Source organism: Carassius carassius, chromosome 1 (genome assembly GCF_963082965.1).
Source record: "Carassius carassius chromosome 1, fCarCar2.1, whole genome shotgun sequence".
Lineage (NCBI taxonomy): Eukaryota > Metazoa > Chordata > Actinopteri > Cypriniformes > Cyprinidae > Carassius > Carassius carassius.
The window spans coordinates 40,297,296-40,369,384 of NC_081755.1; the positions used below are offsets into that span (position 1 = coordinate 40,297,296).

Here is a 72,089-nt window from a genome sequence, read left to right on the forward strand (position 1 = left end):
GTCTAACTAATAAGACCTTGTCTGATGTCAAAAGCTAGAAGCCTTTATGTGTTCTTTCTATGCATTCATACATGACCAAACCCAACAGTCTAAAAAAAACTGAGAAATGCAAACAAATGTATGAATAAGAACATAAAAATTAAACCTAATGTCTGTTAATTATCAGCAAGGCACAATGACAGGTGGAAATAGCAATCAAATAATAAGACTACCCCCTGTGTAGACTCAACGTAACATGGGGTTTCATCCATTTCAACACGCTGAGAGATGAATTCACTAAGCAGTTGCACCACATTTTTATGAGGTATTTTAGCATAAGAAGCTTTGTTCTCTAACCAACCTTAATCCAGTTTAATCAGGTACTATTTACATTGGTATGGTGCTGTTTGTTTATTAGGTTACATTAGTTATACATACTGTTTGCACCAAGTGTAAATCATCTTTTTTACATAAAGTGCAAATAGACATTGCAAAGAGGTAAGGTATGGTCACATTAGTGAAATTTCTGCAAAATTTTGCTGGCACAAAGGTCCAACAAAATTGACTATTTGCACTTAGTTTAAATAGCTTTAAATTAATATTTTCTTATATATATATATACAACCCGAATTCCGGAAAAGTTGGGACGTTTTTTAAATTTGAATAAAATGAAAACTAAAAGACTTTCAAATCACATGAGCCAATATTTTATTCACAATAGAACATAGATAACATAGCAAATGTTTAAACTGAGAAAGTTTACAATTTTATGTACAAAATGAGCTCATTTCAATTTTGATTTCTGCTACAGGTCTCAAAATAGTTGGGACGGGGCATGTTTACCATGGTGTAGCATCTCCTTTTCTTTTCAAAACAGTTTGAAGACGTCTGGGCATTGAGGCTATGAGTTGCTGGAGTTTTGCTGTTGGAATTTGGTCCCATTCTTGCCTTATATAGATTTCCAGCTGCTGAAGAGTTCGTGGTCATCTTTGACGTATTTTTCGTTTAATGATGCGCCAAATGTTCTCTATAGGTGAAAGATCTGGACTGCAGGCAGGCCAGGTTAGCACCCGGACTCTTCTACGACGAAGCCATGCTGTTGTTATAGCTGCAGTATGTGGTTTTGCATTGTCCTGCTGAAATAAACAAGGCCTTCCCTGAAATAGACGTTGTTTGGAGGGAAGCATATGTTGCTCTAAAACCTTTATATACCTTTCAGCATTCACAGAGCCTTCCAAAACATGCAAGCTGCCCATACCGTATGCACTTATGCACCCCCATACCATCAGAGATGCTGGCTTTTGAACTGAACGCTGATAACATGCTGGAAGGTCTCCCTCCTCTTTAGCCCGGAGGAGAACAAGAATGTCAAATTTGGACTCGTCTGACCATAAAACACTATTCCACTTTGAAATAGTCCATTTTAAATGAGCCTTGGCCCACAGGACACGACGGCGCTTCTGGACCATGTTCACATATGGCTTCCTTTTTGCATGATAGAGCTTTAGTTGGCATCTGCTGATGGCACGGCGGATTGTGTTTACCGACAGTGGTTTCTGAAAGTATTCCTGGGCCCATTTAGTAATGTCATTGACACAATCATGCCGATGAGTGATGCAGTGTCGTCTGAGAGCCCGAAGACCATGGGCATCCAATAAAGGTCTCCGGCCTTGTCCCTTACGCACAGAGATTTCTCCAGTTTCTCTGAATCTTTTGATGATGTTATGCACTGTAGATGATGAGATTTGCAAAGCCTTTGCAATTTGACGTTGAGGAACATTGTTTTTAAAGTTTTCCACAATTTTTTTACGCAGTCTTTCACAGATTGGAGAGCCTCTGTCCATCTTTACTTCTGAGAGACTCTGCTTCTCTAAGACAAAGCTTTTATAGCTAATCATGTTCAGACCTGATATCAATTAACTTAATTAATCACTAGATGTTCTCCCAGCTGAATCTTTTCAAAACTGCTTGCTTTTTTAGCCATTTGTTGCCCCTGTGCCAACTTTTTTGAGACCTGTAGCAGGCATTAAATTTTAAATGAGCTAATTAAGTGGATAAAAGTGTAAAATTTCTCAGTTTAAACATTTGCTATGTTATCTATGTTCTATTGTGAATAAAATATTGGCTCATGTGATTTGAAATTCCTTTAGTTTTCATTTTATTAAAATTAAAAAAACGTCCCAACTTTTCCGGAATTCGGGTTGTATATATATATATAGAGCCTGTGTTCTACGTACTTTTAAGACGCATTCACAGTAGGTTTGATCATGTGAAAGCTAAATCTTCTATTGACTAAACATTGAAAAAAAAACAGCACCATACCAATGTAAATAGTACCTGATTAAACTGGATTAAGGTTGGTTAGAGAACCAACCTTAATCCAGTTTAATCAGGTGCTATTTACATTGGTATGGTGCTGTTTGTTTATTAGGTTACATTAGTTATACATACTGTGTGCACCAAGTGTAAATCATCTTTTTTACATAAAGTGCAAATAGACATTGCAAAGAGGTAAGGTATGGTCACATTAGTGAAATTTCTGCAAAATTTCGCTGGCACAAAGGTCCATTGTCTGTTGTCAATAATGTCAGCTTTTTGTTTAATTCAACCAAAACGCAGTTCAAAATTTGCACTGGGGAAATCTTTCTCCTTTATGTAAAATTCACAAATTCCTATAAAAATTACTTGATTTCAACCACAGTATTTGACCCAACAACAGTAAATGTGACCACATCTTTGCCAACAAAATTGACTATTTGCACTTAGTTTAAATAGCTATAAATTAATATTTTCTTATATATATATATATATATATATATATATATATATATATATAAGCCTGTGTTCTACGTACTTTTAAGACGCATTCACAGTAGGTTTGATCATGTGAAAGCTAAATCTTCTATTGACTGAACATTGAAAAAAAAAAGATTGTCAAGCAAATATATAGGTAAAACTATTTTCTTCAAATCAAAATCTAATATGCAAGACAAAACATATTCAATTTTTTTTTGCTATGCACTCATATTTACATACGTAGAAATGGAAGTGAATGCAAGTGTGAATGAAATACTGTATAGTGGGACTTGTATCTTAAGAATAATCGTACAGTAGACTGCTTCATATTCACAAAATCCTGCAATTATGCCTACCAAATTTAAAACCGTGTACATTTTACATTAATCCCAGAGCAGTAATTCCTCATGTGAGTCTGTTGTATTTTGTTTACCTTCGGTGCAAAAAAAATTGCTAATAAACAATTAAGTGTGCACAAATAATTCTTAGTGAATTCTCTCCCAATTGTTAACCAGATTATTTCCCAGATGCCTGATTTCTATATCACACTGGCGATTTCACATGTTAAATTATGCAGACTGAAGCCCTGGAATCCAGCTGTGCAGGTCTTTTTAGCTACATGACGAATCTTGACATTATCTGTGCTAATCCATTTCTGCAGTGTTCAGAGATTTCGGAGGAAAAGGTATTCACTATGTGATTTATTCCAAGAAGCGTGCCCCCCGGCGAGTGATCCTGTAGTGCGCTCTGAGTCATGAGGTGACCTGCAGTGAGACACTCAGGTTTAATAGATGTTGAGTGGACTCCGTGACTGACAGACCAGCGGCCATTATGTCAGTCTTAAGTACTGGTTTGTCGCAGGCTGTTTGGTAGTGACGCACAAAGACAGTATTCAATGGTATGAAAAAGACAAGCAGTTCAACTGGAGGCTTGTATTATTTAGCAGAAGTGTTTTTCTCTTTAGAGTGCATTCTTATAACAGAAGAGTCTCAAATTTGACACAGTACTATATTGCTATGTTGTTAAATCTCGACAGAGATTTTTATTTCTCATCATAAATAATCAAACCCAAATTTACGTACAACATGACTTGATTCCAACTCTATTATCTGTGGATCTTAAAATGTTTAATCATATGTGGCTTGGATGGTCACACTAGATTTTAAGAATTATTTTAAACCTACAGTCAGTATGAGCAAAATGATATGATGGATTTTTATTTTGGGTTGAACTATTCCTTTACCTTAAAGGTGAAGCGTGCCATTTCTGTGCCACTAGCAGCAGGTCAGCCTGTGACATTTAGATCATCTAATGGTCAAACACCACTATACAGATTTGCAAGCCAGAGTTCACCAAACTTAAATAAAAACAGCGGAATACAAACACAAAATCTAGTGCGCTCACCCCTTACATCTACTACATATTGTAAATACTGAGAACGAGTATCCTACATATGAAATAAGAATGTGTGACACTGCAGAAAGCTGTACTAGTAGATATGTAAATGTATTTTTATTTTCACTATGAGTTAGCCTGCTAATTTGCCTAAAATCTCAATTTAAGTGAGTAAATGATTTAGGTCAAAAACATTTTAAGTGTACTGAGATAAAGCCACTTGTTTCACAGCAATTAAAGTTTTGTGACCCATATTATTCACAGCCAGATACTTGGGATAATTTGGATGTGGATGACAAAACGCTCAGGTTTTGAAATTGAATGCAGCCTTTTGCCCTTATGCTAATTGAAATGGTTTGCATTATGATGCTAAAGACAAAAGAAACTTCTGAATCAGTTTTCAATACCAAAAATAATGGGAATGCAACAATGGCAGTGTTGTAACAATCTTGATCTTGATCAGAATAAACCATTCATTTTTTTTATCATACATAACAATGAAAAATAATGAATGTCTATCATTAACCCTACAGAACTTCCTTTGTCTACAGTCTACAGTTGCACTAAAAGATAGGGCCATACAATATGTGAACACATCAGAGAAAAACTGTCGAAACAGAAGGGAAATGTGTATTTAAGAACACTGACAATCAACATTTTCTACTGAAGTATGACAGCCGTAAACAATAGATTTGTTTATATTTTATGCATCTTTGTTATTGAAGAAACACCATGTGCTCGCTGAAAAGCACAAGAGCTCTCATATAATGAGTTCTTCTGTTGGAAAGGCACAAGCCCAGTGTTTGTCAGGATATAGATGTTAGGTTGCTACAGGAGGTTTTTGGTGCAAACGCTCTGGAAAGTCTCGAGGGTTGAGATGAGAAGAACGTGAGACACGATTGTCCTCACATCATTTTTTTATCTTCCAGATCGATGGTCTTTAATTATTCAAGGAAGCCTTTGACTTTTTTCGTCCATTCTGTTATATACAAGATTCTGAGAAAAACAGGATAGTGTTTCTTAAGCGACGTTCTCCCAAGCTTTCAGGTTGTTGTGAAACATCATCTAAACTAGTACTTTTTATTGCACTGATTGTTTAGGGTTTGAATGGGTTCTCATCACTTTGACGGATGGCCTTGAGACAAACTCATCACTACAGGTCAGATTATTCGTTTTTGACGGAATGGACACAGAAAGAGTTCCACGTTTTCCCGTTCAAATGTTCCCAGTGCACGCCTGTCGCCAAAGCAACAGCACACATACAGCCATGCAGATCTCGAGCCAGACCGCTCGGTCAATCCTTCCAGCAGGACAGGATCCTAATCCACACTTCTTCCTCCATCAGGCTTCCTTTATTATCCTTGTTCTCCAATCCACGCATCCAATCAGGCCTGGGCTCGATATACCGGCGTCGCGGCCCCGTTCACACAGTCACCTCAGTCTTGCTGTTGGTGACAAAGTACGGATGTGGCGGCAGGAAGTGCTGGCTGTGGGTGGATGTCAGCTCATTCACTTGCTCCACGGTGGCACTGTGCTTCTTGGGGGCGTACGTGTGCCGGCGGCCCAGCGTTTCTGTGGTCTCCCAGCCCTTCAGCATGCCAGGGTTGGCGATGGTGTTCGAGCCAAAAGCTAGCGGGTGGGAGATGTGGACCTTGGTGCTTTTGGACTTGTGTCCATTCTGCTTTTGGCAGGGCAGCTCGGGGCTGTAAGGGTTGGTGGGCTCCTGCTCCAGACTCACCGAGTGCATAGGAAGAGTGCCTTTCGCTGCCAGGTCAGCTAGGTGCCGTCTGTTAGTGTAGAAGTTTTCGTTTGCTTTGTCAGCTGGAAAAGAGAGATAGAAGAGCAAAAGCCAGGAAAATTCAATAACACTTCATTAGTCCGATGCAAAAAAACAACCTGATTGCTGATTTGCATTTTTTTTTCTTTCATAAGTACCGGATAATTACACATTTAATAGATCAAGGGTTTATCACTTGTTTTTCCCAAGAGTTTTTTTCTGAAAATACTTGACACAACCATTTCCTCCTACAGACAACTAAAAAAACTGGATTTTTCTGTAGAGGAACAGTTCACATATTGCTATTATTTCTTGACCACCGTGTCCTTCTAAACTAGTTATTTTTCTCATTTTTACAAGATCTTCACACTTACAAAATACACTTACTTTCAAAAGTTTGAGATCTGTAAGAATTGTTTTAATAAATAAGTTATTTTAAACAATATTATTATTGATCAAAAGGGACAGTGAATGTCATGAAATGTATAATGCTGCAAAATACTTCTATAATGCTGTTCTTCTGAACTTTCTATTCATCAAATATTCCTGAAATTGATATATCAGGGTTTCATCCAAAATATTAATCAGCACAACATTTTAACATTGCAGCAAATTAGAATGATTTCTGAAGAATCATGTGACACCAATATAAATTCAGTTTTCACATTACAGGAATAAATTACATTTTAAAATATATTAAAATAGAAAATATTTCACAAATGTACTGTATCTTGATCAAATAAATGCAGCCTTTGAGCAGCAGCAGAAAACTTAGAGCATGAGTTTGATACTTTTATAATTACATGAAAGTGATTAAATAATATTTAAAAATAATAATTGTATGTATTTGTTTATTTGTTTTCTTTATTTGAACAAAAACAATATATTTATGAATCAAAAATCAATATATATGCTAAAGAGTGCCTCACGTATTTCTAAGATGAATTTTAGGTTGTCATTGAGAATGTAAGTAGCTGTTTGGCGCTGTCAACATGTTAATGCTTCTTTTTGCCTAAGGTTTCTATTTGTTTCAAGAAAATGTGTTTTTCAATGCAAATAAGCCTGGATTGCTTCAACCATCAAATGGAAAAATGCAGCTTTTTGCCTAACAAAAGATAGTTTGGGATTTTATCTGTCTGCTAAAACCACTATTTTAAAGCCCCAGTTACCATGCACTTTAAAAAACATCTCACAGTCACTTTGCAACTGTTATTACTGCAAATGTTATTTTTGACAAAATGTGTTTACAGGCAACAAATCCAGCCGCATCAACATTGACATTCAAACAGCACCTAACAGCTTCCTTGCAAAGGAGTTATAAATATTTTTTGCCACAAACGTTTTCCACCAGTGCTAGTCGATCACTGACAGCGTGTAACACGACTTGCTAGGACCAGACAACCGAGTATAAACGATTCTAATGTGTTTTCAGACAGCGTCACTAGTCATTTCTTTTTTTGTGGTACAACATAACATCCATGCAATGTTGCTAACGGATTATCACCTTCATACTTAGCCTGGCTTTAATTGGGACTGACTACACTCTGCTTGAAGTCCTCCTCATTTGAGCATGACATTTTAAACTTTTAATTAAATATCCTTCAGTTGACCTTTTTAATAGCCTTGACACCCCAATGAGTCGCAGCTAACCACAGATCAAAAACCTCATACCAGGAGGCCAACTGCAAAATAAGGCAGCCGGACGAGAGAAGAGCTGATCTCTTTCACTGACATCAATACGTTGAGATTAATGCACATCAGAGGAAGGAACTCAGACACTTCAGCTCCACAGCTGGGATGCTGTGAGTTAATGAAATCATAAAAGGTTATTAATTAAAATAATACAAAATTAAACTTAAAAAAGCAATACTTACCATACCAAAAATAAAAATACTTTCTTTGCTCGTAAACATTAACCAACATCAGAGAACTGTGTGAACATGTTGTTAATTTATTCAAATATTAATATTAAATAAAAAACCTACACATTTGAGATAAAAAAGTAGCATCTAGCATTTAATCATGTAATCCATTAAAAAGTAACTGCAGTCTGATTATAATAATTACAATCTATTTTTTTTTTCATCTGATTACATAGTCTAGATTATCAGATTAATCAGCGCTATTAATAGACGAGGATAGCATTGTTATCGAAGTACATTCTGAGGATCTTCTGATACTTCAGTGACTTGGAAAGGCAAATGAGAAATTTCCCCAAAACATTTTTGGTTTACCAACATTACAATTCATAACCCTACATTTACTGTAATACATAATGTCTGATTCTGTGCTTGTTGTGGTTCGCAGCTCTCCTGATATAAAATCTGAATATATAATTTCTTATAAATGAATTATGCTCAGTGTTTGCAATGCGACCATGCATTAGGAAAACATGTTGTAACTATTCAAATGCCCCTAAACATTTAAGTCAAGACCAGACCAACATCAGATAGAGAACATCTAAGATCCAGAACATGGCCTGCCAGTCCACCAAAACCATCTCAGGTCAAGACCACATGATTAGGAACTCTAGCAGAAATTAATCACACTGAAGAGTTTTAAATATTATTTTCTTAATGAGCATGATTAACATATATAAATAAAATCCACATACAAGCACATTCAAGCATGGCCGTCTTACCCACAGCCTTGAGCGAAGCGTACTTGTTGAGCTCCTTTCCAGGCTGAGATGGTTCGTAGGGCTGGGCTACAGGTACTTGTCCAAGGGCAGGATATTGTGTCATTGCCTGCATCATAGATGAGCCAGGTCCCACACTGTTTATTTGGGCACCCTCTAAAACAAAGAGACAGAAATAGATCCAAACACACATGAGATGTAAAGTCTTTCCATGAATGTTTTCATTCTAAAATAAATTATTAATTCATTTATTTATTTTAAGTCGAATCAGTGTCAGTCCTGGCTCATCTGGTGCCCAGAATCACAAGAAGAAAGGCGAAAAAAATACATTGCACACAAATACACAACATTGCAGGTTTTATATACATACACACACACACACACATATATATATATTAGAGCAGGAAGTGTTAGTCCAGTAGTACAGAAATAGAAATTAACAACAGAAATGAGTGGTATATCAAAATGGATCTCACATTTTTCATTCTAAAATAAAAGTGATGCTTCTAGTGACGTCATGTAGTCACTGACTTATTTATTTATTTACTCATATATTTGAAGGGCAAATCCAGACCTAATTTAACTGCACGTATATTATTTCTGGATGTATATTAAATGCATTTTATAAATTAAGCATAATTGCAAGTTTTCAGGTTTGGAGAAACCCATTTGTACAGACAAACTTAGAACGACCATCTGAGTGGGTGATTTCTTTTCTTTTACCTACAATAACCATACAGCTTCATTATCAAAGATGCCATTTTTTCAGAAGTTGCGTTAAAAATCCACTTAAGGGGGCAGATGCATCTGAATGACTATGACGCTTAAGGGTACTACTTATCTTTTGTGGGCGAGCTTTATTCAGGAAGGCTGAACATTGTATCAGAATCTGTTGTTCTACAAGTCTTTCTCAGTGCGTTCTCTTTTGTTTAAGCACATACCAGTTGGGATACCTCCCATCAGAGTCAGCTAATTAACATTTAACAATATCTTAAACTGCTTGAGGTCTGTTTCATCGACCCATCAACACAACTTGTGAGTTTTCTCTTTGGTGATTCACTCTATCCCCCCAGGAAGCAGATCATTAGTCATGGATTTCTGGAGCTCCAGCCAGGCTCTCCTGTGCTGCTAATCGAATCCGTTTGAACTGCTAATGTCAAAACATGTTCATGCCAAAAGCACTGGCAAGCGATGGTCACAATGGAAAATTAATTGTTTTCTCCACAAGTTTTCACACTTGATTACAGCAAAGACTTTAACATCGAGGGCCGCAGATGGTGTAAATCATAAATGCTATTTTAGAGATTGCATTAGTCGACATCTGGCCAGCTGAAGGGGGGCACAGGAGCATGGCAAATTGACTGGCCTTCTGCCGGCTGGCATGAGGGGCCAACCAGATGTTGTGGGTATTTTTTCTAACCGCTCTGATGAATCGTATGAGAGCACCAGAGAGCAACTGGGAAACAATAAACCAGCATACTAGCTGTAACAAACACCAGCCGACTACTTCTTCCACTGTTAATTACCCACATAATGAGCTACGATGGAAAGCATGTTTTGTGGTGCAATAGTGCTGCCTGATCTTTTTCTGTTCTTCAGATGTGTTTTAGTTGTTGAACTTTCCTTGACCTGTTGTTGTCTTGGAAACCTCTTCTATTTCTTCCTGCTGGATCGCTGTTTGCTACAAGATTCTTCCGTCTGTATCATAGGACTGAAAGGCTCTTCGCTCACACTTCAGACACCAGTGGACTGAAGCCAGATACACCAAACAGAAACATTTGTTTTTGTTCTATTCCAGTTGTTTCTTAGACTATGGTACAGTTGACACTTGGCATCCATTGTTTTCTTAAATTTTTTTGGTTTTAGAGGAAAGTCAACAGAGGAGCAGCCATTTACATTCACATTTACAAATACTACCGCTCAAAAGTTTAAGGGCCTATTTTAACTAAATACATAGTCTAAAATGCACGGAGCAGGTGCACTCAGGGCGTGTCCAAATCCACTTTTGCTAGTTTAACGAGGGGAAACGGTCGGCGTGCACGGGCGCATGGTCTAATCGGGTTGGCCATATTCTCTTAATGAGTAATGGGCATTTTCTGGGCATAACATGCAATAAACGATTTAGAGTCTCATCTCCCATCCCCTTTGAAAGCCACCTGGACTCGCGCCATGATGGGTTGGCTATTTACATGTAATTTTTTATTTTTAAAATGTTTGTGTGCTGCTGTATGTGTAATAAGCAAAGTGTAGACACGTTATGCACCCACCATATAGGCGCATATTACTAACGCGCTCTTTAAATAACAAAGAAAAAATATTGTGCCAGACTTTCAGTTCATCAAAATGGCAATGTGCCAACAATGCACCTGAACACACCTCTTTTTTAGACCAGCATGACTATGGGCGCACAAATGGGTGCAAATGCATGTGCTATTTAAACAACGTGGCACAGGACGGGCAAAATCTTACTTTTACTGGGTACACCAGCTTCTTTTCACCTAAAGAGTGCATATTAACATATTTTAAGGTAATATTATATTATAATATATTATATATAATATTTTTATGAACCCTAAAGAAGTACAAAGGGACAAATTGTTGTTCCCCTAAAGGTATTATTTTTTTCTGAGAGTGTAGTGTATTTTGCAAGTTTTCATCCAAAGCAACTTACATTCTATTTAAGGTATACATTTTATAATCCCATGCATTCCCTGGGAATCAAACACTTGACCTTGGCATTGCTATAATACTCCCCTGTTTGAGCCTTTGGAATGGGATGTGACTCTGTGTCAGAGGAGTGCGACAGCTTTTATATGCTGCAAGCAACAAGTCTGAGAGTCCAGTGTAAGCACTTTACCTTTCTCAAAAGTAAAACTAACCAGAAATAAATAGCTTCCTTACAATACCGATGTTCGTGTTACGTTAGATAAGGGATATCAATGATAGTTCTCATTTAAGAGACCTTAGAGTACATGAAAACTTACTGGTTTTAGAAATATACATATCATTAGATATGGGATGTTACAAAAAAAAGCCTATATATGAAATATATAAAGAGATAAAATTAACCGCATTATGTCTCCCTGTTCAGATCATGAATCTGCTACTTATTTGATTCAGATGTGCTACATAAAAGACACATTTAATTGCAGTATGGTGGTCCAAGACTAACATTGTTGTTACATACCACCGCTGACCATATGAAGGCAACCAGAATAAATTTATTGTGAAATCTAAATTAAATTAGTTAATTAAGTCCCTTCAATATGTTGCAGAATATATAATGGCATTTCTTCTTCACCACTATCCACCCTGTCAAGGTTTTTCTTTTTTTTTCTTTTACAATTCAGACTTTTTCATAGAAATTTTGAATTCTTAGGATTTTGCGGAATTCTGAGTTTATATCACATAATAAAATTTTTTGTTTCTGCCATGAAATAATGAAAAAAATAAGCTAATTGTGAATTTGTATCTCACAATTCTGATTTTGTTCTCAGAACTGTGTGGGGGAAAGTCAAAATTGTAAATAAACTCAAATTGAAAAAAGACATTGTTAGATAAAATGTTGCAATTTATTTATTTATTTATTCTTTTTTTATCCCATGGCAGAAACAAACTTCCACATCATAGTGATAATTAGAAACGGTGTATATCAAATCATTTTTTTAAATCATAATCAATCATCTACATCATTTGGAAACTTTGCTCATAAAGGAAATGACTGTAAGCATAAAGGAAATAATTTCAGACAATTAGATTAGACAATTTGACAGTTCAGACTCCAGGCTCCCAAACATGAAGATCCCATAAATGCATCAGTTAATATGCATATAAACCAGGTGTGCAGAATATCTAATTAAATGTGAGGAAATTAATTATGCTGTGATCCATAATCTCTTAGGCAGTAAGATTAATTCCAATTCTATAATCAAAAGGGGGGGTGAAAATAAGTCATTATGCAGTGGAACTGTAATAATGGCAGGGTAAAATGTCTTGTCGCAGAAAATGAAATGACTGTCCTGGGGTTCCTGAATGATTATTGAATATCTTTCAAATGCGGCGCTCAACCTATCGTAACCTTATCTTCACACCTAACTTCTGAAATGCTGTTTCTGTGGACTCTGTCCTGAATTTCTAACTCGATTGTGGCATCCATTGGGTCTGATAGTGCAGCTGTAGGCATGGTGGCAGGTAATGGTTTTTCATATCCACTGACAGTGACAAATTTTCTTTTTGACATGGTCATTAGTCAAACGGAGTATGATACTACCTCCTGGTTATTAGTATTGATGCAAAGAGACACTTGTTTCATTATACAAAACACAACACTGATTTACAATTGATTCACGTTATTACCATTAACCCTGAGAAGCATGCTTTATATTTGGCCTAGGGCAGGGCCAAATATAATATATTTTTCTCTGTATCATTTGATATCAACATTTCTTATACTATTCATTTAATATGGAAGGAAATGCATTCTGCATGTTTGTTGGGCCTTAAAAATGGATGTAAACAAAACTGAAGAACTGACAAAAATGAATAGCTTGAATACAACATGTCACATTGAATGAAAGTCTTTGCTAAATGCACAAATGCACAAGGGCTGTTTTTTGCAGGGGAAACTAAGGAAAAAAGGAATAGGAGAATACAATTAATTAATTAATCAACAGAGAAACTACAGAACATGAAAATGATCATTTAATAAAAGATTATCATGTGTCTAATACAAATAATTCATTAAAAAACGTAACAATTGAATCAAACTTTTAAAATGTAATGAAATTAGTAGTAGTAATATTTTGATAAGAAGATTTAAATATACAATTGTATAGTACAACATAACAGTCATATGCTGTATTTCTTTTAGTGAAGACCTTTTGAAAGGCTGCGTGTATCTGATGATTTTATCTTACGATTTTATTAAATGAAATGGTGAAATTCTGGTGAAGCAGATCTGGAGATGAAGTTGCATTCATGATCTCATATAGAGAAAACTGAAAACATGACAAGCGTCACATGATCTTCTTCAGTATGTGCAGATGAAACTGTCACTCATTCATGTAGAGACATGAGGAACATGCAGACTTTTTAGAAAAACAATGTACCTGATTATGAGTTCTGATTATATTATGTACCTGATGATCAATACTGTGTGTTTTTTTCTAATAAAGATCAATACTAATTTATTGCTCTTCTATAATCAGGCCTCATGTCTTTTACAGGACAGACAAGTCTGTTTCTTCACACTAGTATTCAAGTATTTCCAAGCATTGATTAGCAGTGTGTTTATCCAATATGCAGCATGTAAGAAGCCTAGAGACAGTTTTTATTATCACATATTCACTGTGGTAAATAAATAATTCCCTCTTGTGTCTAAAACACATATTTAACAAAAAGCAATGGATAGTGGAAAGGAGATGATCTCTATTATTTGTACCCCACCTCCCATCTCATTTTTTCAGATAATTGGATTGGCTCACAGTCCATACAGAACAATGATGAGAAGACGCAACAGAGGGCACACGAGTTTGGGAACTAGCCTCTGATTCCTCATCTGTAGAGATTACAATAAACTTTAGTTTCTTTGGCCTTCTTTGTAGCATTGCCATGCAGACACCAATCCAGTAATGAGTAGGCTTGATTCACGATGCCATAAGGCCAGTAAAACACAATTGTCTTGTCCTTGTATAAAAACATTTTGTGGAGAACAATCATTCCATGCAAAGATGATGAAACTCGCATAAATCAGTATTTTTCAGGAATAACGTGTAACCATTCTTAAAGGGGTCCAATTCTACTCTTCTACAAAGTCTTGATTTTGTTTTTGAGGGTGTACTAAAACAGGCTTTCATACTAGGTTGTTCGAAAAACACATACTTTTTCACATATTTTACATTATTACAACACTTCACTCTAACTCTCTAACTAAAGTTGAAAAAGTATAATAGGACCCCCAAGAAATTTCTTGAAGAATCAAACTGCAGAAGATATTTTTCTACCCAACTCAAAAAAAAATGTAAGGATGTCTTGATATTTTACTAAAAAAACAAAACAAAACTGAAAGTGACGTGACATTCAGCCAAGTATGGTGACCCATACTCAGAATTCGTGCTCCTGATTTAACCCATCCAAAGTGCACACACACACCGTAAACACACACACACACACACACACACACACACACTGTGAACACACAACCAGAGCAGTGGGCAGCCATTTATGCGGCAGTACCCGGGGAGCAGTTGGGGGTTTGGTGCCTTGCTCAAGGGCACCTCAGTCGTGGTATTGCCAGCCTGAGATTCGAACCCACAACCCTAGGGGGTTAGAAGTCAAACTCTCTAAGTGCTAGGCCATGACTTCCCCTCAACTGCTGCAAAAAGGAATAGTTCACCCAAAAATATAAATGCTGTCATTATTTCCCTACCCTCGTGTACCAGGTAGTCCTTCTTGGCTGCATGGTCAAGGACTACATTGCAAACAAAGCTGCTTGTATTTGGATTTCAAGTGATAAAACTATAAATGATGGAGTGACAGAAATTGCTGTAATTTGTTAACAGTTCAGAGAGAGAGAGAGAGAGAGAGAGAAGACGAGTGGCCGTTTATCTGGGAGGAGATGTCAGCTATGCGTGAGATGTCACCCAGCTTTGGGTTCTCATCATTTCGCTCTGCCAGAATGTCTGATTGGAATTTAGCCCATTTTTGAAGAGACCAACTTAATGAATGTGCCAGTTTTAGTTACGTTACATGCACAGTTCGATTCCCCTCTGGACTGTGATTCAGAAACCTTATCTAACGCAGCTAATAAATGACTGGGGTCAGCTTTGGAAGGAAAAAAATGCCTGAGACATTTTCGTCAATACCTAATAGAAAATCATGCTTCAGTGCATATAGCAATAAGATATATATTGCCTCTAGGAGAGATGTAAGTCAGACCAGTGCTGAATTTTTCATGAATAAAATAATAATCAATATACCTGCACTTTTCTAATAAATAATACATCTAAAATTGCCAAAAATTCTTTAGATTGCAGGTTTCTGGACATCATAAATTATTAATCATTTGAACTGCGCACATAACTTCAGATTCTTAAAGTCATAAGTTTGTTTGTGTTTATAATCAGCATACTTTGTGAATTTATGGCATATTTTAATTCCTTCTTTAATTTTGCATCTGGAATGTACTTGAAGTACATTACACAGCACACACAGGAGGGTTCGTGTACAAGGAGACCAAAAGTAAAAGTTAAACAACATCAAAAGAACTTTTTTTTTAAAAAACATCCAGCTCCAGAATTTTTGTGGTATTAAGTTTTAGTTTGAAGGAGCCCACTTAATGCTGTATCTCAATGATAAAAAGAGATAATGAATACTGAAATTGGGCTAATTACAGCCTTATTTCATACTGGTCAAAAACAGATATCAGTGCCAAGCTAATTACTTTAGAGAGGGGCATGAAATTACATGTTGTTTCTGATAAAAACAGTCTTAACTAAAGGGTGCAGGGTATGAAGAGAACACGTTTGACATCAGAAATGTCCTCACTGTAGCTATACGACACAAATAACTGAGATTCTTAGCTGAAACCTTTTTAATGGATACATTAACAAAATGTTATCAATGAAATCAATGGGCTGGTTTGATGAAAAGGGGCTTTTGTGTCCTTGTATTCATAATGGCATGTAAAAACAAAATTCTCCATCATATGGTTTGTAACTACATGAGGGTGAGTAAATGATTGTATTTTTCATTTTTCATTGAACTTTCCCTTTAAAGCAGAAGGACACAAAAGTATTCCAGAAAAAAGAGACCTACTCAAATGAGTCGAAGTGAGTCAAAAACAGACACAGATAGTCTTCAAGGCCTCATTAAAAATGCAGTAGAGTATTTTGGGATCTAAACACAATAGTGACATGGAAAGGACACAGACATTGTCACACAAAGATAACTTTGGAACTGAACTGAAAAGTGGAACAGAAATAATGGATATATCATCTGCAGAACATTCCACTGGATTCCATGAGCCTTTTATTTAGGAAAGTATGTGGATATCCTGTGTATGTGTATGTACTGGAAATGTAAAAAGCTGGCTGGTGTCTGTCTGTGGTTCCTCTAATTTCAGGTGTGTTGTGACCTTCAGCCTCTCCTGTTACTAATGACGGGCTAACTGTCAAATGTCTGCCTTAAAATAAATCCACTTTGTTTCATTTCTTGCACAGAAACCCTATAACAAGTGTTACTGGCAGCATCAGCGTAATCAGTATTTTCTACTTTTTTTTCAGTACAATATGTAAAAAAGTTTATTAAAGCAAAAACGTCTAAGATATTAAAGATGCAATAGGTGATTGTCTTCAGAAAATGTTTTTGTTATACTGGTTGAAAGTCTCTTCACATCCCGATAGCAATCATTAAGGTAAGTGGTCTAAATGTATTTATCTGTATTTATATATTCTGTTGAAGGTGTAGGACCAAGAAATGTTCATCCAATCAAAATGCTCGGTCTGAGCTTTTTAATTAGATTTCCTACCTGCCTGTCATCATATGTATCTGTATACCTCTGCGCACCCTGTTTACGCAGACAGGATACGTCATTAGCGCGTTCACGCACGCTGTGCAGACAGAGCCAGAACCCGGTCTTCCTTCCTGGTACTGAAGTACTTTTAAAGTTTTCTCGCTGGTTAATGACACATGATGTAGCCCAGCGGTTCATATTTTGCATGTCTCGCTTAGTTAACACACATGATTCAGATGACCAACTCGACCTACGTGAATTAACTGTGTTCCAATTGATATGATCCCTACACCGTGTTCATTGCTCCCTATTCCCTTTGAAGCGGGGGTTTACTTCACTTCGGAACATGGACAGCTTTCAACTTATGTATGGTTTGTTAGGATAGGGCAATATTTGGCAGAGATAAAACTATTTGAAAATCTGGAATCTGAGAAAAAAAAAAATCTAAATATTGAGAAAATCACCTTTAAAATTGTCCAAATGAAGTTTTTTACCAATGCATATTACTAATAAAAAATTAAGTTTTGATATATTTATGGTAGGAAATGTACAAAATACCTTAATGAAACTTGATCTTTACTTAATATCCTAATGATTTTTGACAAAAAAGGACAAGCAATCATTTTGACCCATGCAGTGTATTATTGGCTTTTACTACAAATATACCCCAGCGACTTAAAAGTGGTTTTGTGGTCCAGGGTTAAATATATCTTTATATATGTGTGTGTGTGTGTGTGTATATATATATATATATATATATATATATATATATATATATATATATATACATACATACATACATACATATTTTTATATTTTCATGTGAAAACAGGACAAAGTGCTGCTTAAATGGATAGTTCTGTCAAAATGAATTTACTCACCCACATGTCCATTCCAAACCTATTAGACTTACTTTATTCTTTGTAAAACTGAAGAAGACATTTTGAAGAATGTTTGTAACCAGACAGTTTCTGTGGTCGTTGACTTCCATTGCATGGGCAAATAAAACATTGAGACATTTCCCAAAATATCTTCTTTTATGTTTCACTTTAGAAGGAAAGCCATACAGGTTTGTAATTTTCTGGGTGCTGAACAGTGAAAATGCAGTTCAGTCTTCACCACCACTACATCATAATGAAGGCTTTGTGCACCTACACTGTTGTTGGGCTTTCTTAAATGCCCTGTAGTCATTTCTGTCATGCATGAATACCCTTGTTTGGTATTGTTTTAACAGCTTAACGTGTGATTCAACAGCAAAATGGCAGTAGAAAACAGAACGAGATCTGAATTATTTTGATTTCTTCCTGATCTGCCATTACATGACTCATTACACACTCCACACAACTCCACAAGTGGGCAACCATCTTAAATTTGGAATCCCACGTCTGCATATTCATCTCTCTCCAGGAAAATTGGATGTTGTGCTGTCAGTGGCCCATTGGTTTAGGATAAGTATGCCACATATGGACATGGATTCTAGTATGCCTCAAAGACTCAATGCATGGATGTGTGGACATTTCACCACACTCTAAAAATAAAGTTCTTTATTGGCATCGAAGGATCCATGAAGAACTTTTAACATCCATGGAACCCTTCCATTATCCACCTTATTTTTCACGGAAGCGCGGGCGCTGCCATTTTAGAACAATAATGTCTCAGATTTCCGGTACTGAACTGAAAAGTGGAACAGAAATAATGGATTTATCATCTGCAGAACATTCCACTGGATTCCACAAAGAGCGATAGCTAAAATTAAAATTCTGTCATTTACTTGCTCTCGAGTTGTTCCAAACCTGTGTTCATTTCTTTTTGCTGCCGAACAAAAAGGAAGATATTCTGAAGAATGTTTGTAACCAAGCAAATCTTGGGCCCCATTCACTTCCATAGTAATAACACATAATACTATGGATGTGAATAGGATTCAAGAATAGTTTTTATTTTAATTAACATTATTCCAAGTATACTCCTTTGTGTTTAGTAGAACAAATACATTTATACATGTTTAGAACAATTGAGGTTGAGTAAATGATGAAAATGTTCATTTTTGGGTGAACTATCACTTAAAGGCAGGTTCTGTGATTGTACTGAATAAAAGTACCACTGTACTGGGACTGGAACACCATGGTGCCATGTACAAAATACTTTTGCTACTTTTTGTAAATATGGGGTGGAGAAATTATCAGTTTCTCCTGAGCATCTGATTGACATCAGTTGTCACGTTGGGTGTTACAGATAACACAGGAGAGGGAACCAATTGCAGGTAAGTTATTTATTCAAAGGGTAATCCAAAGGGGTAAACAGTCCAGGCAGGATCAAAACCGGTAAATCCAAAGATAACATAAACAAGACACGAAGACAAGGTAAGGCAAGGCAAGGCAAGGCAAGAAGCGACGGACATGAATAACTATAGGACATTTAAACAAGGACTCCGTAACACAGACTCAGACAGACCGGGTATAAATACACAGAACAGGTGGAGGCTCAGGGGGAGGGACGGAGGGCCAGAAACGAAAAACATGGGGAACAGGCTCCAGAATGTAAACACAAAACAGGGAGACCAGGAGGGAGGAGGACCGGAGGAGGTTCAGGGGGAGGGACAGAGGGCCAGACTAACAGAGAGGAACAGGGACAGGGGTGAACACAAAAACAAAAAGGCAAAAACAACAACATGAAGCCCCCCAGGGCGGAGCAGAAGACCACCACATCCTTGGGGTCGAGGCCAGAGTCCTCCAGGGCGGGGCAGAAGACCACCACAACCGTGAGGTCAGGAAGGAAGCCCCCCAGGGCGGAGCAGAAGACCACCACAACCGTGTGGTCACGACGGAAGCCCCCCAGGGCGGAGCAGAAGACCACCACGTCCTTGTGGACGAAGCCAGAGTCCTCCAGGGTGGAGTGGAAGGCCACCACAACCGTGTGGTCAGGGCGGAAGGCCCCCAGGGCGGAGCGGAAGACCCCCACAGCCATGTGGTCAGGACCAGAGCCCCCCAAGGCGGAGCAGACCTCCGTGCGGCTGGACCAACGGGACGACGAAACTCTGGTAATCCTCTGGTGTCCTTACTGGACTCCAAAGGATTGGTGCTGGCCTGACACTGCTCATGAAGATCATTGGTGACTTGTATTTGTACATGAAGATCATTGGTGACTTGTATTTGCTCATGAAGATCAATGGTGACTTGCCTTTGTTCATGAAGATCAGAGGTGACTTGCCCTTGTTCATGAAGATCAGAGGTGACTTGCCCTTGTTCATGAAGATCAGAGGTGACTTGCCCTTGTTCATGAAGATCAGAGGTGACTTGCCCTTGTTCATGAAGATCAGAGGTGACTTGCCCTTGTTCATGAAAATCACGGGTGACTTGACTCAATCCTTGAAAATCACCGGTGACTTGACTCAGTCCTTGAAAATCACCAGTGACTTGACTTGACTCTGAAAGGTCAACAGTGTCCAGTCCTGACTCTGGAAGATCAGCGGTGACTAGCCCTGACTCTGGAGGGTCAGCGGTGACTAGCCCTGACTCTGGAGGGTCAGCGGTGACTAGCCCTGACTCTGGAGGGTCAGCGGTGACTAGCCCTGACTCTGGAGGATCAGCGGTGACTAGCCCTGACTCTGGAGGATCAGCGGTGACTAGCCCTGACTCTGGAGGATCAGCGGTGACTAGCCCTGACTCGGGAGGATCAGCGGTGACTAGCCCTGACTCGGGAGAGTTCACTGGCACCTGACTCGACTCTGGAGAGTTCACTGGAACCTGACTCGACTCTGGAGAGTTCACTGGCACCTGACTCGACTCTGGAGGGTTCACTGGCACCTGACTCGACTCTGGAGGGTTCACTGGCACCTGACTCGACTCTGGAGGGTTCACTGGCACCTGACTCGACTCTGGAGGGTTCACTGGCACCTGACTCGACTCTGGAGGGTTCACTGGCACCTGACTCGACTCTGGAGGGTCCACTGGCACCTGACTCGACTCTGGAGGGTCCACTGGCACCTGACTCGACTCTGGAGAGTCCACTGCGACCTGACTCGACTCTGGAGGGTCCACTGGGACCTGACTCGACTCTGGAGGGTCCACTGGGACCGGACTCGACTCTGGAGGGTCCACTGGGACCGGACTCGACTCTGGAGGGTCCACTGGGACCGGACTCAACTCTGGAGGGTCCACTGGGACCGGACTCGACTCCGGAGGGTCAGCTGAGACTCTCATCCTGTGCAGCGGCGCTGGGCAAGCAGCCATCTTGGGCCATGACTCTGGACAGGTGGCCATCTTGTACTGTGGTGCTGGGCTGGCGGCCATCTGGGGTTGTGGCACTGGACTGGCGGCCATCTTGTACTGTGGCGCTGGACCGGTGGCCAATTTGGGCATTGGCGCTGGGTTAGCGACCATCTTGTGCTGTGGCGCTAGGCTGACGGCCATCTTGGGTTGTGGAGCTGAACCGGTGGCCAATTTGGGCATTGGCGCTGGGCTGGCGGCCATCTTGGGCTGTGGCGCTGGAACGGTGGTCAATTTGGGCATTGGCGCTGGGTTAGCGGCCATCTTGTGCTGTGGCGCTTGGCTGGTAGCCATTCTGGGCAGTGGTGCTGGACTGGCGGCCATCTTGGGTTGTGGCGCTTGGCTGGTTGCCATCCTGGGCAGTGGTGCTGGGCTGACGACCACCCCACCGGAAGAGACAGAAGCGGCTGGGTCATCCCACCGAAGCCGATGCTGCAGGTAGTGCACAAATTCCCAGAATTCCAGTGTCTCTAACTGGGCCATCTCCTCCTGAGACACTGGATCATCCAGCCCGCCATTAAAAAAGTCCTTGAGGGCCGCATCGTTGTAGCCCATGCCCTCGGCCAGGGACCAGAACACCTGAGCCAGGGCCCCCACTTCATAGCCCTCTTGGCGGAGGGCGATCAACCGAAGGTACTTGGTTCGCCGCTCCGCCATCTTGGCTGGGGAACGGAAAAACGACATACCGCTGGTTCCCTGTGTGACGGAGTCCTTCTGTCACGTTGGGTGTTACAGATAACACAGGAGAGGGAACCAATTGCAGGTAAGTTATTTATTCAAAGGGTAATCCAAAGGGGTAAACAGTCCAGGCAGGGTCAAAACGGGTAAATCCAAACATAACATAAACAAGACACGAAGACAAGGTAAGGTAAGGTAAGGCAAGGCAAGGCAAGGCAAGGCAAGGCAAGGCAAGGCAAGGCAAGGCAAGGCAAGGCAAGGCAAGGCAAGGCGCGACGGACATGAATAACTATAGGACATTTAAACAAGGACTCCGTAACACAGACTCAGACAGACCGGGTATAAATACACAGAAGGATAATGAAGGAACAGGAGACAGGTGGGGAACAATCAATACTCAACAGGAGGAAGGTGACCAAATAAGGGAAACAGGAAGTGATAAGGTGACAGACACCGTGAGAAAGGAGGACACCTAGTGGAAACCCAGGGAACACGACCCAGACACTGTGACATCAGTGTTGTGTTTTGCAGATGATGAGCCAAGTGAACATGAGACCGGGCACCCTTCAGTACAGTGATGCCTGAAGTCCAGGCATTGACAGACCACACTTATGCCTCAGGGAATAAAATAATGTTACACAAGGCAATACAGTTCAACAGTGAAGATCCCTTAGCCCTTGCCATTCTCAAGAATGACACTAGCTCTTTATTGTACACTGTTAAATTCTATACTTCCAATTTTAAGAGGAAAAGGAGACATTAGTCATTTACCATTTACCTAAATCCTCAATGCAATCACACAACTACAGGGACTCACATCTGCTTTTAAAAACATGAATTCGCTTTCTATGTACCAGCTCTCAGGCGACTTTTCCACTGTGCAGGTAACATTACGGATAAATGCCTCAGTGCTTTTATAATACGCGTTGAAGACCCGTTATACTTCAAGCGACAAAACGAAATATTTAAAAAGTTATTGCAGGCCACTTCTTCATTTCATCCTCCCACAGTATCATACAGTACACCGCGGATGTGGTAAATATTTACCATCATGGTGTTTAATAGTGTTCTGTGTGTGCACCCACCATATCGCTCCTAAGCTCCTGACCTACTGGCTAGCGAAACGGAAGTTTAACACATTATAAGGAAATACGTCGTCATATCTACTTCCACGTATAAGGAGGATACAAATGGTTCTTTATAGTGAAAAAAAAGTCTTTTACACTAAGTAAAAAATTTTTCTTTTAAGAACTGTTCACTGAAAGCTTCTTTGGGAACCAAAAATGCTCCTTCTATGGTGTTGTTGCAACGCTTTTATTTTTAATAGTGCACATCAGCAGACATTTCATATAATAAACAAGGACCACATGTCTAATTTTGTTTTACATATAACTAAGAAAAACTTTAGATGACACTGTTTCCTAAAGCTTTAGTGTACTCTCTCACTGACTAAGCGAAGAAAGCTTCCCTGCTTTGTGCCTGACAAGATGACGAGACCTCAAACTCTAGCCTTACAAGCCCCAAGTTGTGTTTATTTCCCTGGTTTTCACCGCCAGAGCTGTGCTCTGTTCAGAGAAAGATGTGCCAGTAAACAGGGTAAATAATAGAGTATTCGGTGAATCTCTATAAGACTGTGAGCATATCTTCTGCAACTCTTTGGTAATCTTGCCTAGTAGACATACATGTTTCATCTTCTGGCATGCCTTGAACTTTCAGCCTGTCTCTTGCCTTTTTTCATGGCCCTCTTCAACATTTTGATGAATTCCAGCAGAACAGTGTGTCTATTGCAGAGGCCTCGTGGAAATAAACATATCTTTCTGATGTGGCTTAGAAGAGGAGTTGACACGTTGAAGTCTCAGGGCACAATTATTGTAAACTGAGTATTTCCTTAATAATTGTACAAACAAATGTGATTTTCAAATTCAGTTTCTGTTAGATTCTGCCTGTACTGTATCATTAGTATGGTACCGCCTCGTGGTTATTATCCATAAATATTCAATACCTGTCCTTAAATTCAATAAATATTAATGGAAAGAGATCGGCTCAGCATTACCCACCTTCAAAATATACCCATATATAGTATTACTTTTTGCTCCTCCGCAGCAAATGGCTTCACATTGTACCGATGCAGCCTTGAGAGACAGACAGACCAGTATTGGAAAAATGTGTAACAGCAGAAACATGTTATTTGATTTTCAATGAGCCATGCCACAGTGACCAGAGGCCATAACATGGGAATACAAATGTATGCTACATGAAACTGATAGAGCAATCAAAATACCCTGAAAATACTGAAACAACTGCCTTGTAGATTGTTTACAGATGCTACTTGTTTTGATATTTTGCATCAAATTGCATTGGATATTCAAGTGTGAATTGAGGGTTCAAATGCTTTTGGGGACAAATAACTGACATGTTTCACTAAAAATGTTGTTTGAACTCACAGTTAAATCATGTATTATTATTATTATAATTATTATTATTATTAATGAGGAAAAATGCATAATATATTTTTAAATCCAGTGTTTTGTTTGCAGGGAAGGCTATTAAAAGGCATTTTTGTGCATGTTATTTCAGTGCAAACATTTATGCTTTAAAGGCTGGTTTATAAATCTCCATCTGGCTTAAAGAAAAAGTTGACCCAAAAATGAAAATTTGCGGAAAATGTACTCACCCCAGGCCATTCAAGATGCAGATGAGTTTGTTTCCTTATCGAAACAGATTTGGATTAATTCTGCATTACATCATTGCTCACCAATGAATACTCTGCAGTGAATGGGTGCCGTCAGAATAAGAGACTGAACAGTTTATAAAAACATTGCAATAATCCACAAGTAATCCAGTCAACTCCTGTTCATCAATTTACATACGGTGAAGCAAAAATATGCATTTTTGAAACAAATAATCCATAATGAGTCTTCCAAAGGTGAAAAAGTCAAGGTTTGAATTTAAAAATGTCTTAATAATAAATTTGTTTCTTACAAACATGCAGATGTTCACTTAATAAGATGTTAATTGATGGACTGGAGTAGTCTTGATTACTTGTGGATTATAATTATTTTTTTTATCAGATGTTTGATCATCTGTCGGCACCCATTTACTGCAGAGGATGCATTGATGAACAAGTGATCTAATGCTAAATTTCTCCAAATCTGTTCTGGTGAAGAAACTAACTCCTCTTTATCTTGGATAGTATCAGGGAGAAAAAAAAATTGATACCTTATTTTGGGAAGGGGGTTGGGTGAACTATATCACATTCACTGTTGTTCTACATATTGTCATGGGCCGAAACATTTCCCCAAACAGATTTCGCTCAAGTTGATCATGCAGATTCACTATCTCAAGCCAGTCTGCGAGGTAGACTGCTAGGTAAACATTTAGTGAAGCAATGAAAAAAGAATGCAGATAGCATCTGCAGCTAATATCAACACAATTCCTAATGGTTGTGTTTTTCTGTTTATTTCATAAAGGAGTAAAATGGTTCAGTGTTGGAAAAAAAAAACACTAACCACATTCAACCTGAAAAAGATAGATTGAAAAAAGTTCAAAATCAGCAAACATTAATAAACTCCTCAGTTTATCTGATCTGAAAAGCCTCACTCCCTAAATGCTAAACATAGTAATAACCTGATTTTTTTCTCTCTCTCTCTCAGTAAATGCTTCAAACACCCGGTCCAGAAACTCTGAAAGATTAAATGCCCTCCAGACTAAATTCTGCCACTGAAGAATGTAGACCAATAAAAAAAAGAAATGAAGTGGACCCATTTCTTACAGCAGTGCCATAAAATCCAGATTGGACTGACCCACTTCAGGAGTGTACATCACCATTGGGTTTACATTTTGACTGAGAGGAAGTGGTCTGACAGCCACTCAATGACATAGTTTTTAAGCTGAGAGGAAATACTTCTCCCCCGCTTGACCACCTGCGGTAAAAAGAGGCCACACTACCATAAGTGCTCCTGTTGCAGTGGGAGGCTTGTGCCATGGACAAATGATTGGAACAGGAAGTAGCACTCATGTGCCACACAATCACCTGTCAGTCGTCCTGCACGCCAGGGGGAAGGCATGTTGACTCCTTTGCACCTGGAGAAATGCTGGAATAAAAGCACAGCCAGACTGTAATGGACAAAGAGCTCTTATTTGTAGTGCTTTATTTAACATCACGTTACTTTAATTGTTTAGAGTCAGTGTAATCATTGTGAAATTGGGCTCTTTGAAATGCCATTTCTTAAGATGCTATTTTTTCTGATGACGCTGTCTTGTTTACAGACAAAGTCTGCATTGATTTAGACTTTGAATGTCCTTCTGTCATTCTAACTGTGCTGTTCAAAAACAAAGTGAAGAATGATTTCCATGCTTTTTATGATGGCTCTGCACTTGCATAACAATACCAGCTCTCGTAGGGTGCCATTATGCTACCAGAATACATTTGGACAAGTCCTGGAAACTAAAGAGCATGTACAAACCAACAATTCACATTTCAAAAACACTGCTAGAGATTATGCTTACAACTACTGAGCTGTTCAATATGTGACTATAGGCTACTATAAATTCTCTGTAAAAAAGTACAAACTATTCTCATAAAAATATTTAATTTTCATTCAGATTTTGCTGAGATTAATGTGTCTTAAAAATGTTATATCATAACATATTTTCATCTGAAGTACACTCACAATGTATAGTAATTATGTTTTGTAGAATTTAGCTTTTCATGATCACCCTCCCTTTTAACTTTAAAACAGGAAGTTTTTTGCTGGCATGCCTTTAAGAAACGCTTCTTTGCATGATGTGGAATCATAAGTTACAGCTTGCTGCCCGGGATGTAGCTTTGTTGATGGGTCAAATATAGTTTTTTAACTTTTGTAATATCTCAATACCAGCTTCTTCCCAAAAGTTTCCCTTTTTTATCATAAAATACCATAATAGGTTTGCAGATATTTCGGAATCATGCTCATGCTCAAGTTCATACTTTATTCTCCAAAAAACAACGAGTTTTTCTTTGAAATTTGCTTTCTGTGTTGGAACGTCTGTTTTACATGCATGTTTGCACGTTCTTAAAGCCAATTATGCTTAATAAGCCGAAAACGCACTTGGTCATGTAAACGTACTGTAACACGTTGTCTTTTATCAGAGTAAGGTCATAAACAGCATAAGCATAAACCGGTCGCAACAGGTAGTTTTTTGCCTCTTACTCCAATTTTGCATGGCATGTTAACGCAATAACCCGCTTTCTGTTGGCTTATTATTGAAGTGTGCATGTGTGATACCTGACAAGAACACAGCGTTAGCGCAGATTTAAGCACATCTAGACTGATCAATCTTGCTGTCAAGAAAATATATCACAAAAACAGACTTTTTCATGACTTAGTAAATGATAAAAATGTTTTCTCATCTCGCGCAGCAGAAGTAGAAGTGATTCAGTCACAATGCTGCGTCTATAACTGCATGAGAGGATAATATACAAGCTGTAAGCTTCCCAACATGTTGCAAGTTGACATGTTGCAAGCTTGATTTAACATCACAACTGACAAATGTATGGAATACTCCAAGTCAGATACACAAATGATTATATTTTGATGTCACTAAAGGGAAATAACCTAATTTATTAAAGAACTCATGTAAACACAGCTTACTTGCGTTGTCATATTACTAATGTGAATTTAAACGTTGAACACTGGTTATTTTAATAAGCTGATATTTATGAGTTATCAGCTAACTTGTGTGCATGTAAACCGGCTCACTGTAAATTGATGAGTTCTTGTCTTTGAATCTTTGTCCCAGTTCATTTGCTGGCTTCCAAGGCAACAATATTCTGTGTTTTTTGCTTATTGGCAACCCAAGGATTTGAAATATTATTGGATAAACTGCAATGGGTTGAATCTCATAGATCAAAACAAAAGACGTTCCAACACAGAATGCAAATTTAAAAAAACTTGTTGTTTTTTGGACAATAAAGTATTAACTTAGCATGATTCCGAAATATCTGCAAACTTAATATGGTATTTTATGCTATAACACAGTCAAACAATTGCATACAGCTCATTTAAAAGATCAAACTGGATTCCTCATTATGTGACCCCTTTAACATGAAGTGGGCAACTGCTCCTCTGCAATCATCTATGGCCGTTTTCAGCTCAATCTAAGAGTGTTTGACTGATGGTGGGATGTATGAAGGTCTGAAGCAATCCACTCCCTATTGTGACACAGCTCTCAAAGAGCCAATTTGGGCCTGATAAAAAGCAGCCTTTCTCAGCTCTCATCTTTTCAACAGTTGCTTTAGCAGTGTGAGCTCCATGCACCCTCTGACGAGCCAGACACGCAATTTATGGCACTGCTCCAATCTGGGATTATTTATATGTTTTGCTTGTTTTTGATGGTGTGCAGTTTTATTTTCTAATTATAATGTGTTAACTTGGAGCCTATGCGATCTGAGAAGTCCACACCATTGCTTGCCAGTCATCCCAGCCTTCCTCGGATGCATTTGATTTACATAACCACCTACCTGTCAGCACGTCGAATTGGCAGGAAATTAACTGATAATTATTTTAGGGGGGAGGAGGGCATTAGAGGGAAGAGGGAACTCTGTTTAAGATGCGATAATTGATCTGACTGTCCCAGGCTCTATACCGGTCCCTGCCTAAATGTATTAAAATCAATAACAGTACTTTCAGCTGCACTCTCACACCCTGCCCTAACATATTTTAGTCAGCGTTTAGCACCATTACGAGAGATGACAATAAATAAACTGCTAAGTAGTCGAAGAGTAGCCACTTATTTCTCAACCATGTTCACTTCACTGCATTACAAAATATTATTATTGTGAAGGTGTGAGAAGTGGGACCATGGTATTTTGATAAACAGTCCAAACAACTGGGAAATATTTTTTTTTAATTAACTGAATGAATGAATGAATGAATGAATGAATGAATGAATGAATTAATTAATGAATGAATGAATGAAAGAAAGAAAAATTTATCAAATTCCCAAAAGCTTCTGTTTATTCCCAGGTATAAATACATTTTCAAATGCCAGATTTTTAATGTGAGAAATCTAAGAAAGGGAAGCACTGATAATAAAATATAAGATGATAATTATTTTCATGCTCTGATGATAAACAATTATTTTAAAAGCTTTAGCTATTCCAACATTATAATACACAGTATGAACATTTGATATTAACTTTGACCGTGGTACTGTGATTTAGAGACACTGGCACAAAATTAGCACAAAATTTCACCTGTAAATGATTTACGTCAGCACTCAAAAAATAAATTGATCAGAATCCCACAACATGCTGTTTATCCACTCCAGCACCCAAAATAAACAATAAAAACCTTAGTGAGCGTTAAATAATTTTAAATGTAAAATTTTTATGTAAAAAATAGGGAAATTAGCATATTAATTGTCCAATATCAATCAATAACTTAAAATAAATAATACCAGATAAGCAACATGGTATAGATATATTATCCATCCCTAGTCTCAGACTTTTAGTATCCAAAAACCACAATTTCCTCACTTCCCTCCTAGTGACACATTTTTGGTAAACATTTAGGAAAAATTTGTGATATGATGAAACTACTTGACAAGTACCATTCATATTGAGACTGTTGTGTGGACGAATTTACGAGCAGGCCATTATTTCCCATTCCCATTGCTATACGGCCAATAATCTAGCAACAGTTATGCATCTGGCACAACACCCATCTGATCCCATTATGATGGTTTAATATGCAGTTTTTTCAGTTCAGCTGTATTTTTCAAGAAGAAGAAAAACAATGGTCATCAAAATCTTGCACCATCTCCATGGAAACAAGCAGTCCAGCAAACCAGGTACAGCTGTCTATGTACGTAACTAAACCACAGCCGAACTCAAGGACTTTTGACAGGAATATTCACTCCTGGTAAAATGTATTTTGTAGTGTTTCTCTACTGTATGCACAGAGAAGGCATAGCATTATTATAATCTGGATTCATCAGCAATGACTAAATTTAGCTGCAGTCTTGTGAACTCCACACAGTACTGCATTTCAATTCATCTTTGTGCCGCTTTTACCTCTAACAGTTATTTAGTCCTATAAGCTCGCTAAAAACTGCTCTAAGCTGTACTGATGTGTAAACAGAAGACTGAGAGTTGGTTAGGTTAACTGGCATAGTAATGAGTCACTGCTATTCTCTTTGCCCAGCGGATTCTGAGTTTAAGCAGATTCTCATGAGTAAAACTGTGTTGTACAAACACTGGCTCTGGGGGTGAATTAATTATATATCATTGCTGTCACCTTTTTAAATAAAAACAGCCTCTCAGCTTGTGCTGGTAAATGTTTGGACCAGATCTTTACAGTAGAACTGTGGGCATCACAGAATTATTGTTCAAGTTAGATATGGGAATGGAAATTGTAGTGGTTGGGCAGTAAATACATAAAGCAGTCAAGCCAAACCAAGTTTCTTGTGCTTGGTTAACCAGGATTGCTGGACTGGGACTATGAATTGCATTCCAGTGACTGATTTACTCATGCTAACTCTCTGTTTGTCCAGCCACTAGATGACTCAATTTTGAGAATACAAATTTCAAGTCTGTGTGTTGTAGAAGTTAGGTATTTTTGAGCTTTTGCCTCATAATTTAAAAAAGTTGAAAGTGACAGGATTTTTTTTTTTTCTAAAATACAGTCTGAGGATGAGGAGATAGACCATTCATGGAACGGTAGGTACTGCCTTTCAATTTATTTGATAGACTGATAGATTTTTACTTGATCAGAAAAATCCAGCTTTGGTGAGCATAGAAAACAAACAAACAAACTAAATCATTTTGAACCCAAACTTTTGTATATTGGTGTATTTTAATGGCCAGAGCTTGGCTAAACTTGTCACCCACATAGGCACCACAACACATCGTATGGTTCAGCGCAACAGCTCTGTCACTAATTTCTACTTCACTCTTCTCACCTTTCATGAATGACATGGCTCTCAACTTTGCTCTGCTTTGTTTCATATGTGTAACCTTGTTTAACACAACAAGGCCAAGCCAGACTCTGGTCCCAGTGTGTCACCAGTAAGTACTTCTTGAATAAACACTTTTAATGGGTTTGTGGCCGCAGAGCCTTGGATAAGAGCAGGCCGGAGGATTGGACTGCTTTCCCAGTTTTGTACAGCGAGATGTCTGAGTTCCCTGCAGACGGCCCTTCTCTCATAATGTTATTTTTCCCGTGTTGGTACCACAGACATCTCTTTAGAGGAGAAACACCTGCATGTCGTTCCGCTCTGCTCCGTTGCACTTTCAGCAGCAAGCACAATCACTCAGCCAGCCTGTTAACATACATTCCCCATTGCCTCTTCAAGTGCTGTTGCAGGAAAAACACGGGTGTACACCACAGATTTCACTCTCTGGCTCAGAGCAGACAGCTATCTCTAAGTGCTCGATTTGTTTTCTTTATAGAGAATGAGCAGAGATCAGTGGAAAAAGTCAAGCTGGCATCTTGTATTGTGATAACAGCCGAATATCAACAAAGAGCTTTTCACTTCCACCTAAATTCAGAAATTACTCTCCCTGTCCACATTTAAAGGAATACTTCACCCGAAAATGACAACTCACTCTAAGGCCATCTAAGATGTAAAAAAGTTTGTTTCTTCAAAAAACAGATTTTCTCAGCAATTGATTCTCTATTGAATGGGTGAATGAGAGTCCAAAACAAGCTCATATTCATCAAAGAAGGCCTTAGGGTGAATACACTTTCAGCCAATTTTCATTTTTTTGTAACAGCTTCACTTTTAAAGTGACAGCTGTCAGGCCACTGAATTATAATGTGGTACAATAAAAGCCAGCAGACTTTTTGCAGCAATTTAGTAACATAAACATGCCTTACCATGCACTTCAGAGGGTTTGCATGAAACACACAGGCTATAAAAAGAGCATACGACATCTGCTACAACTGCTTTTCTGACTTTCATTAGGAGGCCATGAAATGAAGCGTAACTGTTTGACTCGACACCAGGCGTATTGATCTAAACAACTGGGAAACAGATCGGGAAACCGTCAGCACCATGGCAACACTGTGACATGCCACAAGACAATGTTAGTAAATCAGTGCTGTCTGTGGGCTGAACTTTATTGAATTAGACTTCCTAGCTTGTAATATTTCATTTTAATCATTATTTATGGAGGAAGCCTTACTGTGATTGTGTTTCATGCCAGATGTCTTTTGGCAAATGGCATATTCACAATGACTTGCAATGCAATGTTTAATCATTTTTGCCTTGGCTACATTAAAGGAAGTTATATTTAAGCAATAAGATACTGTATGGCCTCGAGGGCCATGTGATTTTAATAAAAATGGTTTCTATATATTAAAAATATAAAGAACACACATTTTCATTAAAACATTATGTACGATCAACAATGTAATTTGGCGAACAGCTGTTTCATATCATAACTGTTAATATATCATGAATTGTTATTTGTATTGACCAGTCAGAAGCCAGGACCAGAAATATATATTTTAATATATATTGTATTGACAAATCAGCATACAGGACCCCAACTATCTGTTTTATAATATTTAATGTCCAGTCAGCATCCAAAACCAGAACTACCCTTTTTTTATAATATTCCATACTGAGCAATCAGCATCCAGAAACATAACTATCCACGTTTTTATGTATTCAATATTAACCAATCAGAATCCAGAAACATAACGTCTGTTTTAAAATATTTATTATTGACCAGTAAGCATCCAGGACTAGAACTATGCATTTATAATACATTGGATTGACCAGTCAGCATCCAGGACAATAATTATTTGTTTTATAATATTTCATATTGATCAGTCGGCATCCAGGACAAGAACTATACATTTTACAACACACTGTGTTGACCAATCATTGACCGAACATTTAGGACCAAAACTGTTTTATGATATATTCTATTAACCAATCAGCATCCAGCACCTGAACTATCTATTGTATTATATTCCTCAGTGATCATTTTAGAACAACTATATGTTTTAAAATATAATGTACTGACCAATCAGCATCCAAGTCTAGAACTACGCATTGTATGATATATTGGATTGACAAGTCAGCATCCAGGACAAGAATCATCTGTTTTATATTCATATTGATCAATCAGCATCCAAGACAAGAACTATCCCTTTGATAATACAATGTATTGACCAATCAGCATCCAAGACTAGCCGTTATAATAATCTGTATAGACTGCATTTACAACCAAAACTATCTTTTTATGATATATCTTATTATCCAATCAACATCCAGGACCAGAACTATCTATTTAATTACATTCCTGAGTTATTATTTTACAACAGTTTTATGTTTCATATTATATTGAACTGACCAATCTGCACCCAGTATCAGAACTATCCATTTTAATAAAATTCTTAAATTGATAATTCGACAGTTCTCATATTTTCCAGCACATTTGTATTATTTGCATGAAATAACAGCATGAGTGATGTGAAAAGAGAGAAGCGAGAGAGATAGAGTTGTGTGTGAGAGAGAGTGTGTGTTTGTGTGCTTGCTGTGTGTGTTAGTCAGCCACTTAGCCTGTGGTAATTACTATCTCAGCATGTTAAATGATCACTATAGACGCAAGTGCTACTGCAGCCCACCGGACACGCCAAAAATGGGCTTCTGTGTAACTACTTCCCCTGTTCTCAGTAGGAGTCAAATCAAGCAGGCAAATTTATTTACTGATGAATAGCCATAGGACTCACAGCTGCTGCTCTGGGGTGAAGAAGATGCATCTGCTACTACTGGATTGTCACAGCGGAGAGTGTTTTCCAGAACGAGCTAAAGTGAGCTTTGAGTGACATGGATTCGACCCGTTGTGCGTGAGCTCTGATGGTAAGGAACAGATTTACTTACGCAGGTTGTTTCCTGTTGCTCTGGCCTGCATGTTCTCGTAGTGTTGTCCGTGCACCACCAAGCTCTCCTCTCTCTCCACATCTTCTCCTGGAGCTGTCTGGCGCATCACCTGGGCCAGCGCTCTGTAGAGAAAGGCTTTATTTACTCATCTTACCAAAAACTGTCAATTCATGTAAAGCAATTCGATGCATATTTATACTGCTCATCACTGACATTTCCTCATCAAAATGGCCTTAAAGTTTGTTCAGTAGATTATAGATAAATGTTGACAAAGAGACATTAAAACGATGTGTTATATCAGACCAAAATCAAAGTCTGATAAAACATCTTGATGAATAGTTTTCTTTCCCTTGTTGACATATTTTGTATTGAAACAGGAAATTATTATTAGGGGCCAAGCACCGAAGGTGCGTGGGCACCTATTGTATCCGTTAGGATTCTTTTTATTATTCTTCCTCTTCCGCCGCAAGTCTATGGCAGCCCATAGAACCGATTGCGGGAAAGTTGTATAATTTGGCACAAAGATTGAGGACAGTCTCAACATTAACTATAGCAAATTTTAAGTCTCTAACTCCAACTCTCTAGCGCCACCACTTGTCCAAACTTTCAATATTTTTATGCTAATAACTTTTGAACCGTAAGCCAGAAAATGAAAATTTTTCCTCTGAATCCTTGGCTCATGCCAAGTCGGATGAACCCCAAAATTCAAAAATCGTCAGGTTTAGTTTTTTTCTATTTTCAATTTTTCGAAAAACCTATTTTTTTGAACTCGTCCTAGACGGTTAGTCTGATTTTTCACAACAATTGGCTCAGATCATCTTTAGACCATGCTGGCAAAAAGTTATGGAATTCAAGTTGATTCGTCCAACTGTTCTCGAATGACACGTGAACAAATTTGACGAAAAGCACGCAAGAATGTATGTGAGGCTATATCTCGACAACGGTTTGGTAAATTGAGACCAAACTTGGTGTGTGTTTCAATGACCATGACCTGAGACAACCTGCAGTGTTTCGACGCAGTGCCACCTAGTGGTCAGGAGATATGAAAAATACATATTTTGGCTTATATCTTCTGAATGGTTTGGCCAAAAATCACACAACTGGTCTCTTTAGATTCAGTGCGTTATGTCGAGTCGAATGATATCCAATTTTCCCGTGTCGGCCATTTTAGGCGTCGGCCATTTTGAATTATGTTTTAAAATGCTGTATTTTTTTTAACGCAGCATCGTATCGTTATGAAAATAATTACAAAAATATTCAGGTCCATGCCCTGAACATACTCAAAAAGTTTGGTGTCAGCGCCAGCTTATGGTCAAGAGTTATAATGAAATATCACAAAAATGCTAATAACTTTTGAATAAATTAGACTTTTGAAATTAAAATCATCTCCCTATATTCTGTGGGCCATGCCGAAAACATCGATACCAATTTTGTGAAAATTGGCCATAGTTCCTGTCCGCCATTTTGATTAATGTTGAAAACCTACTTTTTCAAAATCCTCCTAGACCGTTAGTCCTATTTTCACCAAATTTGACGTGGATCATCTTCAGACCATGCTGGCAAAAAGTTATGGATTTCGTGTTGATATATGAAACGGTTCTCATTTAGCGCATCAACAAATTTGCTGGAAGGGTGCCAAAATGCATTTGAGGCTGTATCTCTCCAAAGCTTTGACATATTTGCACCAAACTTTGTATGTGTCATCCGCACCTCTCACTGACCATGCCACATAAATTTGGTAACAGCGCCACCTATTGGTCAAGAGTAATAAACCATTCATTAACCATGAAAAATGACACTAATAAAAATGCTAATAACTTTTTAATGCATTAGCCCATTGCAATGAAACTGGTCTCAAAATATTCCCTGGCTTATGCCAACAACATAAATACCAAATATGCCAGAGTAAGCCAAACTTCCTGTCCACCATTTTGATTTATGTTGTAAACCTACTTTTTCGAACTCCTCATGAACTGTTAGTCCAATTTTCACCAAAATTGAATCAGATGATCTTTAGACTGTGCTGACAAAATGTTATGGATTTTGTATCGATACAAAAAACCGTTTTTGCATACCACCGCGACGAAATTAAGGCATCATGCCAAAATGACACTTGAGGCTGTATCTCTGCAATGCTTTAGCATATTGACACCAAACTTTTTGTGTGTTATTGTCATCTCATACACAACACACCAAAATGTTTGATTACAGCGCCACCTGTTGTTCAAAAGTGATAGGCCACTTAATCTTATTACTAGTGGTTGTATTTATGATTTTCAGCCATTTCAATTACAATCATCCTAAAATTGGTTTAATTGCTTATTGTCGCACTTCGTGTGATGCTCCATGCCATGCTTAGCTCCTAAATTTGCCGTTGGAGTGCTCTGCCCCGTAATTGCTGATTGCAGCTACATTTATTATTATTATTATTATTAATATTGAGGGACATTCTTGTTCTAGAGAGCATTTAACTTAACAGGATTAACATTTAGACGAAGATGAGTCATGAATATTTGTCTGATTTCTTATTAAATAAAATCTGTAAATTTTGAAAACCCTGTGCTGTGCATGATTTCCAGTTCCTGGTCAAAAAAACCAACCATGACCAAATCTTAGATTCAGTCTGTTTTATTAGAACTAATAGGTCACATTGATCTGAGTTTATGTACCTTAGTTTGTGAGTGAAAATGGCCTAAATTATCCCCAAATTATGCTTCACTTCATTTGTGGATAATTTTGGAAATGTTCACTCAAAGTCTAAGAAGCGTAAGCTCAGATCAATGAGGTGTATCATCAACCGTTTTTAAAAAGTTATACAAAAACGGTGCTATTTGAAAGAAAACAAGTTGATAAAAAAGATTTAAACCAAGCTTTGGTCATAATATAGCATAATTAAAAAAAAAATGTATAAGCAAATTATGTAGGCCATTCATTCAACTAGCATTTTCAGAAAATAAATAAATATATAAAAATCCTCTCTTGTTCAAAAAGACTAAAACACAACTTGAGGGTTAAACTGTGTATATCTTGTGTATATCGGTATTTGTTCAAATTTAAGAATTCACCTTTTTTTAGAGATACATTAAACTAACATGAAAATGGTGCAAGTCAGCATGGTGCAATATTCAAAAGGCACTTGATTAAAAGGGTGTAAATGGGGGGTTGTGGGTGGGATTCATGGCCCATATGAGTTTTGATTACGTGTACGGGTTAGTCTAAATAGATTGAAAGGTCAGTGCACAAACAGAATGTCCTTGAAATATTAGCATCATTAGACAGATCAGTGTCCATTATCCTACTAATGTCATGGACACCTCTCTACTGATGTTTAGATGAGTGAATGTACGAGAGTGTTCGCTTCTTTGGAGTAGAAGCTTTTACAGACAAAATCTGTGCCTCACCATGGAGATAATTAGAGACTTACGGAGATGTTGATGAATGTTTAAAACACTGCTGATCAACAGATGGTTTAGACGTGAATGCTAATCGCTAGATTTTGTAGTGCATCTGCTTTCAGCTCTCTCTGATTATCTGCACTTTATCTTGATTCTTCGGGGGGAAACATGTCTCGTATTTAGTTATTAGTTATTAAAAGAAAGAAAACCTTTTTTCTTGATTTGAATGAAGATTACTTTATACATTACACCACTTAAGAAGGCCTACTAAACCCTGAACCTCAAATAAAAACCTGTCTATGAAACTAAAGGAGCATTTCCCGTACTTCTGTACATGTCACTGTTGTCGACTGCCTGAGTGATAAATAGATAGACAGGAAAATGAAGCCAGTCGAAGTTCGGAAAAATTAGCACAAGGTTATGGTGATAGATAAGAGTTGTGTCAGTGTAATCCTTGAAATCCTCGAGCTACGCTGAATGACATCCCAGAGGAAAACTGTCAAGTCTAGATCTTGCCGATAGCTCAGAAGACATAAGCATTCTCAGTTCTATTTCATATTGATAGCAATGTAAATAAACAAAACAAACAAATCATATTGATATCAATGTAAATAAACAAAACAAACAAATCTTATTAGGCCAGAATAAAATAGATACAAATTAGGTCACTGTAGACCTAAAAATCAGTAAACAGCATATCTCTAAATATCTCAGGAAGGCTGTATTGACAAATAGTTTAGGTGATTCACTCTAATGTTTTTACAATCCTGTATGTCTTTCTGTTAGACACAAAAGATATTTGGAAAATTATTGTGTTTTGTTCATACAATGAAAGTAAGTGGGATTAAATGTTGTTTTAGACCCCACTGACTTTCACTATACAGGTTATCCTTATTTTTGAGCCCGGCACTTATGTGTTGTACAACCTCTTATTTGCAATGAAAACACTGAGCTCTAACTGAGGCATTAAGGTCAATGATCCTACTTTGCTCAGTCAATATAAATCCTCTCTCGGGCCAGCCTTCACTTTCTCTGAAGTTCTATCACCCATCACTGTCTTCATTTACTAATCAAGCCTATCCATTCAGACACCATCTGCACTCGATAAAAAGGGGCATTTAACAAAACAAGGCTTTACTCTTCTTTTCGACAAAAAACCCCTGTGTGCTTCCATTCACCATTCATTCAGTGCCACTCAGTGATTCTAGTGTGGTTGGACAGCAGTGAGCTTTATTCATCCCTGCAATAGGAAGTGTTTCAGAGCTTGGTAGTCAAAACCAAGTCACGCACAGTGTCCAAACATCAATTGGAAATGCAGCAAAAACAGACACAAATACATATAGAGGTGTAAAATTAAATAGATAGCCCAGCCTATTTGGTTTTGGAAAAATTAGATTTTTTTTATTATTTTTTATTTTTATTTTTTATCTCACTTTCTTTCATTCCCATTGGATAAAATCAGCTCCACAACAATAACGCAGACCATTTACAATATCGTTTGAACTTCAGCTTGTAAACACAAGTCACTTACCTCGACATGTTCTCTCTGTGAGGTCGATGCGCCTTCTCCAAGCCAAGTTTGGTGAATATCCCAACCAGCGCCATGATAGCAACTACTCCGCATATGATATACACAATCAAATTGGTTTTATCCTTAGTCGAATCGTGTTGGTCCATCATCTTCGGCGGTGGTCTGCCCGTCATGGACCACGGCGGGGTGTCGTAGTTTTTGCAGGTGGTCTGATCTAATCTGGAGTTTTTAAACTCGCAGCAGAACCTGAAGCCACAGGTCCCGCAACAGTACAGGTAGCTACCAGTGCGGCACACGAACGGAGGATCCCACTGACCCATCACATCATAATAGCCCCGACACCTGTCCTCCGTGTGAGGGGTCTCAGAGAGACCGTTCTCCCCGTCTCTGGAGTCGTTGAACCCCGACGCCGTCACCAAACCATCCAGGTTTTTCCCAGGTTCTCCTTCCGCGTCGCACACAAGAACTTTCATCAAAAAGTAACCCAGAAGTAAGCCAGTGCTTTTCATCCTGCGCTCTTCTCTCCTCTTCTTTGTCACTGCTGATCGGAAGCTGAAAAATAGAGTTGGGTATCTTTTGTCATGAAGTGTCAGCACGCATATCTCCATCAAGAACATCACTGCCATCCGAGATGATGCTCATGTTTGAAGATACTTGAGCGCCACGGTTGGTTTATGCAGGCTTTGAAGTATGCAAATGTTTGAATATATATGTAGATTTCTATCGTTCCAAGTGTGGCATTGCAAAAAACAATACAATGTTTTGTCTATTATTTTTGCCTATCCTAAACACTCGCGTGCGTGGAGCATCTGGAGCGCAGTGAGCTGCGCTTGAACAGAGCGCTGAGAGAGACCGAATGCGTAATGATGAGAGAGGAGGAGGGGAGAGACCCAAGTATGGGCACATGGAAGTAGAAAAAGGATTGGGTGAAGGAGAGAGAGAGCGCAGGTTGTGTGTCCATCAATATCAAGTCCTGTAATTCTCACATAAAGAACATGTTGCACATAAAATGTATGCGCAACCGTGACATGTATGCGCAACTCATATACCGCGGATCATGAGGCCGCAGCATGCAAATTATTAAATGTCTTTTATCGGAATCGACTATTAAAAATGTAATAAAAATTAAATAAATTCACTTTCAAAAGCTGAAGCAAATCGTTGGACCACTTGCAAGTGAACTGAGATGGAAAGCTGTTGTTAAATTTAACTCTTAAAAAGTGTTAAATCTTGTTAAAATTAATTAAGTTAAATCTTGTATTAATTAATAACGCACTTTATCTATGCTGAAATGTCTGAAACATAGACTTCTATTTGTTTACAAAATATATGTAGGTTACCGTTACTTTTTGTTTGGGGTTTCTTTGAGGGGGTGCAGTGATTCGAATTCACCACAATAATATTTTAAATTCGTAGTGATGTTCAGTGAGCGTTCACACTGTGTTTGGCAGGCACAAAGCCACATGATAGTATTTATTTTCAAGAACAGCTGGTGAATTCCAGCGACATGAGTGACAGACACCACGGAGATGAAAGATGAGCAGAATCAACTTTATGCAAATGAGCAGATACATGATGCATCGACTTCCAATGGGAGTGTAAAGTTGGACTCGAGTAGGAGTAGGAACCAGTTAAGGAAAGGTAAACTCAGGCACATCGTTAGGCCTGCACAGATTATTGATATATTGTTGTTGATATTTTAAAATCTTCCAAGATTTTGGAAGCTGGCATATAAAATCAGTGTAGCATGTGTTAATCGTAAGGTGAAAGCATGTGCCTGGAGAACTTATTTTCAACTAATCATCTGCATGCTAGTTCTGAGTTTGAAGTTTTGATGGTGGTTCCATTTTAACAACATGAATGTAAAAAATTAAACATTTTACATACTTGGACAATGAAATTGTGAATCAAACTGGATCAAAATATATAAGATATATTCAACTGGATTTAAATTGCATCACCACCGCCTTAATATAGTATGGTATGTTACTCATACAGCTCAAAGTTTACACTTTTGTCACATTGTACATGTGTGTATAACCAAGTATTTAGAGATGATAGCGTATTAAATATGATATGATATGATATGATATGATATGATATGATCAAAGCCTCAGCTTAATGGTGGATTAGATTAAATAAATTCACTAAAGTTGTTCTTTCCCTGCACACTGTAATGCAGCTTAGAGAGAGCCAGTTCTATTTTCCCTAAAAATGGCTTGTGTGTTTGACCATTTGTCATAAACCTTTGTCTGTTGGCATTTAGTGAGTAATTCTGGGAATTGTGAGCAAATGTATAATGTAGTTTGGTAGCTTTACCGAAGCTCTGCTACCTCACTAAATCAAATGTATAGTCAAAAGTCAATTTAGTTGCCAGTTACACAGTTGATAACAAAATTAAAATTCAAAGCCCAGATAGGCTTACATATTTTGAGAGAGATGAGATAATATAAATCAAGTTTATTGTGTTTCATTCTGGATTAATCTCTTGTTTGGTATGGTCTGTATTTACAAAATTATATTGGTCCTTATGGGCATTTGGTACGGCAAACAAGACCTCAGCTCAGAGTAAGCTAATTATATACTGATGGAGATGAACGAGCAATCTGCATTGTTTGTCTTTGAGAGGACAAATAGACCTACCTAAGGTGCAGAAATTGTAACCTATGAAAGGAAAAAGAAGCAGTAATGCAACAAAAAAACAAAACAGACTTCTGGAATATTCGTGTTCTGGGCAAATTCATAAAATGTCATGAAAACAGCAGAACTGTTGCAGGAATGAGGATTATCAGAATGCACGAGTCAATGAGGCCATCTGTAAAGTACTTGAGAGACACTAAGGGATCACTTGGTCTTGTTATTGCCATGGTAACCAGGTGCATAATGGCCTAATTTCATTTCCCAGCTCCTATTGACTTAGTAGAGTGATTTTCAAAACGTACAGAAAGCCATGGAAAAGTGCCATCTTTAAAAAAAAATTCTAAACCTTTTTTTCTTCTTCAACAGCCTGATGCTTAAAGTTGTATAAAGGACAACTGAATGTATAAAGGAAACCTCATAAAGGAAAGCTGAATGACGGTTTGTGCAAGACATGCACCCCATTGTTCAAAGCTCAGTACATAGTGAATTATACCAATTTTTCTGTTGTGCATCTCAGGAGATTCTTTCTTTGTGGAGAAGATAAATGTCTTTCAGATAGTAAAACAGATTTTAGGTTTGTCAGCTCTATTTTGTTTTCATCTAGGGGAACCAATAATTGTGTCAGACGTGTATTTAAGAAAAACATTTATTTCATAATGATATCCCCCCCCCCCCATTTTAAATTCTTATTCCCAATGAGATTTTTATAATTGTTTAAAAAAAAGTATTAACAATGCAGATTTATTTTCACACCCTTCTTTGATCATATTTCTATAATATAATTCTAACCACGTGTGTACATTACTTGAGGATCATTATGATGTTTTTATCAGATGTTTGGACTCTCATTCTGACAGCACCCATTCACTGCAGAGGATCCATTGGTGAGCAAGTGATGCAATACAAAATTTCTCAGGATCTGTTCCGATTAAAAAAAAAAAATGCATGGCCTAATGGTGGGTATATTTTCAGCAAATTTTCAGTTTTGGTTGAACTATTCCTTTTAGCTATAACCTATTAGCTGTCACGGTTGGTAACCGTGATCTCTGGGTATTTGCACTTTGTGGTGAAGTCTGTGTGTTTCGCGTCTGCACTGATTAGTTTGTGGGCGTCTCCGTTAATTGTCATCAGCAGCAGCTGTCACTCATTACTCATTCCCTATATATTGGCTTGTCTCACGTCTTGTGTTTGTGAGATCGTTGTTTAATGTCGCTTACTCCGTTTGTTTGGCTTCAGTGTTGTCTGCGTTTTGGATGTTTGTGTTTTCCCGGAACCTCATCCACTCTATGCACTTCCACTCAGCCACAAATGCTTACCTTCGGCTCTATTCCCCGCAGTTCCTGTGCCATCCTCTCCTGCTGCCTTCTCACCGTCACCATCCGGATTCCTCACCACCTCACCACCATCTTGGATTGTCGTCTTCCCAGCATCAGTCTTTTTCCTGTTTATTTATTTTCATTAAATCGTCTAAATCGCTATTGTTTCCAGTCCTTCCTTCACCCCACCGTCACATTAACGACTTTTGTAAAATAGTTCTTCCATGGAAGCCAAAGTTACTGTTTGGATAATATTGACAATACAATTACTAATGACAAATGTTGTATTACAGGAACAAATTTAAAAAGACATCTCCGACTTTTTGGACCCCACTGTATGTCATTCTCACAACTCCACAATAGCTTAGTCATTTGCATCTTCAGATATTGTTTCTTTTTTAACTCCTCTGTTATCACCATCACAACGAGGGGCCTTGATCATGCATAAGCTTATACAAAGTTTGTCATAGATCATTTATTTTTAGAGCGGTGTTAATCTGGAATTTTAACAGTGTTTTGAAAGCACCATCTGCCACCTGAGAAATCTAACTAATTTGTGTTTGATGTTAGTCCGAACTACAGAAAGCTTATTTATTCACAATTGGCTGTCAAGGGAATCGTGGCTCTTTTCTGTTTGTATCTTTAAAGACTGCCGTAAATAGTTCAGCCGTTCCTCTGGGATTTTACTAAAGTTTGTTTAGAGAGACAAAACTCTGCATGAGCGTCTCAGAGAGCACAGCTGGCAGCTCCTGATCAGACCATCGCATTGAAAAAGCTCTCACTCTGACATAGGAAGAATAGCAATTGGAGAGCAATGAAACATCACGCTCAATTTAACATGTCAATAATTTGTTTCTTGGCCAGGCTGTTTTAGAGGCGGCTGTATATCATGAATGAATAGTCACCGTAGGATTTATGGATTCTGGCTGCAGTAGAATAGAGCTGTGCAGTCTAGAGAAAAGGTCTTCCGACAGATAAAACAAAATCTTAAATAAGTTTTGAATCACTGTTCTGTGGTCGCAAAACTGTAACAGCCTTTAATCATTCTGTACAACATTTAACCTTCCGAACCTCGTGTAGCTTTTCTGCCTTAAAAAAGCTTTTGCCGACGACATCGCCCTACTTGAAGGAAACGCAGAGCAACAACAAAAACAAGTCACAGCACTCAAAATACAAGCACACCAAGTAGGCCTAGAGATAAATATCAACAAAACCAAACAAATGCGCCTGAACATTAAGAAAGATGCAACTCCTGCTCCCGCACTCAAAATAGATGACCAAGAGGTAGCCATCGTAAATGACTTCAAATACCTAGGCGCCTACGTAGGATCAACAAACAAAGACGTCAATGTTCGAATCGGTTTAGCTTGGGTAGCGTTTCACAAACTCAAATCCATCCTAAAAGCACCCAAGACCAAGATCAACTTCAAGATTCGACTCTTCAAAGCCGCATGCATCTCCATCTTGCTATATGGCTGCGAAACATGGATCCTCACTAAACATCTAGTGAAACGACTCGACGCATATGCAACAAACTGTTACCACATCATGCTTGGTATAGACCAGAAGAACGATCATATCACAAATGAACATTTATATGAGACGGTTCAACAGGTGCCAATAAGCACAACTATATGCGATCGCCAGCTTAAGTTCACAGGCCACTGCCTTCGCATGGCAGAAGACGAACCGGTCAAACGTTTCATCTTATATGAGTCACAGATCAAACCAACAAACAGACGCGGGGCACCACGAACATCATACCGCGAACAAATATCACGCCACATCACTGACAAAAGCAAGATCACTCTCAGCGAAAAGGAAATCAGCGAGTTGGCAAAGAACCGGAAACAATGGAACTGTCTTTTTGCCGCGCCTAGGCAAAAGAAACCGAAAGGAGAGAAACCTCTCGTCGACCTCTAGCCCAGCTCGACTGATGATGATGAAAAAAGTTTGTGCAAGTGTGTGGAAAAAGTAATTTATTCTATTCTGTGATTGTTAAAAAGTAGATGTATAACAGTTTGTAATAAACCTAATAGTAATACATTTTAATAGAAATGCAGGCATGTAGTGCAAAAAATTAATAAATTGGCATATAATATAAAGAATAATTGGAAACAAATATTTTTTAAATATAAAAACCAATATTCTGTTTTCACATGTCATAGTTGGATGAACTGCCGCAAAACATTTTCACTTGTACACATTTTTCTTTAATGACAGAAAATGCTAAAAATTAGATTAAATTTGCTATTTGTTAGAACAAATGTTGTGTGTGTGTGTGTGTGTGTGTGTGTGTATTTTTCATTTACCCCAATTATTTATTTTAAAATAAACAGAAAAAAACCACATTCTTCAAATATTTATTTTCAAATTAGTTGTTTTTTTATATTATTATTATTATTATTATTATTATTGGGACACTTTATTTTAAGGTGCAATAATCACTATTAACAAACCATTAACTATAATTTTTGCCTCAATAAACTAATAATTTGCTGTTTATTAATCAGTAGTAAAGTGTTAAATTTATGTATAGGGTATGATTAGGGATGTAGAATATGCTTTATAAGCACTAATAAACATGTTATTAATAGGCATGCTTATAAGCAACTAGTTATTAGGGAGAATTGATCCCTATACTAAAGTGTTTTTTTTTAGTTGTAGTTGTTGTTTTTTTATATAATAAAATATATACCCTCAAAAAGGAACTCATCTATACATAAAAACACATCCCACACTTTTTTTAGTTTGTGGTCCACTTTTCCTGGAGCCGCTCCATGAGCTCATAGTCTGGAGCGATGCAGCCGTCACTCCCCCAACCTTCTGTCAGGCCTGGCTGATCTCTGTCTTTGGCCATGTGGAGTGTGACGTGAGCCCTTGATCACTTGCTGCTCGCTAGAAAAGGACACCACGTTATGCGTGACTCTCTCTTGTGAAAAGGAACCAGACAGTGACTCAGTTTAATAATATGATTTCATTATATGTAACAGCATCCCACAGAGGAGTATTTAAAGTGAAAAGATGTGTAAAGAGATTGTAGAGATTGTCTCTTTACATCATATGTGACATCACTATCACTAGTGCTATACATGTTGTAGGTTGTGGTGGAGAAATCTGTCCAGTGCTTGCATTTTAGTCGTCACATGTCATGTGACTGTCTAAACTACAATTAGGGGCCTTAAAGGAATAAAGCTAAATTGCCAGCAGTGTGCAGAAGTACACTTCAGCATACTTTTAAAAGGAGTAAGTATTACAGAAATAATAAAAGAATATACTATTTAATGTCAATTGCATATAATTGAAAATGTATAGTTTAAATTATTAAAGGCAATTAGTGTATATATTAAAATATATTTAGATACGTTTAAAATTTGAAGTACACTTAGCTTTGCAGTGCACATTCAATATAATCAAATATACTTATTTTATGAGGCTTGTGATAAAATAATCATGATTTAATGTTAATGCTTTTGAGTAATGTTGTGTACTATTGAAGGTGTAAAGTTATTTTCATCATTTCAGGCTTTTAGCTATTACATTTTCATGGCAATGCATATAAAATGGGATACAGCTTTACACAGAAAAGGTTGGTGTGTGATGTTACACATGCTGTGTATGTCTTGGCTTTACTGATGAATAACTGAGTATATTAAGGGGGTCATATGATGTGATTTAATTTTTTTCTTTCTCTTTGGGTTGTTACAAGCTGATTCAGAATAGAAAAGATCCCTGAAGTTGCAACGATTAAAGTCTCAAATCCAAAGAGATATTCTTTATAAAAATTAAGACTCTTTATAAAATTAAGTCCTAAAACGGCTCGTTCTAACACGCCCCCATAGGACTGCATCACTATGTGGAAATATATGCGTTATGCCGCCAAAATGTTCACAGAAAGAAAGAAGGTGTGGTTTCAGTAAACACAGTTGAAGCACCCATGTCAGGGAGATGCTGTGTGTTTCAAGGCGAAACTATTAATTACAACAGAACAGCATTGAATTTTATGGATGACCGTTTCGTGAACCTAGGAGAGGAGGTCATTCTGACTTTGCTATGACAATCTGGCACTTCTAAATCAGCTACTGTAAGTATGTTTTGTAATTAAAGTATTTGCAATCAAATGTTTAAATGCAGAGTTTTGCACATCATGGTTGCATGTTAAAAGAGAGAGAGCAGTCATGTTTGTTCCTCTTTCAGACTTGAACTGATGGTAAAACTAAGGACATTATTAACTGTCTTTACATTTATTTTGAAAGATGAAGCACGCGATTATTGAAAGGTGTGTTACATTTCCGATGAGTGCTTGCTGTGTTCGGCCAATCACAATGCGCTGGGTCAGTTGGCCAATCAGAGCAGACTCCTCTTGTCGGAAGAAGGGACTTTGTAGAAAATTATGCATTTGAGAGAGGCAGGGCATAGAGGACCTACAATAATGTACAGTATTTGTCAACATACTCTGTTACACCAAATACACAAAATAACGATCTTTAAAAAAGCATCATATGACCCCTTTACAACTCGCAACTAATAATTGTAAAGCAGATTTTTTTAAGTAGAAAAGGTGGAATAGGTTGAAAATTATTTCATAATACAGTAATCAACATTATGTCACAAGTGCTGCCTATTGAGCTTATCTATTGGATAAGTTGTGAAATTTCTTTCAGTTGACCCTTTGCAGGGAATTTGACTGACAGCCGATCTGACCAATCAAAGCGCAATTTTTATCCAACAAACAGAAAAGAAAAAATGCTGTGTATTGACATCTTTCTGCCGTTGAAACAAGATACCTTCTGATGTTTATTTATGTTTATTTCAAGCTATAACAAGTAAAGAGGAAGAGATTATCAGTTCACGTGCTACTTGAACTGAGGTGCTACAGTTATCTGTCACGACACATTAAAGAGCCACAAAACGATATTTATTGTTTGACTTTCTTAGAAAATGTCAAAAATTGAAAGCTCAGACATTAGTTCTAAAGTAACCTGCTCTGTCTTGTCTGTTGGTGTGTTGTCAGGGTCGTCTTTGCTCCGCGATGTATTTTCACTGTGTGAGAACATGATGTTGGTGTGAGAGATGCATGGCTTGTCGGACATATAGCTACAGTAACAAATGGGGTGGGGATCTTTGTGTAGGGTCCAAAATAAATGTTTAAAACCCTTCTGCTATTGTTTGGAGCTACCAGTGTCTGGCTAACCAGCCAAACCTTGACCTTGACTCAGACAAACAGCCTTTAAAAGCACCACAGTTTTTATAATATTCATGGAAGATGATCTTTGAATTGTTGCCTCTACACATTCAAATTCCACACTTCACCTTTAACAAATATAGTTCAGACCAGTTTGGATTTTCGTTTTTTCTACTCGCAAATATATATTGATTACAATTCTCTGAGGGTTTGCACTTGACAAAGCACATAACCCGGTTTCAATAGCATGAGCTCATGAGAAGAATGGATTTTTTTGGGGTTGTTTATAAAAACAGCGTAGCTGTAGTGAGCAGGCATGCAGCACACAAAATGACAATGACATTGAAAGGGATTGTGTGACAGAGGAGAAAATAAATCTGCAAATTGCATTTGTTTTCAATTCCCATATCCAGCCTTGCTTTAGCAGCTGGCTTCTAAAGATAAAACAAACAGCATTTGTAAGTTTCAAAAAGCTTGTAATGCCCCTCTAGTAAACAAACCAAAGATTTTTGACGTGCCAAAACGCTTAGCTCTCATAAAAGAGTTACTTCAATACTATAAATACAGTGATCCCCAAGTAGAGCTCAGAGCTAGGAATTGTCCAACACATATATAGAGCACACAGCAGGGGCCAAAAGTTTGAGACCACAGAAAATATTACCATTTTTATTTTCAATGCAATATATTTCTTGCAATATTGGCCTAATGATTTAAATGAAAAATAGAATTAGTAGGACTGTTAGAATGGCATGAATTTCATCACATAATACTCATAATAATATATAAAGCCAATGTTGCACAAAAACTTTGTGAAACTGTAAGAGATGAATTTATAATAACTCAGTGTGTCTGTATTTGGATTAGAGGAATACATGGAATCTCATTTCATTCTTAGGACTGTTATTGTATCTCTTGCGTGTATTGTTTGGAATTCATTTAGACAAAATCTCTCATCTGAAATATTGCACCTGAGCCACTGAACCTTCCTTCAGTCTGATATTATTCCACTCAGTGGTTTTTATTTGATGTGTTATTTTACTCCTATGAGACATTCCTAAGAGCAAACATAAAACACTGTTGAATATCTGAATGGCATTAACTGCACAGTCTCAGTCAAGATAGCCAGCTTATGAGATACATTTGTCATGTATTATCAACTATTTACTTGCTTTGTTCTGGTTTTAGTGTCAACCATTTATCAGTGCATGTTTTACAAAAGGGGGGAAAAAAGTTTTCTTTTCCACTTATGTAACATACGCCATGATTAAAGTCAGCATGAAACAAAAAGTAGGATTCAGAATTAAATTTCTCCAAATGTGCTTAAGTAACAAACTCATCTACAAATAGCATAACTCATCTGCAAATTGTCTTTTATGAAGTATTCCTTTATTGTGAATTAATCAGAATTATTTGTGTGTGTGTGTGTGTGTGTGTGTGTGTGTGTGTGTGTGTGTACATGTATAATTTTTTTTTTTAATTTTTTTTTTACCTTAACCAAAATGTCAACTTGACTGGGTTTGCTGGATTTACCCAATCATTTAGTTCAGCTAAACTTAACATTTTCACCCAGATGTAATTCACAATATGAAAGACAGGATCTATTATAGTTCCGTTACATCACAACTTTAATATTTAGGTGATATTTTAGCAATCTCACATTTATTCTAGCTCCATGTAACCCCACATTTTATAATCCAAATAATTATTGTCTTGGGATTTTCTCATTAAATGTAACAATGTCACATTATGAAGTAAAATGTGTCCAGACCATATTCCCTTTAACACATTCTCTAATGAAATAATAGGTTTGTATTATATGTTGAAAAAAAGGCACAGACATAAAACATAATGAAATGTTTTATTAATGACATGTTTTATTCTTCTGAGTAGCGTGGTTCTGATTGACAGTGCTATAATACTCACAGGGCACATCTCAGCTATAATGAGTGAACTGTCAGAGATACACTTTCAGTGTCAATGCTTCAATTTGTTCCGTCCGAGATTTCCATACCAGTTCTCTTTCTCCTTTCCTCATCTGTCCTTCACTTCCTATTACACCCTTCTCACTCGCATCTCTCTTTCTCCGTGGAAATGGAAAAAAAATAACAGAACAAGTTGTCTGATTTTCTTTCTCCATTTACTCTGTGCAGTCGTAGCATTTGAGAAGTCATTATTGTGTTTCATCTGGCGTGTAGCCTTTGCTCCTCTGCTCCACCGGACTGTGATTGAGCAGCCAAACCTCACCATCAGAGCCGGTGTCGGCCTTCCTCCGCTCGCTCGCCAGGGCACAGCCCACTGCCACTCCGCCAGTAATTGAAAAGGAAATGAAATGTGATACCTGCTCTGCATGAGTCCACTGCCTCACCTGAGGGATCGTGCCCATGTGAGTTTCACTATTTTCAAGGAAAACGAAACAAGGGGTAGAATGATGGAAATGCATTGGGGGATTTTGCTGTCAGATTAACAAAAGCCAGATCACACCGTGTCTTAGTCAGGTGTGACACGGTAAGTTTCCAGTGACAATTGATTTGCCGGTCCACTTTAAAAGAAAAATGCTGCATAATGCTGCACAATACAGTAAAAAAAAATTTAAAAAATGATTGCTTGTAGCTTTATTGCATCACACTTGGTTAGGACAATAGGCCCAGGTCATAGTTTATTTATTTTAGTGGCACAAGACATAATTAATTTAAAAGAGAAAACTTGTGTAATGTTATAAATGTCTTTGCTGTTACTTTTGTTCAATTCAGTGCAGGATTATTATAGTTGATTAAAAATAAAACAAATAAACAAATTAGAAAAATTTAAAAAATAAAAATTAAAACCACAAATAAATACAAATAAATAAAAGGTGAATAGACATAGCATATAAACAGCTACTAAGCATGACAAAAACACATAATAAATGGACCAAACTTTTAAATCTTTAACAACATTTTAATTGAAAGTGGAAAACATTATTCATTATTAATAAACGTATTCAAAATTTTAATTAAAATTATAATATCTCAATGATAATAAAACAAAACATACTGACCCCAAACTCTTAATGGTTGACTATGTGTAATAAATAAATATAATGCAGTATTTAAAAAACAACTATGAATAATTAAAAGACAATAGGTTAGGCGGAAATCGCCTAACCTATTGTATATATATAATTGTGTAAGTAGTGAAACAATACAAATGCAAACGGAGCAACAACAAAAAAAGTTTTAAACATCTCGAGTTCCCCCTGCTTTGCCTCATATTGCTTTGGTCCTCTGCCTGCTCCCCTTTTACCTCACCACCACCGACACACACACACACACACACACACACAAACACACACACACACACACACAGTCCGGGACCGGTGCGAGAAAACAGCGTGTCTGTTTCAGTAGTTGTGGAACTGTAGTAAGTCAAGCTTACTTTATTCACATTAAACATCGGATGACGTGATTATTTTCTCTTTAATATAGATGATGCTGAGTCATTAACAAATCGTGTCCAAAAAATATTATTGTGTACCAAATTACTTTTGTCACCTATGTCTGCGCTGTTAGCGATTTTGACGTTTACCATTGTTTTATACAGGCGTTTACCTAGCTTGTTTAATAACATCTTACACACACCCATAGTGTACGCATATACAAGTCTTGTACGTTAGATTAGATTAGTGCGGGTGCGCATTCAGATTTTCCCGCGTTCACTATGATTTAGTCGGTTTCAGTGGCTTTTAAAGTGGTTAAGCAAATAAAAATAATAACAATCGGAAGAGATCCCCAGACCAAAACATTCAGCAGTAACAGCACTAATTGTGTCTTTGCCTTCATGTTAATTTTGACTAAAGCATTTAAAATGGTTAGTAAAGTGTGTGTGTGTGTGTATATATATATATATATATATATATATATATATATATATATATATATATATATATATATATATATATATATACTTATACTTGAGATAAAATTTCTACTTAAATCATTACAATTTTCAGCAATTTCTGCAGTTAGTTTTATTCAGCCGAGCAGCCAGTGCTTGATTTCAGGACATTCAGGAGGTTGTAACTGGATGATCTAGTTTGGTGTGCGACAGAGTGACACTGAAACTTATTTAGGAACACAAAGACACCATAGTCCAGACAAATGATTCCCTTGTGTTTTCTTCTCACAAAAATTGCCTTTACTAAATGAGACTATGGCATTTACAACAAAGAGCTCTCAGCCATTAAAGCAGATTTGTCTTCACTAACTTACTGAGCAGACTCTGTGAATATCAAAGGTGAGAGTCTCTCCTTATTATCTTGCAGTTAGCCCACATCCTCCTAACCCCAGCCCAATGAGAGATAATTGAAGACATCCATCTGTCACTCGATGAATCCACACAGTGTCTCCACCTGCGATCTTTATGTTCTTATTTTGTCTCTGAATTTATCGGACACAATGTGTCCTTGAACCCGATTTCTTGTGCTATTAAAAGAACACCCATCCTTGTAGTGCTTTATCACTGACCTGCCTGTTTCACAAGGCTTCCTTTTCATCACATGGACAGATTTCCAAAAAACATGTCATTGCTTGACTTCCACAGTTTAATGGAGCAGTGTAATGCCAATACTGTACCAGGTGACTGGCCAACTTTAATACTTATATTGCAGCAACTCTCAAAACTTGTATCTGTGAGCTACCCTGAGCTAAAACCCGACTCATAAATAATAAACCTTCAGCTAAACCCATCTAAACCAGCAGTATGTGCTTCACACTGACATCACAACAACGCTGATTGACCATTTTTGCGAAGGCCATTTTGCAAATTAGTTTTGCATTCTACACTGTAATAAAAGGATTAATTTTATATGCTAAAGATTAAAAATGCTACAGTAAAACTCTGCTAATTGGTTAACAGTAAGTTCCTCTATAAAAGGAAAACTAATAGTTTACTGTAAAATACTGTTCATGTACAATTTTATTTCATGGTAGTGATATATATATATATAAACACAATATAGTAAATTTTGCTTTAAATAAGGTCTTTTATTATATCAAAATGTCACCAGTCTCAATATCACAAAAACTAGCAAACTGTCAGTGATTAAAGAAGAATAAGAAACTAACTGCAAACAATAAAAAAACTACTACAGTAGAACAAATAAATAAGAAATGCCACATTGTTTAATGTAATCAAATGTGTTCAATGCAAAATGTAATCAACACTGCATTCTTTAATGTGTAAATTAAATATATATATTTCATTTTATTAAAGTTACAAAAGTGATTTAGTCAAGAGCAGTGGGAGATTTTTTCTATCTTTTGTTGTTTGATTAACATAAATGAGAGACAGCAGGAATTTTAGACTGCTGTCACTTTAAGAGCTGCTCAGATCCAATATACTGTTACACATGTTTTCTTTCTAAATTACTGCATTTATGACGATACTTGCAAGGATGGGCATTTTGACAAATACAAGTGTGTGTAGTTAATAATTCAAGGCCTATACATCAGCAAAAAATAACTCTGTTCAATACTTCCGCTCACTATGAGCACATTTTCACATGTGCATATAGCGAAAATGAGTTCTCTTCCACTACTGATTGCAGCTTAAAATCACTTGTTTTTAAAACACAATGCTAAAAACATGTAAACTATATGTTTTCATGACCATGTAGCATAGGAATGTCACACGGGTGTGTAACTGTGGTAGAGACGAAAGTCCAAAATCTCTACTGGTGGACAAAATGAATCGTGTCTATATTAGGGTTTTATTATACACCTAATGTTGTTTAATTCATGATTTGGGCATTGTTTCTCTTTACCTCATGTGTTTATGGTGGTTGTCAGTATATGTTATACTTACAAAACAAATTTGTTGGTTTGTTTGTATGTTTTGTAAATTACAGTTTTAAACTATATATTTTACAGGCTGTTCTCTAAATATGTTTGCATTTTTACTGTATTTTCACTATTTTACTGTCAATGTTATCGCATTAACGCATGCGATTCATTTTACAATCCTTAACGCTTTAAAATAATTTAACGCAATTAACCCAAATTTTCTGAAACACAATTTCTATTCTAACCCTTTAACCCAATTTTGCTTCTCTGCTTGTGATCAGATTATTTTAAGTTGCTAAACTCAGAGAAAGTTTCCAGTCCAATTATCCAGTGAGCAAATGCATTTAAACATTCCATCCGAAACAGTGCTAATATAAAGGAAACCAGGCTGATTACATCAGTGATGGCAGAGAGAACAGAGACTTGCGTAGCGTTTTCAGTGAATTATTCGTTCCATTGTGTTTTGGTTTAAAACACAAGCTTTGTCATATTCTATGATTGTCTCTGAAGAGCAGGAGCCCTCACACATTGCACTGTGTGTAGTACAGACTGAACGGATTGTCAATATCCCACTGCTGTATGGCCAGATGAGACGCAAACTATGTTTTCTGGACTGGATAACCAGTCTCGCTAGTAAAGTTTTGATGGATGAAGACGTACTCGGTTACTAACGTAACCTCGGTTCCCTGAGATGAGGGAACGAGTACTGCGTAAGCTAGCTTACGCTATGGGAAAAGGTCCCCTTTTCTCGAGAATATGAAGCCAAAAATTATCCTTAATTTTTAAATAATGTAAAACGCAGTGCTGCAGCACAGCAGACCCAAGCGAAGCGGCTCGCGCGCTTATTGGCTGTGCTGCGGCAACTGCAGCAACCTATGGTGAGGCGGCGGAGAGTAACGAACCAATGGGGGCGCTTCGCGCCCATTGGACGTCAGAGCGCGCCAAAATAGGCGTGGCTGGAACTATATAAGCCACCGCTTCACCATAGGGATCAGGTTTTAAATCGACTGAAGCGATCACCCGGTCCGAGCACATAGCACGGCAGGTTACGCAGTACTCGTTCCCTCATCTCAGGGAACCGAGGTTACGTTAGTAACCGAGTACGTTCCCTTTCGAGAGTACTCTCGTACTGCGTAAGCTAGCTTACGCTATGGGAACACAATGTAAAACGCCGTGCGTGCTCGGGAACTTCGACCTGTCACAGCCCAAGGCGAGAGCTCGGAGCTTTATAGCAGGAGAAATCCCAGTCCCAACAGCCAACCTTAGTGAGCTTTATATAGGGAACGAAAAAAGGGGGACGTGATAAGGCTTAGCACGTCTATATAGAAAGTACCCTGGCCTGCAGGGCAGGGACTTGCAGATTATAGAATCTAATAAATGTGGACGGAGAGGCCCAGCCTGCCGCCGCACAGATATCATCCAGTGGTATCCCGCAGGACCACGCCCATGACGAGGCCATACCTCGGGTGGAATGGGCTCTGATGCCGAACGGGCAGTGAAGGCCCTTAGATTTGTAAGCCAGCGAGATAGTGTCTACTATCCATCGCGATAGCCTTTGCTTCGTGGTGGCGAGACCTCGGGTGCGCCCACCAAAGCATATGAAGAGCTGGTCCGACCTCCTGAATAAGGCGGAGCGCGCAATATAGGTTTTAAGAGCCCTGACGGGGCAGATGAAGCTCGCGTTGCTTTCGTCGCTTTGCGAGGAAAGGGCTGACAGCGAGATGACCTGCGCTCTGAACGGTGTTGAGAGCACCTTGGGGACATAGCCGTGTCTTGGTCTGAGAATGACTCTGGAGTCATTAGGCCCAAACTCGAGACAGTCAGCGCTTACAGATAGCGCATGTAAATCCCCCACTCGCTTGACTGAGGCCAGAGCCAGTAGAAAAGCGGTTTTGAACGAAAGAAGCTTCATATCGACAGACTGAAGCGGTTCAAAAGGGGGGCCCTTTAAGGCCTCTAGGACCGTAGACAGGTCCCAGGAAGGGATTGAAGGGGGTCGGGGAGGGTTCATCTGACGAGCTCCCTTAAGGAAACGAATGACCAGTTCGTTTTTTCCCAGTGATAGGCCGGCCACCGGAGCATGAGAAGCTGCAATGGCTGCCACATACACTTTGAGCGTAGACGGGGATCTGCCCGCATCTAAACGCTCCTGTAGGAAGGAGAGTATCTCCGACACGTCACATAAGTGAGGGTCTAGGTTCCGTGTCCCGCACCAGGTGGAGAACACTGACCATTTCTGCGCGTATAGGCGCCTGGTTGAGGGCGCTCTGGCTTCCGTAATGGTCTTTAACACTCCCTCAGGGAGGTTCCCGGGTACCCGTTGAGGGGCCATACATGAAGGGCCCAAAGTTCGGGGTGGGGATGCCAGAGCGCGCCCTTCAGCTGCGTGAGGAGATCTTTCCGCAGCGGTATTGGCCATGGGGCTGTACTGGACAGCTGCATCAGCTCGGAGAACCAAGGTTGGGTCGTCCAGAGTGGGGCTACTAGCAGCATAGCACATCTGCTCTTCCTGACCCGATCGATGACCTGCGGCAGCATCGCGACCGGTGGGAAGGCATAAAGCGGGCGTCTGGGCCAATCGAGGGCCAGCGCGTCCCTGCTCTTTGAAAAATATATTGGGCAATGAGCGTTGTCTTCTGAGGCGAAGAGGTCGACCTCTGCCCTGCCGAAGATGCTCCACATCAACTGAACCGTCTGTGGGTGAAGAGACCACTCCCCAGGGGGAACATTCGCCCTGGAAAGCATGTCCGGGCCCCGGTTCAGGATGCCAGGTACATGCGCTGCCTTTAGCGAGCGCAGATTGCAATGTGCCCATGTCAGAAGACGCTCGGTCAGGGTGTGCAAGGTTTCTGACCTGACACCACCCTGGCGATTTATGTAGGCCACCACTGACATGCTGTCTGATCTGACTAGAACGTGATGGCCCTTTAAAAATGGGAGGAAAGCTTTCAGGGATAGTTCGACCGCTATCATCTCCAGACAGTTTATGTGTAACAGTCGCTCCGGGCTCGACCAGAGGCCGGAGGCAGACCTGCCCTCGTACAGGGCGCCCCAACCGAGGTTGGATGCATCTGTCGAGACTACTTTCCATTTCGAGACAGCGCCCGTGCTTACGCCTAACTGATACCAGTTGGCTATTTTCCAAGGGGCCAGAGCTGCGATGCAGCCGTGGGTCACCCTGATGCGCGCGCGGCCGGAAATCCAGGCGCGCGCTGGAACACGGTCTCTCAGCCAGCGCTGTAGTGGGCGCATGCGCAGCAGGCCCAGTTTGAGAACCGCAGAGGCTGATGCCATCAGACCTAGCATTTCCTGAAATCGTTTGAGCGGGTAAAGAGACCCGGCTTTGAACGACACGGCTAAATGCTGAATAGTGAGAGCACGCTGTGACGTCAGACGCGCTGTACTGGCTGGGAGACAGAGCGCTCTTGACAGTGTTGATCGTGAGACCCAGGCATTCTAAATGGCTGAGGATCCAGGATCTGTGTGTCGTCAGTAGTTCCTCGGAATGGGCTAAAACTAGCCAGTCGTCGAGGTAGTTCAATACTCGCACTCCCCGCATTCTCAGGGGTGCGAGAGCGGCATCCATGCACCGCGTAAACGTACGGGGCGCTACGGAGAGGCCGAATGGAAGAACCATGTACTGATAAGTCTGCCCCTCGAAGGCGAATCTCAAGAATGGCCTGTGATGGGGTGCTATTTGAATGTGAAAGTAAGCGTCTTTCAGATCCACTGAGAAAAACCAATCCCTCGGGCGAATTTGCGCGAGTATTTGTTTGGTAGTTAACATTTTGAACGATCGCGTCATAAGCGCTTTGTTCAAACGTCTGAGATCTAGGATGGGTCTGAGACCGCCATCCTTTTTTGGTACGAGGAAGTAGCGGCTGTAAAAGCCTGACTCGCGCTGCGCAGGGGGGGCAGTTTCTATCGCCCCTTTTGCAAGAAGGTTTATCAGTTCGGCGCGAAGGACGTGTGTCATTTCGCTTTTCACTTTCGTTTCGACCACGGCGCGAAAGCGCGGCGGTCTGCGAGCGAACTGGAGCGAGTAACCTCGTTTTATTATATTCAAAACCCAATCTGATATGCCGGGGATGGCCTGCCATGCAGCGGCTCGTGCGGCTATGGGTTGAATGTGCTTCGGGCACTGGCCGCCTGTTATGAGGGGACCAGTAGCTCGAGTATGCTGTGCTTGTGACACTGTGGTGACAGCGCTTATTTGTAGGGTTGCGCACTGAGAAGTGGGCACGCGCGCTACATTTAGAGCACCTCCGGCGCGAGCGGGAAGGTGGGCATGAAAGGAGACCCGAGTGAGTCTTTGTGACGCTTGGGGGAGTGTGTATACATGTAGGGGTGCGTACTGTGTAGTGGGCACACTGCCTACATAGAAAAAGCTCTTTTTTTGCTTTATTGAGGTCGCCGTAAAAACGGCGTTTGTGTGCAGGCGTGCGTGCATTGTAACAGGCTCGTTTACTGCAGTATAGACATCTCCAACCGCCTTTAGTGAGGGGATTGGAGGAAGCATGTGAGGTTTCTTGTGTGGTGGTCCGGCCGCAGCGGGACTTAACCACGGTCTTTTCAGCCCGAAGGTCAGGAGGGCTTCGGAGGCTCGGGGTTCAGCACAATCCTGGGCCGAGGTCCCCGTCTCTCTGGCGGTTTGCGGCTCGTAGAGCGAGAGCGGTGCTGGGTTTTGGTCGCTGGGCGAGACTGTAAGTCTGGCTGCGATGGCTTCGAGGTCTGAGGGGGCGGCGCGTTTCTACGGCGTCCCGCAGCAGAGCTAGAGCGTTTCGGCAGGAAGTGTCTCATTGCCTGCGACGTTTTCTGAGCCTCAGTGAAGCGTTCAGCGAAACCCTTAACCGACTGGCCAAAGAGGCCGGAAGGCGAGATAGGAGAGTCGAGAAAGGCGGATTTGTCGGCGTCTTTCATCTGCGTGAGCCAGAGGTGTCGCTCTAAAACAGCGAGGCTTGCCATGCTTCGGCCGATCGCTTGTGCTGTGGTCTTTGTCGCACACAGGGCTAGATCAGTAGCGCTGCGGAGATCTTTAAAGTCATAGGTATCTGGGGCAGACTCGTCCAGGTTACGGAGAAGTCTGGCCTGAAAAACCTGCAGCACAGCCATGGTGTGTAGATCCGAAGCGGCTTGACCAGCGGAGGTGTAAGCTCGGCCAGCGAGAGCTGAGGTGGTGCGGCACGGCTTGGATGGATGCACAGGCTTCGACCGCCATCCAGCGGCTGAGGGCGGGCAGAGGTGTGCAGCAATAGCCTCCTCGAGAGGGGGGAGGCTCTCGTAACCGTGGTCTCGGGCGCCGTCGACAGAGGAGAGCGCTGACGAGACAGAAGTCTTCAAGCGTGCGGAGAATGGGGCTTTCCACGACTTCGTGAGTTCATTGTGAACTTCCGGGAAGAAGGGGGCGTTTCTTTGCGGAGGGGCCGAAGGGCGCCCCTGCAGGAACCATTCATCCAGCCTGCTTTTAGCGGGCTCGTCTGGAGGAGACCAGTCGAGCTGAAGGTCGCTGACAGCCCTTGTAAGCACGCGAGTAAGCTCCGCGTCGATATCGGCGCGTTGTCCGGTGCAGCTGGGTGCTGTAGAGGGGGGGGGGGGGTCCGCAATGGAGCCCGACCATTCCTCACTACTGGACGCGGCGAGAGAAAGGCTGTCGTGTCTGTCCTCTTCCGCCTCAGGCGCTCCGAAGGAGAAGGGGGCGCTGGTGAGCAGGGACTGGCGCTGCTCGTCCACGAAGAGGACAGGCGAAGGAGCGAGAGCGGGCGAGGCACGCGGGGAGTGTTCCGGCGTGAGCTCGCGTGTAACAGTATGCTCAGGCATTCTCTGATCGCGGCGTTTCTTACGCGGCACTTGAGAGAGAAGAGGCGGAGCATCGTGGCTGGTTTGAGCTAATCGAGCCCGCAGGGTCGATATAGCCATGTCGTCGCACTCAGGGCAGCCGCCCTTGAAGAGTGCGCTCTCAGCATGCTCGCGGCCCAGGCAGGAGACACAGATGATGTGGCGGTCCTCGCTGGGCAGAGGGCCTCGGCAGGAAGCGCAGGCCCGAGGCATTTGAAACAACGCCTCGAATTCTGGAGGAAAAAAGTGTGATGCAGCGGCAAACACACTAGCTTTGAAAAGGATATAGTCACGCCGGATGGCGCAGCAGGAAGCGAGTGCTGAAGGCGGCGTCGAGATGAAGCACGAGCCGGCGTCCTCAGATCTGCGTTGCAGTGCTATCCCGCTGAGAGGCTTTTCGACGGCGTGTAGAGGCTTCTCCGGAGAAGACAGCGAAGTGCAGGTGAGATCGCTGAAGGAGATGAAAATCTGATCCCTATGGTGAAGCGGTGGCTTATATAGTTCCAGCCACGCCTATTTTGGCGCGCTCTGACGTCCAATGGGCGCGAAGCGCCCCCATTGGTTCGTTACTCTCCGCCGCCTCACCATAGGTTGCTGCAGTTGCCGCAGCACAGCCAATAAGCGCGCGAGCCGCTTCGCTTGGGTCTGCTGTGCTGCAGCACTGCGTTTTACATTATTTAAAAATTAAGGATAATTTTTGGCTTCATATTCTCGAGAAAAGGGGACCTTTTCCCATAGCGTAAGCTAGCTTACGCAGTACGATAGTACTCTCGAAAGGGAACTGTAGTTAAGGTAAAGACGATTGCGGTGGTATACAGGAGTCGTACAGTCAGCATGTGTAAGTCCGTTATAATAATGCGTGTTTGAGTGCTTTTGATGCACTGATCGAACATTGTATCTATGCACAGGCACAGACATTTCTGTACATTCTCATTGTTTCCACACACATTCACAATAATGTTTAGATTTTTCATGTTTGTGTTGCTATGTTTAGTTATACCGAATAGATCCGTGTACTGTAGTACTGTAGATATATGCAGTCAGCAGGCGGTTGGTTTAGAATTGTTTTTTGTTTTTTTTCTGTTCAGAATCGCAACTTGACTTCTCAAAAATGTAAAAATGCTGTTTGCTGTTGCACTGTATACTATAAACTTCTGTTTTTTTTATTTATTATTATTTCTTTCATAATGTGCTTATATGGGCTCCTTATATAGTTTTGTCCTTTTTTGGAAAGACGTTAAATTATCTTGAAAAAAGCTTGCAGAAAATACAGATTTTTGAGAATCACCCTTCAATCTTTCGTTTACTTTGCTGGATATTGCAAATGGTGACAAAATAAGCATTTGAAACAAGATAAATGGTATTTGCTTAATAAGTATGCGATTAATCACGATTAATCATAGAAATAGGGTGTGATTAATTAAATAAATAAAATAAAATATTATCGATTGGCAGCCCTAATTTCTGACAAGCTTTTTTTTTCTGTAAAAACGACAGGATTAAAAAAGAAAAGAAAATTTTTCTATTTAATTTCAGCATCATTTAATGTGTTTTTGAATCCAACAGTCAAGAAAACCATCAGAATGCATTTTTGAAATGGACCCATATCTTAGTGTCTATATGATACATCCTTGCATAGCAATTCCCAGTCCCATCTCCAGAGGTTTCATTCATTACACTTGTTTCCATAGCTACATGCACACTTGTTTCCTTTTCTCTCATCACAATTCACAGGTTAAACACCCAGTCTCGACTTATTCTTCTTGTAAGCCTTTTGGATTCAAGAACTTGGTGCCAGGCGTCTCAGTCCTATTGGCAAGCTTTGAAATCAAATGGAGTAGGACCTGAAATATCATTCTTTGTGGGATTGTGATGTAGCTGCTCGCTTCTTGAATTTGGGATGTGACAGATTTATTAGTGAACTGCATACTGAAGATCAACAATATAATGCAGATAATCAGCATCATGATTGTGAAGTCATGATACCTGCTAGATCATTTCAAACGGAAAAATAACAAGAGCAGAATTTTAAAATGTTTTACCACATCTCTTTCATGCCAGCATCTCATTAATATTTAATTAAAACGGCTCTAGTATGAACCATAAGGTTATGATGTTGTTTAATGGTCTTGCCAGAATTGTGGAAAACACAATAAATGCTAAATGATAAAAAAAGGTGTCCAAAACAATGCTATGTTTGCAGAAAATTTAAAATATCACAGGTACCCATCATATCTTATATCTTGTAATCTTACAACGGTATGACTTTTTTGATTTATTAGAGAATGTTTGTCACCTCAATTCTAATTAAAGTAATTATCTGTTGAAAATGTTGGAATAACTTTTTTTTTCTTTATTCTTTATTCTTTATTCTTTATTATTATTTATCTGCTTGGTAAATCTCAATAGCTTTCGTTGCAAATGTGAGATGCTCTTCACTCATTAATTATCATTCAGAAACATCACTTGTGATTCACCATAGTAATTTAGGTGGTAATTTTATCCATCCAGCTGATGCATTTTACTGTTTACACACAGAAACTGGTATAGGTGTGACTCTGTGGTTCAGCTGACCTACTCTGCATGATTCATTTGTATAGAGTGTGTGTGACTCAAAATAATTGCTGGAGATTTCTACCAGTGTTGACCTTAAGCCTGACCTCAATATATCTCAATATATTCCCAAACATAGACTCATAAATACATATGAATGTTGACCCTATAATACAGACATATGTAGCATAATAAAAATTTACTTCATTCTCTGCCCTGCTTAACCTTTGAAGTTCCTGCTCAGATGATTCAAATTAGCATGACTTTACATTATAAAACTGTTGACTTTACATCATAAATGTAAGTATAATTGTATGAAATTCTTGGAAATTGTAGCTGGACTCCAAAATCATGCCAGTTTTGTACAAGATCCCATATCCTTTTTCAACAAAGCTATTCCATTGACTAAGACCTATACGATCATTGCATGTCACACTGTGCGACAGGGACCCAATAAACTTGGCTACGATGCTTGTGTAGACTATACGATGATGACGACTGTTACGTCATATGCTACGACACACGTTACTATAGAATAAAACATCATCAGCATGCGCTAGTTGTTAATAAAAAGCATGATAAATCACACTTTAGCCGTTGTAGTTTTTATGTGTGCTGAAAAAAAGTGGAAGCGGCGAAAGATGAAGGCATAAGAGCTTGAAGTAAACAGTTTAATGTTTTAGCGCCATGTCACATTGATTCCAATGTCGCATTTTTATTGGTTGGTTAGTAAATGTGGATCGTAGCAGCAAAAACACTGTGTGACGATCATGCTGTATTGTAGGCTATCTGTGGCCGCAAGTCCATGACGACGGCCTACTTTGAACCTATCTCACTGTACGACACAGGACCACGATCACAGAAATTGCCACGATCGATGCACAACACCAATCTTTTATCTGGGAGAGCCAAAAATTATGCAGTGTGTTTAGGGCTTAAGAGAACTCTATTCAGCACCTGATAAAAATATAAACAACATTGCTTTACAATGTTTAAAAAAAAAAAAAATTTGATGTCTTTTAAATTATACACTGATACTGTTAAAATTTTTGTTTTGATAAGAATTTTTAATCTCTTATTCTCACCAAGGCTTCATTTACTTCCTAAAAAAATACACAAAAAAATAGTGATATTGTGAAATATTTTTGTAATTTAATATAGCAGTTTTATATTTGAATACTTTTTAGTGTAATTTATTTCTGTGATGGTAAAACTGAATTTTCAGCATTTTCCTTTTTTGGTTAAAATGGTGTTGTGTAAATCCCCCCTAAGAAAAGCTTTTTTGATCAGCTAGAACACATTTTTTTTTTTTTTTTTTTATCAGGCATTAAGGAAGTTGACAGGAATTTTGCAAGGATACAGAGTTGAAGGGATATAATTAGAGTTACAGGCTAAGAGACCAACAATGAAAAGAGGTTTATTTAAAATATGAATGGGAATTCACAAAGCTAGATATATGTTTCCTAGAGGGTTTATGAAAAAGTATTTCACATTAATATGTCTTGCTGCTCAACTTTTGCCAATGTGTCAATTAACTCATGCAGTCATTCACTGTTTTACCCCATCTCTGCTATCCAAAATAATTCTGATATGTATTATGCAAATGTTCAATGGTGTATAAATAATTTTTGCTTAAATCTGCAAGATCTTCCCAGACTGCAGTCAGTTGTGTGCGTGGAGATTTTGGCAGCATTGTCAGTGGTTTCTTGATGCTGTCTGGGGTCACCATCATCTCCTGACTCATCTGTTTACATCAGCAAGCAGCTGTGCCAGGGGTCAGATGCACTCCTCTCACATAACCTCTCTTGTCTTTGGAGTATTGGTGTAATATTTCACTTGTGTTTTCTTATTACACTCTGCACTTTTTCCCTTACGACTGATTGTTGGGAGCCATAGGATACAGTGGTGGTTTCATTAGGTGTCGTGAGGGCGGAATATTTCACAATTACTGTCAATCAGATTAAGTTTTCTGTGTCAGTGATGAGTAAAAAAGCCACAAGTCAAATTTTTTCAATGAGTCAGGGAGTGTGGATTTTCTTTGGGATTTACTTTTGCTTCAGGTGACTTGATTCCCAATCACCATAATTCTTCCACCCTGAGGCTATATACTTCTACAATCTAAAAATCACTTTTACACAAAAACGTCTCAGGTTACTTATGTAACCATGGTTCCCTGAGTAGGGAACAAGACACTGCATCCTCTAGGGGCCGCTATGGGGAATGCCTCGCCATGACCCGTGTCTGAAGCATACATTGAAGAACACCAACAACTTGTTAGACGGCGACAGCCTATGGGACCTATTTTAACGACCTAAATGCAAAGTGTAAAGTGCATTGCGCAGGTGCACTCAGGGCGTGTCCAAATCCACTTTTGCTATTTTAACGACGGAAAAATGGTCCGTGCGCCGGGGCGCATGTTTTGGAATGAGTTGTCCCTATTCTCTTAATGAGTAATGGGCGTAACGTTCAATACACCAATCAGAGTGTCATCTCCCATTCCCTTTAAGAGCGAGATGCGCTCAGCAAAGTCAGCACGCACTGTGGACCTGCCCAGAGGCGCATTTTCTACCAATACGCTCTTTAAATAACAAAAAAAATATTGCACCATTGACTTTAGATTATAGAATGGGTTTGAGTTGGTCTATGGCGCAGTCTATTTTCAGCTTCTTAAAATAGCAATGCGCCAGCAATGCGCCTGAACACACCTCTTTTTTAGACCAGCATGCCCATGGGTGCACAAATGGGCGCAAATGCATTTGCTAATTAAATGACGTGGTGCTGGACAGGAAAATGCGAACAGCGCCGTTCTGAAACTAGCAAACACACTTGCACTGCGTCTTGCATCACATTGCGCCGGGTGTATGATAGGGCCCTAGGACGTCACTACCAGTGTGACTATAGTATAAATAGGCACCGGAAGAACACATCATTCACTTCTTCGTCTGAAGCTTGCATCTGAAGCATGGCAAGAAACCTAGAGGATGCAGTGTCTAGTTCCCTACTCAGGGAACCATGGTTACATAAGTAACCTGAGACGTTCCCTTTCAAGGGAACTTCGAACTGTGTCCTCTAGGGGTCGCTGTGGGGAACACTATACCCATGCCGCCATGCTGAGGGGAGTGCAGGCCAGAACCATGGTGAGCACTAAGTACCAACTCTACCATATCCATGGGAGTTACCCCTGGGACTTTAGACGGCTGTCCATGACATTATCCTTTACGGCCAAAGGCCTAGGCTACATACCCAACTTATATGTTAGGGCCTCTGCCCGGGGTAGAGCTCAAGGCTTGGAATCATGAAAGATTTATTTAAAGGGATACGGGAAAGAGCCTAGCATTTTATACTAAGTCTTGCCTGTCACACAGGGTCTACCGCTTGCTCTTGCATAAGCTTGCAGAAGGAACAACAGATCCCCAGTAGCAACACCCTGTTTAGATAGGTATCCGAGGATACATAGGTGGAATGGTGCCCAAGATGAACGGGACTTTTACCAACTTAAGAAATGGTACAAAGCAACCGCACAAAGCCCTCACCATATAAGATTTTAGAAAGAATGCAGAGCACTAGCATGCAAACTTAACACAGTGTGGATTTCAGAAAGTTTGCAAAGACTTCACGAGCACACTTACCATAACATGGAATTTAAATACTGTTCTGGGGGGGGGGCTCTCGTGGTACACTGTAAGAGCAAGTCATAGATGGAATGGTGCATCCTAAAACAACTCGTAGGCAGCCCTTTTTGGTAAAGGGGAGCGCTGCTAAACTACTATGAGAACCGCCCTCTTCATATTGAAGGATTTGAAGGCCGCTGAGCAAACTTTTGCCTCCCTGAACTTTACAACCACTGTCTCGACAGAGGTTGTAAGGCGAGATGTATCCTAAAAGACTTACATCTTAAGAGAAGATGCTTCCCCCATGGAGAGATAGCATGGCATCTTCTCTTTAACAGGTGGCATCTTCTCATAACCATTCTCACGTATCCCCTCGATGTTGGCCTAACTAGTATGCTGGAATATGTCGATGTGGATGAGATTGTTTTTTTTTATGTTTTATTTTAAACATTTTTTCAAGCTGGAATGCAGCATAAACAAAAGGAAATTACTGATAGGGAGAAACTTCCCTTCAGATCCTTTCCATGTTCTCACCGCAACACAAAGCACAGGATGTATTCAGTTCCTGGGGGAGCTAAACACGCTCCACGCACTCGCTTGATTACCACAGAAATCAAGCGCGTGCAAAACTGCTAACACAAATGCATCGCTATTCCCGTGAGAGGCAAACGCACTCATGCAAATGTTGTCTACAAACACGGGTAAATGGTGAAATACTCACATCCCCTCAGTAGTCTCATGAATGCATCACAATGAGCGCAGGTGAGCACATTCAACTCCCTCAAGAGCTGAATGCTTGCGCTTGCTCTTCACTACACACACTCACACACACACAGTACGCGAGCCGTGTTAACTGCAGGTATCAGAGCAAAGCATCTGGTGAGAAATGTGCACTCCTAAACACTGTACACTTCAAACAAAACAGTCAATGAAGATGAAGAAGAGAATGACCTGTTCTCCTGGTGCCTATTTATACCATAGTCGCACCGGTAGTGACGTCATAGGCTGTGCCGGCCAACATGTTGTTGGTGTTTTTCAATGTATGCTTCAGACAAGGGTCACAACGATGCATTCCCTATAGCAACCCCTAGAGGACGCAGTTTGAAGTTCCCTTTAAAGACAACTGTACTTTTCTGCTGTCAGGATTCGCTGCTGCTACTGAGATGGAGCGAGGAGCAGTGGAAGATTACGGGCTCTGAGGCCCTCCGTGGGCTAAACTCAGGAACAGGAGCCCCCACTGGGCTAAACTCAGGAACAGGAACCCTCACCAGGCTAAACTCAGAAACAAGAGCCCTCCATGGGCTACACTTAGGAACTGCATCCCAATCTTGATGCTGGTCTGGGGCTAGATCCATCTCTTGACTTGACTAGAGAAAACTCAGAGGCTGGAGCCAACACTGGAGCAAGCTGTGACACTGGAGCCAACACTGGGGCAAACTCAGGGGCTGAAGCCGACACAGGAGTGAGCCCTGGGGCAAGCTCTGGAGCTGGAGCTAACACTGGAGTGAACTCAGGGGCTGGAACCGACATTGGAGCAAGCTCTGGGGCTGGAGCCGACATTGGAGCAAGCTCTGGGGCTGGAGCCGACACTGGAGCAAGCTCTGGGGCTGGAGCCAACACTGGAGCATGCTCTGAGGCTGGAGCCAACACTGGAGCGTGCTCTGAGGCTGGAGCCGACACTGGGGCAAACTCAGGGGCTGAAGCCGACATTGGAGCGAGCTCTGGGACAAGATCTTGAGCTGGAGCTGACACTGGAGCGAACTCAGGGGCTGGAGCCGACACTGGAGCAGGCTCTGGGCCTAGAGCCGACACTGGAATGAACTCAGGGGCTGGAGCCGACACTGGAGTGAGCTCCGGGGCTGGAGCTGACACTGGAGCGAGCTCTGGGGCTGGAGCCAACACTGGAGTGAATGGGTGAACTGGGCAGCCAGCAGGCTTTTTGTTGCGTGGCAGGCGGGCTTGACTTCATAGCGGCTAGCAGGCTTGACATTGGTGCTTTCAGGCGGTGGGCCTGACTCGGGAACAGCCGGCGGGATTGAGAATGCCTTGGGTTTGACTCATGAACGGCCGGCGGGCTTGAGGATGCTGTTGGCTTATCTCGAGAATGGCCGACGGGCTTGAGAAACCACTGGTTTTGGCTCGGGCTTTGTAACTAACGTTAACAAAGATAAATAAATACTGTAATAAATGCATTGTCCATTTTTTACATTTAACTAATGCCCACAAATGTCACATTGTAAAGTGTTACCATTATATATTATATTCTATTCTATTCTGTTTTGTTTTACATTATTAAATTGTATGTTATAAATTAAACGTTTAACAGCATTTGTTTGTAGTTTAGGCATGTAAATATTGAAAGTTTTAAGACTGTATTTTTTTACATTAAAATCGATCTGTGGCCTTTTTTTAATTATAGTGTCATGAAAACTTATTTTAGCTACGTTTCAGTTTGTTTGTTTTAGTACAAGAACATACTTTTCATTAACAACAATATACATAAGAAAATTCAAAATTTTGCCTACACTGAAAAAAAAAATACAATTTCACTCTACTCAAAAATTTTACATAAATGTAATGTTACATGCTATTTAGCTTCTTTAATAGAAATTCCTGCATGAAAATAGTTTTTATTCCCTTTGTGTGTGTGTGTGTGTGTGTGTGTGTGTGTGTGTGTGTGTGTGTGTGTGTGTGTGTGTGTGTGTGTGTGTGTGTGTGTGTGATTTATTTATTATTATTATTTTATTTTTATTTTTTTTCAGTGTAAGACACCAAGTGACCAAAGAGTGCCACAGATGCTTCCTCAAAAAATAAGGTGCATGATGCTACAGTGTCTTCTTCATTTTATGATTGTTTAGGTGGCCCAGATTAGAAACCAAAACAGCATATCTCTTTCTGCCAAGGTAAGAATTTGGGAATAAAATCCGTTCATGATGATTTTGTCATGGTGGTGAACCACAGAGCATGACTTTATGGACACATGCATGGTCCAGAGCTGATAAGCAGGTATTCATATCCCAGGATTCAGTCACACATTACTCATAGTGGTGGTGGCTGAGGAGGATTAAAGCTCTTCTGTTGGTTGAACCTCAGCTGGACGATCGTCATGTCTTTAGGGTAAAGTAAATTGGAACATATTTACACCAGAGAGTGGGTCTTCTTTCATCATCTTTAGTTTGTTGACCATGTCTGGAAGATCAATCCATAAAATTGAACCAACAATGAAAAAAATCCATATGGGAATGAGGAAATCATTTTCATTTTACCGACTCATTCACTTTGAGAAACAGTTTACACAAAGGTCTTCAAATATCTTGTCTAATAGATAATCTCTATTATTTAATCAGCAAACAAGGACAAAAGTCCTTTCAAGCATCAAATTTCACACTCCATTTGATTCGGATGGCATGATTCTGAAGTATATTCCTGTGAGAAACCTACTCTTATGCCAGTATTATCCACCTTCCCATTCACATGTAAGAGACTGCAATCTGATCCCTGAGGAACCACGTTTCGCCCCTTCCTGCTCCTCAAAGCTGCGACCAAGTCCTAAATCAAGAGATGAAAGAGGGTTTTGAACCTCTGCAGTCAGCCTCTGGATAATGATGGAGAATAAAGGGCTTACTAATGATCCTTTAGCATGCTGTTCAAGCAGAATGATGTCTGTCAGTGGAATAATGGTACCATGAATATACTTTCATTTATATCCACTTTTTTAGCCAATGCTTCCATATGATACACAATATTTACACTGTATTGTAAATAAGTATTATTGGAGAACATTTACAAGAAAATATTATTTCAGGTTTACTACTTCAAATTTAATGATCGATTCAATGTGTTACTTTTTTTTAATTGCAATTTTTTGTAATTAACCTTTTGCAAAGAGCTTGTCTGACAGGCGATCTGACCAATCATAACGCCGAATACGCCATCTTGCCCAAAGAACAAACCAGACAGGGGAGTAAATTAACTTGGACTTAAACTTAAAAAATGGTTTGAATTGATGTCTTTCCATGATTGAAATAAAATACGTTCTGATATTTATTCATGTTTTGGACAGCGATCTGTCACGACAAATTAAAGAGCCTCAAAACTTTTTAAGGCGAGACCTTATTTTATACCAGAAGTAACCGTGTTGTCAGTTTCCGCTTTGCTCTGAATGTATGTTTTTCCTGCGTGAGAATATGATGTGTAGTGTGAGAGTGGCATGGCTTGTCGCACATAGCAACAGTAACTAAGGAGGGTGGGTTTCTGCAAAGGGTCAATTTTGGAATTATTAACAATTATTGATATTGTTATAGATGTTGTTTTTCTGCAATTACATTTTACATCATGAAAAAAATAACGAAATAAATAAAATTTTCACCCGAAGACTTGAATAGCTCTGTTGTTACGCTATGTTTATGGAGACCTTCTTATAGTGTAATACAATTATACATTAGGGTTAGGGTTTGATTTAGACATAGCTGCATGTAATTATGCATTTGTTGGGGAGTGCATCTGCGTAGAAAACAATAATGATAATTAAAGAGCTATATACAGTTTTTTCTCTGCAATAATGCTGGAAATCAATAAGCATATTATTTTATAGCACAAATTAAAAAATTAATATTAAGGTTAATTTATCATCATAATTTGTCTTTATTTAAATGTTTTATTTCTTTAATTTTTCCACTAGATAAGTACTGTGTGTTTAAGAGTGAAGCATGACACTGTGTTCGTTTACACGTGTGCAGCTCATAATACAGCACTGAGCAGCTGAGATTATTTATTTAACTGAATCGGATTTGCGATTTGATCATCACACTAAGCCATAATGCAATATTGATTTTATTTCAATTGCACAACTCTGATTTCTAGACCTTTGAAGCCGTTCAATAACTACTGTATATGTGAACAGGCTGAAATTTAAGACTTCACTTAAAACCCTCACCACAGCTCTCAGATCTTATCCATGTGTGCGTGTTTTCCATAAGGACGTCAAGAACTGGCCTGTGAAGCATTGTGTATTTCTTGACAGCACTTTTGTTCATTAAATTTTGATCGATGACACAGAGTCACTACCGAGATGCACCTCAGCAGATGTAAATTATGTTTGATTGTAGAGGTGATCTTGGGAAAAGATGCCTTCTGTGAGCAGACACTACAGATTGATCCAACCTCTTAGTCTTTCTTCTATTTGAACATGAACTGTCATATGCTTCAAGGATCTGGGCAAAGTCCAAGTCTAACTCAATCTCAGAAACTCAGTGTATGACATGTTCGCCCTTGTGATGACAAGCCCTTTGAACATGTACACAGTGTGAACCAGTCCCAGAGTGAGTACAGAAATTAAAGTGCTATTAAAGTGCTTCACAGAATGCGCACATGCTTTTTGATTCAGGTCACCAAAGTTTTAAGTCAACATGAAGCAGCAAGTGGATTTAATTTCCAAAAGGTCAAAGTCAAGTTCACCCTCAAAAGCATCTTGACATATTTCTGTGGTAATGTTTCTTTTGGAAATCTAGTGTGAACAAATGTAGGCCTCAGAAATAGCTTTTCACTGACTACACCAAGATTAAACTAAAAATAGCAAATGAGAAGTAATTGTGATCATGCTTAATAACTTTATATATTCATTTTACACACCAAAAACAATTAATTGGAAAAAATAAGCTGTAAAAATGAATGATTGATAGTGTATCCGCCACTTTTGGAAGATGTTTCCCATGGCATTCTAAACGAAGGAGCGTGTCTTTAATGACACTGAGGATTTAGAAAACTTATGATGATCTGGATTTTCATGGGCTGCCATCAAGGAATTGTGTTCTAAATTGCAAAACTCTCTTTCGGAATGAAAATAAATAGTTTTCTGTTGAATGAAGATCAGTCACTTGACTCTGAATAATGCTATTACCTGGCAAGACACTGACAGATGGAAACATTCAGAAAGGACCACTGATCTGTGGCAACATCTCATGTTGTCTGTCTAGACAGGTGCAGCACTGCACAGAAAAATGGGTTGCCTGTCCCACTCAACTCCAGAATTATTTTTCCTGGACAGCAAGATAAATATATTGACTGAAGCTGAGCTCACATTTGCTTTTGTTCTGTGAATTTTCACAAACAAGATCCAGTCCATTCAGAACTATTCCACTGGATTGTGAATTGTGTGTAAAGGTGAATGATTTTGTATAGTTCTTTATATATATATATATATGTGTGTGTGTGTGTAAATCATCATCGTTCTTGCTTTAAACCATTAACTACAACTTTTCCTCAATAAACTCTTAATTTGCTGCTTG

General features: G+C 39.3%; 1 protein-coding gene across 1 annotated transcript; it reads right to left on the reverse strand.

Annotated features, from left to right (window-relative positions):
• Positions 1–3,992: 3,992 nt before the first annotated feature.
• Positions 3,993–39,678, reverse strand: shisa9b (shisa family member 9b). Its single transcript, XM_059559221.1, has 4 exons — positions 38,844–39,678; positions 33,918–34,039; positions 8,589–8,741; positions 3,993–5,991 (listed from the first exon to the last, which is right to left on the reverse strand). The coding sequence occupies exons 1-4, from the start codon at positions 39,467–39,469 to the stop codon at positions 5,594–5,596; spliced, it is 1,299 nt and encodes a 432-aa protein (XP_059415204.1). The 5' UTR covers positions 39,470–39,678; the 3' UTR covers positions 3,993–5,593.
• Between the last annotated feature and the right edge of the window lie 32,411 nt (positions 39,679–72,089).

Excerpts from the sequence above, each read along its gene's own strand:
- shisa9b (XM_059559221.1), bottom strand. The coding sequence starts at position 39,469 with ATGGCAGTGATGTTCTTGATGGAGATATGCGTGCTGACACTTCATGAC. Across the intron at positions 8,742-33,917 it reads AGCAACAGGAAACAACCTGC|AGGGTGCCCAAATAAACAGT; the intron begins GTAAGTAAATCT and ends TCTTTGTTTTAG. Across the intron at positions 5,992-8,588 it reads CGCTTCGCTCAAGGCTGTGG|CTGACAAAGCAAACGAAAAC; the intron begins GTAAGACGGCCA and ends TCTCTTTTCCAG.